Here is a 72,089-nt window from a genome sequence, read left to right as displayed (position 1 = left end):
TGAAAAAAACGGTTTCTTTAGCAGCGGAACATGTAATAGCTTGTGTTTTGGTACTTTTGTCGTGTGGTTATTTACACATCTGCAAGTTAACAAGTAAACACGCAGACAAACTGACATCTTTGTTAATATCTTTTTTGTTCTGTATAAAATTTATTGTATACAAGTCTACAAAAACGTTTTAAAAAGTTTACTAAATGGTTATTGTTCCATAAGTGTACATATGTATGCTCGAATATATATAGAACCAGTACATGATACACAACATGCGACAAATAAAAGGGGGGGGGGGGTAGTAATAACAGGAAACTAAATTAAACTAAGGCTTTGATGGATGTAAACTTCAATGAAACTGGAAGTTACATAGGGGGAACAGGAAAATAAGAATATATTGCATCATTTACAACAACTTTTAAATTGACTAGTGATTTTTTTATTCATTACTGACCAGCAACACCGAGATAATCCAACGATTTTTAAGGGTCCATATTAAGTGTGGACCTAAATGTTCTTTATCTTTAAATATAACGCTTATTCTGTAAAATCTTCAATTAATGATTTTGTAAAATTCTTCTATCATTACATGATTTCTTAATTCTGTACATGGTTTACACTTTTGTATTAAATAATTATTTTATTTTTTGTTGTTATTCTTTATAATTTTGCAAACTTTTTTGTTCAATTTTGACATTCGCCAGTACCCGTTATTCTGCAACTCCCTTTGAGATCTAATTATATGAGTGTATTTTCCAGAAAATACACTGTGTAAAAACATTTCCAAGGAAACCAAATATACGGAGGTTGAGATATGACATAAAAAACAGATGTACATATATATGTTTAATATGCCTACAAAAATACCCAGCCAACCCCCCCCCCCCCCCCCCCAAACCGAAAAAAACCCAAGAAAAAAAAACAATCGCACAAAGGCTGAGACATGACTGGAAATATTGTGTTTTGTTATTTAGTCCATCTACACAAATGACGGGGGGGGGGGGGGGGGGGGGGCTTTATCGGGACTCCGGGATCGTGTGTTTTTAAGCACGGGATTTCGGAATTGATCCTTTCTTGATGGCAGGATTTATATTTCTATAAATTCGGGACCTCGGGATTTCATGTTTTAAAGTCCGGGATTTCGAGATCAGAACCCCTGCCACCCTACCCGTACCCCCTCCCCCCTTACAAATGCATATCATAAGATGTCTTTTCCTTTTTAATTTTCTTTTGGCCTTGTGTTGTTGTCTGGTTGCTGTCTTATTGAAGTATTGACTACTTACGGGATTTACATTTTACTCTAAGTACTGAAAGTCTGTGACACTGTGCATATTTTTCAGTAGGTATATATATATAGTAGTAGTATGATATAATCTCGTTCTCAACCTTCAAGTTTTATGAGTGAAATAGAGATAACAGTTCTATTTTATATTTTAGATGCTACTTTCAGCTAGGGTACATTTTTTTTATTCGGTTAATTTTTACCCATATATATATATATATATATAACAATTTCCTTTGAGGAGACAACCATACGAATCAATACTTTTAGGATACTAAGCCATGTATAAATCTTCAAACCATAATTATACTGTTTATACATGTACCTATTTAAAGATTTGTGTTCTATTTTTAACACTGAAATTGAGGACGTGAAAGAAAACACCATTACAAAAAACAACAACGTTAGAATACAAAATGTAGTGATGGATTAATGATTGTGAAACATCATTTTTGTTTGTTTTTAATTTGTTATAGTCTAAAAACTGTGTATAAATATTAAACTGTTGTTCCAACCGTGAACAAAGTTAATTAATTTAAGTGTATTATTGTTTAGTGCCATCTATGACTGACTGACAGCAGCGGCGAATTTATAACCAGTATTAGTTTATGTGGTTCATTTCCTTTTCTCTAATTTGAAAATATTTTTACTTGTTCCGACTGCATGGTGTGATAATTTTCAAAATATGGGATATATAGTCTTACCGTACAATACCAAGTTTTAACTTTAGTATTAATGTCCTAAACTTGCACCCCCTTCTGCTTATTTTCTGCTAGACGATGTCTTTTCCCAGTGAATATAGGGTTTTTGTAAGGACAGTTTTGACATACTACATATAGAATATACCATCCTACGTCCCTGACGCCAGTCAAACACCTGATTTTCATTTTGAAAATCGTCTTCATGACTGTTTTCATATTAATTTTCATTTTTTTATTTTAGAAAAAACAAGTTCATTCTCCTAGAAGTAACATACCGTCAAATTTACCGTTCACGATGTCCCATCGAAAAGTCGCCGGGTGCAATTTTAACATTGCTAAATCTGGTCAATGGGACGTAATTCGTACAAAACGTCGCAATATTTCGCGGAATCCGCTAGACGGCGTTCATTTACTGTTACTTGACCTTAACAGTAGTAATGCAACTATATTTCTACTTTTACGTTTTAATTTATATTTGTACTGAGATCTGAAAACAACTCACTTTTACATGTATTTCACTTACCTTATTTAATCATGATATTATTTCACAATTACGATCTTTGAAATTATTTCTGGTTTTCTTTCTTATGTTTAATGATAATTTTCTTTTTAAAAGAATGATATTTACTGGAATTTTATCAGGAAATTTTTTTCAATGATAATTTGTGAAATAATTCCCATTATAATACATTTTTTTTACAAAATAGGTTTAATTCAAAAACACTATTATTATTTCATAGTATTTGTAAAGGATAATTTTTTTCTAATAACTATTCAAAAAGCTTCATTATGTAACTAACCAGATAGAATTTCACGGCAAAGGAAAAAAATATCCCAGGGAAATATTTTCCACCGGATAAAAAAATAACAACAACTACTGTGACATTTTTTCCTTCGGATCAAATTTCACCCGGATATAATTTTGCTTTACACATGTACTAGGTCTTCGAAAATATAGATTAACATGTGACTATCCCTCAACGAATCAAATTAGTTTGTAAATGAATTGATAATATTAATATTCAACCGAACACTATCCGAAACGAGAGATAAATGGATAGTGTAAAATGTTCAGTGGCAAATATATCATTCATATTCAGAAAAAATATTCATATTCTGGAAAATATGCTAGAATGATCCACTGAGTCGCGGATTTATTAATTGCACAAGTGCGAGTGTAAGAAAATCAAAGAAAATTGGCCTCTTTGATATGCTAGCGTTTCGTCATCAGACAGTTAATGAATAAACAATAAACTTCTAGAAGAGCATAACGAAAATAAAATAAAATTGAGAATGGAAATGGGGAATGTGCCAAACAGACAACAACCCGACCATAGAGCAGACAACAGCAGAAGGTCACCAACAGGTCTTCAATGCAACGAGAAATTCTCGCACCCGGAGGCGTCCTTCAGCTGGCCCCTAAACAAATATATACTGGTTCAGTGATAATGAACACCATACTAAACTCCAAATTGTACACAAGAAACTAAAAGTTAAAATAATACAAGACTAACAAAGGCCAGAGGCTCCTGACTTGGGACAGGCGCAAAAATGCGGCGTGGTTAAAAATGTTTGTGAGATCACAACCCTCCCCCTATACCTCTAGCCAATGCAGAAAAGTAAACGCATAACAATACGTACATTAAAATTCAGTTCAAGAGAAGTCCGAGTCTGATGTCAGAAGATGTAACCAAAGAAAATAAACAAAATGACAATAATACATAAATAACATCAGACTACTAGCAGTTAACTGACATGCCAGCTCCGGACCTCAATTAAACTGATTGAAATATTATGTCTTCATCATATGAATATCAGGCACAATCCTCCCCGTGAGGGGTTTAGTATCATACCATTATAACATATATGAGAACAATGTTTGTGTTATATATGTTATTGTGCTTATAGACAATACAAGCTCAAAACATTACCTGGTAAGTGTCATAAATGTGAGAGGTTTAGCTAGCTATAAAACCAGGTTTAATCCACCATTATCTATATTAGAGCATGTCTGTATCAAGTTAGGAATATGACAGTTGTAATCCATGTATTTAATGTGTTTGAGCTTTTGATTTTGGTAATTTTGTAATTTTACTTGGATTGAGCGGTCTTGCTATAAATTCACAGCAAGATCAATTATCAAAAATCGATGTTCTTAGAATGAAATAGAATTTCATACAAAAGGACGAGTAAAAATGCGTTGTTCCTTCGGCAAACTAGTAAGGACGACAATCCATAACTGTCAAAACCCAATAAAAAGCCTAACTGGCAAAGCCCCAAAAAAACCTAGGCTGCACACATTTCTTATCTTGTAATGATGTGTCCGAAACTTCACTTAACATATAACTCCGTGCAAATTTTGTACAACCGAAGCAAGATGTCGGCAGAGTTTCAAACAACTTATTCTTCAATACGTATTTACTTCCAATTACGGAACACTTTCTCCATTGGCGGATCCGGGGGGGAGGGAGGGGTTGGAACTCCCCCTTTTTTGGCCGATCAATGCATTTGAATGGGGACATATAGTTGATACCCCTTTGTCCTGGGTTGGGAACCCCCTTTTTAAAATGGCTGGATCCGCTCCTGTTCTCACTGGTATAATTTCCGAAATGATGAGTATTGATATCTATGTATATATACTTCAAAAATACAACGTTCAAGTATTGAAATTAAAAAAAAAACCAAACACTTCATACAATAAAAAGCGGACACACTGCCTCTACCATGTCACATATGTCCAAAACAGTTAATATCATAAATGTTCAATATAAGTTTTCATTTTATTCAATGTTAATCTGACGGACTTATGTTTTTTTTAAAAAGGCAAGTCTGCTGGTTATGCAACGTATATCACATGTTAGTAGACATTTTGTTAGAATTTTGTCAAGATCGCTTTTACTAATTTCAACTAGTGTTTATGAGACGGGGTATCCCCTTGTCTCACCAACGCCCTTACTTGACACGAAAAATTCAAATTAATTACAGTTAAAACAGCTAAGACTATTTCCGTGCGTTTCATGGACATTAATGTTTATATAAGTATAAATTTAATGAATGTTTATATTTAACATACAATTTAACTTATGTTTTTATTTACTTTCAGGATGTCTTGTTTGAGGAAATGAAATGATTACACGTTTTAATATGCACGTCGTTCCTTAGCACTTAAAAGCATATTTAACTTCGTCAAGAGAATACTTGGAAAAAAGTTGAAATTTCATTCAATTAAAGAATCAAATATGATATCCGGTAACAATTCGACGAAAGGTGATTTGGAACATATACAGATTTCCCAACTGAATAAGTTAATATTTGAAACAACTTTAATACCGTCATATATTTACATATTGCTTTTAATGATAATTGGAATACCAGGGAATGCGTTAGTCTGTTACATTTACCAAATCAAAATACGTAACAGACAGCTATCAACAAATATTTTTATTCTTGCCTTGTCGTGGTTTGATTTGGTGAATTGTGTGGTCACGCTTCCAATAGAAATTAAATTCTTGACGAACCTTATAATGTTTGACCAACCGATCCTTTGCAAACTTTCACGATTCTTGACATTCTTCTGTAACAACGCTTCGTCAATTATACTTCTGACAATTGCTATTGATAGGTTGAATGCTTTCCTATCTGGTCCAGTGAGACGTCGGTTGAAACCAAATACAGCAAAGATTATAGTTGTTATTGCAATTTTCATTTCCGCTGCTGTAAGTTGGCCAATGATTATTTTCTTTGGGACGTTTACTTTTCCGTTAGACAATGGTGGAACAGGAAAATCATGTTTAATCGTTAATAAATATGTAAAAAGTAAACAAACCATTGTTTTCACAATTTTACTGTTGTCCCTACATGTAATATTTGATTTAACATTTTTTATAATATATTCAATTATTGGAAAGAGAATATGTTATGACAGTGGTTTGATCGCACTGCATTCAATTGAAAATGGCCGTGGTGTATGCTCGCCTGTAATAAAGATAAGAAAACAGAGCGATTCGTCAAACGGGGATGCTTACTTAACTCAGGACATGTCCAGGAGTCGATCAACAAGCCCTTACATACTAGAACTAAACTGTATATCGAAAGAATGTGAGAGCAATGTGGGATTACCATCCCATCGGGATTCTCTGGAAATGAGTAAACTAATGACAGAATCCAATGAGCATAGTTTTAAAAATAGCAGTTGTAAAACACGTGCAACGCTATATACAAAGAAAGTGTCCCCTTCGTCGTCTGAATGTAAAATATTCAATCGAAGAACAACTGTAAATAGAACTTCATTTATACTATTTATAGTAACAATGGCCTACGTCATCTCATTTATGCCGTATTGCGTCATTGTTGTGATACGCCACGCATCTAAAACATCGTTCTATGATGAGCTAAGCAATGCTGAAAAAGCTGTGTACCAGATATTTTTGCGTTCATATTCTCTTAGCAGTGCAATTAATCCTATCATATATAGTTTAATCAATCTAAGTTTTCGGAAAAAATGCAAACAGACGTTTTACGAATTTGTGTATTTTTTTCGGAAAAAGCCGGAAATGACGTAAATAGATTTGTTGCTTTAGGTTCTGATGTAATAAAAAGATTAAAACAGTCCTTAATATATTGTTGAAAAGTTACAGGTTAAAATTTATCCATGATGTATTGTGTATCCTTTGCACTTAGTTATGTAGATTCTTCATTGGTGGCAGTGTATTTTCAGATTTATGTGCCAGTCTGCCTAAGAATCAGGCAGTGGTTAAAACATGACCAAAAAAACCCAGCCCATTTGACATTGGTTTCAGTTCATAATATGTAGTTATGCACAAAAATAACATTTATTTCCATTTTCTGTTCTGGTAATAGAAGATACAATTTGGTTGAAAAGCACTAGGAATTAACGAATAAGGGGAGACAACTCTTTAATTTGCTATCATTCTAACCAATTTTCTAACCAAGACTAATACATTTTAACTCAGGATGATGGTTAGTATTAAATAGCATGATTAACTCGGTGGGTTTTTTCTCATCATGTTTTAATTTTTACCTAAATTGCCTGATTCTTACAAAGACTGGTACTTAATGAAACCTGATAACATAATCTTGAGCATCATGATTATTCAATAAATTTTCATTTTGATTGACCAAAACCCCCTTAGAGGGCCTCCATGTTCCTGCTTTCTACGTTATACACTTACGATATTAATGCGAAAAATTTCATACAATTATGCAGCTCGGGATCAATTGAAAGCAAACATTGATTAAAGACCAATTTTCATCCAGAATATTGATTTAAATGAAATAGGTAATCATTTGCCGTGATAGTAAACAATTTGAACAACAATTTCTTAAATTTAATTTTCGCGTAGTAAAAGGTATATGAAGGTTATAATGGTATACAAACAAATTACGTTATATATTGTTACAGAAATGTAGGCAGCATACAGCCTTCAACAATAAATACATGTAGGTACATACCAATTTGTGTAATTCCCAGAGTTGAATTAATTAAACAGATACTACAAAAAAAATCTGTTATCAAAGTAAAATGACAAAAAAAAAGAAAAAAAGAGAAATCTTTCAAAACAGTCCATTATGAATATTTGGGTCCTCAATGAAAAATATTCCTGTCTCTAATCTTTTTTTCCTTTTTATTTGGGTTATATAAACTGGTGAAAAAAGCTACATTACGATTTTCTTTCTGGCTTTATTTCAAACAGAATTAATAATGATATGTACTAGTTCGAGTTATGGACTAGGAACAAGGTAAAAAAACAGTCTAAATTAGTATATAAAATGAATGTTTTTTGATTTTAATTTCAATCACGAAGATTTCAATGATTTGACACGTATAAAACTTATACTGCGGACATATTGTTTTTCTATGCTCAAACTATTCAGTCAGTTTGAAATAGGATTCCTATAAAACAAGATTTCATGTTAGAAAAAGCAAAGAGTTCAAAATTTAATAATTGCAAAACTAAGATACTTGCTAATCATAGCTATAAATTGAAATAAAATTGAAGTTTCATTGTAAAAAAAAAAGAAAGAAATGTGGTAATACTATGCTTGCCAAAAGACTTTACACCAGAGTTCAAATGCAATTCATGTAAGCAACGATAATATGTCATCGTACGCTAGGTCACCATATCATATTTGTACAGTACTGTAGCATCTAATTATAAAACAATGCACTTTAAAAGTTTAGCGAGAATTTCATAATTTTAGTCTTTTTTTAAAAGTGACCTTGCTAAACAAATTAATCATATATAGTATATATTATATATAGATTATAAATGAATAAAATGATGCACTGTGATTGCAAATGAGATAAATGTCAAGTATAGAACACAGGACAAAGATCTTTTAAACAATTACAGGTCATCGTACGGCCTTCAACAATTACGGATCAGACTCCATACATTATAATAAGTTGAAGTAACACGAGGTTAATAGAGATAGGAAAATGTGGTATGAATGCCAATGAGACAACACTTTATCCAAATCACAATTTGTAAAAACAAACTATTATAAACATGTTTAACATTTAAAAAGAAATCTTACTGCTCGGTTTAAGCTAAATATTTTAACGAACAACATTTGACACACAGCAACACACAACAAGCCATGAAGATTTTTAATTATTTATAGCCAAATGAAAACAAGATATAGGAAATGATACCTCCCTATTGTTCAGTCCCTCTTTACCTGAGACAATAAGGATATAGTTCCCCATTACAACAATCAGAGACTGATAGTTCCAATCAAACAGTACACATATTTAAAGAATGTTCATAAATATTGATATATGAATAATTCAGCGTCATCATCTTCCGGTCATAGTCCTCTCAAGATCTAACAGTGAACGGGATAAAATGTCTTTATTATTTAGGTTAATAAATATATACTTAAAAATCAACCAATGCACCTCCAACAGATTCAGTTTTAAGAAGACGATATTAGCTTTTTTAAAAAGCATGACCTTAAACAATGCCAACATATATCATACAGTAAGTATTGAAGGGATTTATGGCAATACACGTAGTAGTTACTACCTGTATTTCAGTTACCTAACTGTACGATGAACTATAGTTGACGTTTACCAGTCTTGTGACAAATCTAGATTCAATTATAATTTTAGTTTTGTTTGAAAGAAGCTATTCATAGATTAATTAGTTGTACGTTTTTTGTATGCACTTTCAGGAACATCTGTAAAGATTGGATTAGTTTGAATGTGGTCTCTGGTTAAGAGTTGTCTGTTTGGTAAAGATACTACATCATGTAATCTTTAATTTTTATCGTATCTTTTAATTTTCCATGTTGTGTTTTGTGTACTATTGTTTGTTTGTTTGTTGGTCTTTTTCTTTTGTAGCCATGGCGTTGTCAGTTTACTTTTGATATATGAGTTTGAATGTCCCCTGGTATCTTTTACCCCTGTTTTATACTGTCTTTAGACACATGCTGGTCTACGTAGTCGGGTTTGGTGGTCGGAAAGGAAGGTTGTACAAGTACTGTTCAATATTCAAAATGGCTTTAAAAAGCTGAACAAAACGACTTCTAAAATTTGTTCGTTCTTGAACTCGAAATAATTTAAATGGGGATTATTTTACTACGAATTTCTCTTATGACTGAATAAAAACAAAAAAACTATGGTTAACTATATCTGTACAGACACACATGTTTCGCTGCTACCTCAGACGAACGTTTTACAATTAACATTTTGTTAAAGCCAGATTTGACCACGTGCACATGGTAAATTGTACAGCTAAATGTCAAACTAGAAAAAAACTAATTACTAAAACAATCGGTTAATGTATGCTTTGTTCATTTGCAACGTGGTTTTTAAACGAAATATTACATAATTTACAATAACTTATTTCATAATAACACTTCACAAAGTACACGTGTACTGTTTGTGGTAGACTGTACCTGATAGCGTTAGTTTCGTAGCCGCTGATATGTAAATATAACAAGGCCAAATCTGGGTTTGGACCTACGTTGCTGCATGTAATTCATTGAGGTTACATGTATTCTTAAACACAATTATGTAATTGTTTCCTTTCATATTATACCAAGAAAACATTATGACGTAAATTTTCCTTATACAGTGAGTTTAAAGAATCAACCCAATAGTATTAAAAAAACATAAACAGCAAGTGATTGCATTGTTAATGAGGAATTAGTTTATTAGCTAATTGAACATTCTCAAGCTGAAGACGAACATACGATCATTCAGGCTATGCACCCATTAAAGACAAATTGAAGTTTCAGATGTTATTAAGTCTTTATGCCAATCTAAATAAAAGCATCTTTTTCACATAAGGACATTAAAAGAGTTTGAATTGGCAACTATTTTCTGGGTAGGTAGAGTTTGGGTAAACAAACATATATTCTTTCGTATCCATGGCCTCATTTTTGTAGAAGCCAAAAAAGCTGAACGAATATCTATCTTGTACAATAAGTGTTGTTAAATTTCAAGCTCTCAGCAAATTGGAAGTGACTCCACGACATATTTAAAAAAATGCACACAAGCTGAAATTTAGTATTATCAAGCTTCAGACTAACCATAAAATCATCCCCTTCAATAGAAATTTAATAGAAAAAGTGTGACGAAAAAAATCTATTTACAAATACTGTTGTTAAATTTCAACCAATCGGCTAACATGAAGTGGCTGCATGGATGATGCAATATATAATTACAATTCAGCATTATTAAGCTCAATCCCTTTCCGTGAAGCCAAGAAAGGTTACACAAGGACTCCAACGAAAAATCGAAAGGGAAAGTTTACAAATGGAAAAACCAAATCGTAATACATATCAAACGAATGGAAAACAACTATGACATGGTACAGGTATTTTCTTACGTAGAAAATGGTAGATTAAACCTTGTTTTATAACTAGCTAAACCAATGTTACGATTAAAAGACCACTATTTCAATATCATGTTAGCCAAAAAACATAAACACTATAATTGTGCAACAGCATAACACAAGTTGTCTCCCTTCCTATAAAAAAAAACGCCGGTTTATACTGGTTTGACCAAGAATTCACTTGTATTAGGACGTGACATTCAAAAGTCATGAATAACGGACGAATGAAATGTTCTACAAAAGTGACAGAACGCATAATTAAATTGTTATAAAAAAATTAAATCAACGTATTGTTATTAATGTGGTTATGTATAGGTAGCGTGCGATGACAAAAGAGAGAAGAAAAACTAGTTGAATATGATTTGTCTATATCATCATTGTCAATCATACCGACATCTTCTTATTTCTATATCAGTCGGAACATATTTCTCAAAGTTTATTCCGTGATGCTCAAAACAGAAACATTTATATAGATTAGTAATGATATTGTAAGATTCTTTTGAATTATTTATTTCGAATGAACTCTTCTTTTATGTTTAATCGAAATCCAAGACAGAAGATGTAATTTTCTACTTATTCTCTATTAATTGTTAATTACAGGTAATTAGCTAGAAACTTATTTCAAGCTCCGTTTCTTCTTCCATCTGTAAAACAAATATATTTAAAAGATTCATAATTATTATTTTTCGGTACAAGAAAAAGCATTTCATTTGAATTGTATAGCAGATTATAATATACCTTATTGCTATTTGTCCGTCATTACTGCATAATTCATTGACGTTCCCAATATTTTGACGTAGTCAGCAAAAATGTCCGACGCCACAGGACAATAGTGTGTGTTCTTTGCCATCAATGGGTCAAGTATCACAGATTCCCAAACACGTAACTGAGTTTGTACTCATAAGTTCATTTTATATAAGGTTTATGATTTTCAAATATTTTGTCTTGCGCATAACTGGCAAAACATAAGAGAAGAGAAATTATCATAGCTTGCGAAACTCCCCCCTCTCCAATTTTTATCAGTTGCAGAAGAGCATTCTTCTTACAAATGAAACTATTATATAAACAGTTCCTAATCCAAACGGTGGTATTCACGAAAGCGCTATACTTGTTTATTTTCAGTAATGATAGTTGACCCATAGATTTTATAATTTAATTCGTTTTTTTTAATTTACCAATACGTACAAACACTAGTTCTGATATAGTTAGAAAATCGAGTCTTGACAGTCTATTTATGCAAATATGAGCATGTTAGGATTAAGCCGTCAATATCCATACATTTGAACAGTCACTTATATTATAAAGACTCATCTTAGAAGACGATAAAAAAAATTTAGAGAATGATTATACATTTTGTACAAAGAGATGTGTAATATGAATTTAAATGTGACTATGTATTTCAGTATCAAGTAATTGGGTTTTTGCCTTTCGCGTTTTTGGTGCAAGTCGGTCATGATCCAGATGTGCGATTTGGACGTTAGAGCTTTTACAGTATCGCTTTTAATTTGTTTACCATTGTCTTAACTTTATATTCTTTATCGAGAAAGTGTATGGTACTATCAACTGCAAGAACAACTCTGCTGGTATCCTTGTCAAATGTACTATCAACTGCAAGAATAACTCTGCTGGCATCCTTATCAAATGTACTATCAACTGGAAGAACAACTCTGCTGGCATCCTTGTCAAATTTACTATCAACTGCAAGAACAACTCTGCTGGCATCCTTGTCAAATTTACTATCAACTGCAAGAACAACTCTGCTGGCATCCTTGTCAAATGTACTATCAACTGCAAGAACATCTTTGCTGGCATCCTTGTCAAATGTACTATCAACTGCAAGAACATCTCTGCTGGCATCCTTGTCAAATGTACTATCAACTGCAAGAACATCTCTGCTGGCATCCTTGTCAAATGTACTATCATCTGCAAGAACAACTCTGCTGGCATCCTTGTCAAATGAACTATCAACACGTTTTTTGTCGTCGTTGTTAGATAATTTGCATGTATATCTGTGAATCAAATTAGTCAGTTGTGTTATATGTTTATAATATATGTTTACACAGTTTGGTTGCAGGTCCCAATTATTTTCGCATTAATGTCACATTGACCTATGATGTCTGTTTGGGTTGTTCACCAAATTTTAGTTACTGTTACGCATTAGTAAATACAAATACTGAAGGTATGTGCATTAAACAACTGCTTTTTAAATATGCCTTTTCACAACTGAATTTTGGAGACAGAACAATAATTAAGTAATTAGTTCTTTATTTCGTTTGTCTGTTTTGTTTATAAATGATCTCATAAATACTTCTGCATGTAAATTGTCGATGTAGGTATACAAATAAAATGGGCGTGTACATTCACGTGCTCACAGTTCAATCTTCATAACCATATAAACAGCAATAAAGGAGGAACACATTCGTCGATGCACCAGACAATCTAGATCTTGGAATTCGATAGTTTTAGGTAAATATAGGTTAAGTTAAAGCACACAAAGTCATGTTTCTATACAATTCAAAGCTTCCATTGCTATTTCAGTTACTCTTTGATATGCCATTACCAGTACTAAATAAACAAGCGTATTTCGCGCAAGTATAGACACAAGTCCCTGTGCCTTTGCATAACCAAAATGGTGCAATACATGATGAACATATGCTTAGACCTATTCAGTCAAAATGTGATGTTTGAATGCATGTTTTAAAAGAAAATATTTGGTACATAAAATGGATCAAATTTATATTCCTTCTTTTTCAGACTTTTGTCAGTCATATTGACTGGCCTTGAAATGATTTAATTTATATTCATGATAACGCCGCCGGTTCACTTGTTTACATGTAAGACAAACACAGCAAAGTTAAATACATACAAACTATTGAGACATTGATTGATGCATTTATGATTTACGTGAAGATATTTTTACAACAATTTCCAAATTTAGAATTGATTACTTATACTCATGTACACATAAAATTGAGAAAGGAAATGGTGAATATGTCAAAGCGACAACCACCCGACCATAGAGCAAACAACAGCCGAAGGCAACCAATGGGTCTTCAATGTAGCGAGAATTCCCGCACCCGTAGGTGTCCTTCAGCTGGCCCTTAAAATATGCATAATAGTACAGTGATAATGGACGTCATACTAAACTCCGAATTATACACAAGAAACTAAAATTTAAAATCATACAAGACTAACAAAGGCCAGAGGCTCCTGACTTGGGACAGGCGCAAAATTGCGGCGGGGTTAAACATGTTTATGAGATCTCAACCCTCCCCCTATACCTCTAGCCAATGTAGAAAAGTAAAAGAATAACAATACGCACATTAAAATTCAGTTCAAGAGAAGTCCGAGTCTGATGTCAAAAGATGTAACAAAAGAAAATAAATAAAATGGCAATAATACATAAATAACAACAGACTACTAGCAGTTAACTGACATGCCAGCTCCAGACCTCAATTAAACTGATTGAAAGATTATGTCTTCATCATATGAATATCAGGTACAATCCCTCCCGTTAGGGGTTTAGTATCATACTATCATAAAATATATGAGAAGAACATAACCCGTGTCATGCCAACAACTGTTTTTTTAGAAATAAATGTGTTTAGTTCCGATGCAAAGACCCTATCAGTGAATCAATGTTAAAGCCATAATATGCAATCTTTAATGACCTGACAACAGTATCGTAACTATATCCCCTTTTAATAAGTCTATTTAAAGGTTTTGTTAGTTTCTGAGGAGAATACTGACATTTTTGTGCTTTATAAAGAATATTTCCATAAAATTTTGGATGTGAAATACCTGAACGTATAAGATGTCTGCATGTTGAGTTATATTTACGAATTATTTCCTTATACCGGTGATAAAATTTAGTAAATGTTTTGACCAGTTTGTGATATCGAAAACCCTGGTGTAATAATTTTTCAGTAATACATAAATTTCTCTCGCTAAAATCTAATACATTGTTACATACACGAGCGAATCGTACAAGACACATGTATGTTTTGAAAAGATTTCTTGCTTTCTAGAATACGATTAACACACAATCCCACAAGATCTTGGTTTTCCATTGAAAATGCAAATTGCAATGGAAACCCAAAAGGTAATACAATTCAGGAAACAAGTTTAGGTAATTCACCATGCTGGAACTAAAATTAAAACGGTGTTCGTTTTCGACAGAACTGTTTTCATACCAATTCATGTTTGAAAAGCGGAATGGTCTTCTTCTTTTGTTTTCTATACAAAACAGGTAAATTGCAATCAAAACTATCCCCGCGATCTAACCCATTCACGCATCAAGATACTATATTACCGGTAGCAATGTTGCACACCTTTTTAAAAGCAGCTAAGACGACTTCATGATTTAGAACTCAAAGAAACAGTCTCACGGCCACCAAAATAGCTGCATCACAATTATATATTTGTCAAAATCTTTAATTGATCTGTTGGACGTAAAGTGTTTTGGGTTATCTCGGATCAATGTTACAGAATTAAATATTATATATAATAAGCTTCTATATCAAAACGAGCATGATGCTACTGTATGATGGTATATAATGGATTTTCTCCGGTATTTATTTAGAATAGTTTATTTTGGACCACGATGTATGATTGGATACATTAATTTTGATCTGTCATAAAAAATCCTGAGGTCGCAGGGAATAAGTGGAAAATATTGGTGTGTAGCTTGATCATATCTAAATATATACCTATATGTAATTTAATGTGTTCGCCAATAGGTGTGTTTCCTTTGAAAACAGGAGACTTTATTGATGAAAAATTCTATTGTAAATAATTTGTCATTTTCAAAGGTATCGATCTGATTACAATATTGGGTCCAAATGTTGAAATTAATAAAAAAAAAAAAAAAAAAAAAAAAGAAAAAAAAGTTAAGTCCACGTTTAGATTATTTACAATTGTCCAGTTGATATTTATCGATTAGGGCGTACACTTTATCATTCCTTAGATTGATTATTGTCAATAAGTTTATATTTGCCCGTACAAGCAATCCTAAGGTTTGCAATGCAATTGATACAGTGTGATGTTGTCTAAGAGTTCTACTGAACAAAACAGAAGGTCAAGAAAAACAAGTTGCTGTGCTTAAATATTTAACATTGCCATTAAAGCGGGAGGTTTGGCGTGCCATAAAACCAGATTGAACTCACCATTGTTTTCTTAAAATGTCCTGTACCAAGTCAGGAAAATAGTCATTGTTATATTATAGTTCGTTTCTGTGTGTGCTACATTTTAAAGTTGTGTTTCTGTTGTGTCGTAGTTCTCCTCTTATATTTGATGCGTTTCCCTCAGTTTTAGTTTGTAAACCGGTTTTTTTTTCTCAATCGATTGATGAATTTCGAACAGAGGTATACTACTGTTGCCTTTATATAAGAATACAAACAAATTTGGAATACAAATTCCTATTAACGACATTTGTTTTAGTATTTTAGTTAAAAAATAAAAAATTGAATATAAAAGGGTAGTTGATAGGGAATAGATAACTTTGAAGGACCTGACATCTGTTTTGTGGGTAGTTAGCTTTTTGTTCATCTGCAGGCTAATAATGATGAATTTATTTGCAATCATACAACATCTTCGTTTTCATATTTGAATATTTAGTTAAAACCAAATGATAACAAACAATTGTGTGCAGATCTGATACACAAAAACGACTTTTCATATTAGACTTCTGCAGTCACGAAAAAGACAGTTGTTATCCATTCGAGTGATGTGAGCTTTTAATTTTGCAAATTTTGATTATGGACTTTATGTTTTGATTTTTTCTTGGAGTTCGTTTTTTTTTATTTAACTTTTTTCTGAATCCTACCATACGAAATCATTAGATTTCAATACGTTCACAATTAAAGATAAGCCTACAACAAAATTGGAAACGAAACCGGTCAATGATAAACTCATCATAGATACCAGAATTGAACATTTGTATTTACACCAAACGCGCGTTTCGTCTACGAGAAATTCATCATGAATTGCTGTTATTTTACCTAGGACAAGCGAAGGGTTTGTGTACATGCACATAAAACAATTTACTGAAATTAACATTTCATTGAATTGTTTTGCAGTAATACTTTGCCTCAGAAAATGTATGATTATACGGTATAGGTTTCCGCATTGATGAAGGTCACACCGAGGCCAATAATTGCTTACAACCACTTCATTTGAACCCTTGTGGATTGTATTTCTGAATGATCATATATATCACATCACCATATTATCATATATACATGGTATTGTCCCATTTTTTTGTTTCATTTATTACAATGTATTTCCGGTTTTTGTCGAAAACAACGTTAACATGATATTACTTTCCAACGAACATCTAAGTCAAAGAGTGTAAATTAAGACCCGGACGCGGTTTTGGGAGAAACAATATTTTATCTTGACGACATTTCCCAAACATTCGGAAGTCTGACAAATAATATAACGATTTTGCATTTCCTAAACAGCTATTGTTACAAAAAGTTTGTCAGTTTGTTTTCGACTTATTGAGTTTTGAAATTCCCCTCTGTATCTTCCACAAAAACAAATTGGAAACTGTGATAATTTATTCCTTGTTTTTCTTTATGTCTTCATTTCTTTCTTTTGAAGGAAGGGATGTTTTTCTTTTTGACAACTTGCTTATACATATACTAGTGCCGATTTTCTCATTTGTATTAATGTAAGATTTTTAAGTTTACAGTTGCAGAAAATGCGTTTTGTTTACCTTTGTTATCAATAATAATTTTACAATGAACATTTCACTTTATAAATTTAGTGCCTTTCGGAGCACCTTTTTGAAGAATATTGTGACAAGGAATACTTCAGGGTTTCAGAGGTAAATTATAAATCATGTGTCTACTGTTATGGAATATTTGTGTCCCAGATGACCACGACGTTTTCGAATTGTTGGAACTACAATTCCGTCTCTGTTGTGACATTAAAAAATTTAGGAACTTGTAATGACTATAATCAGCAGGATAGGTGACACATGGAGAGCAGGATCTGCTTACCCTTACGAAACATCTCAAGTCACTCACGTCTACTTTTGTTCGTGTTGGTTTTATGTTTGTTTTCAGTTTTTGTTTTGTACAATTTTATCTTTTTTTAATATTTGTGTTGTCTCTAATTGAAAATGTAGTTGATCTTTCGTCCTGAAACTATTTTGTTAGTTTCATCTTTCTCATTTGGCCAAGTCTTTTCCGGAGCACCCAAATTCTTCCCTATGTTTTGATGTGATTTTGATGGTCAGTCTTTGGTTTTCAGTAAACTGTTTTTTGATATGTGTTTTTTTTTTCTTTTCCTCATTTTTTGTTTTATGCCACAAAGCGTTGAAAGTTTTTCTTTTCTTTAACCAACTTCAGATATTTCCTTTCAATAGTTGTTAGCAATGCCCCTCTGTGGTACAACAATGACAAGGCGTTGAAATTTACTCTTCGATAAATGAATTTAGAATATTTTCCTTTGATATCCCTCCGGGTTTGTTTTAAGAATTTACATAACATCTTCATCTGTTGCCTCCTGATTATCTCATTAGCCAGATTATACAATGGTAAATAGTTCATGCAAACAACCAAAAACAACCAAAACAGATAATCCTCGAAAATATATATGTGATAATAACGTTTATTTCTGACAGAAATATTAGATAAAATGTGTTCCTTGGTCGTATTTAATTATGGTTATATTGCACATGCATCAATGTTTAAAAACAAACTGTACAGTTCTAGGTGAGTCAGTCTTTGTATTGTCGTTCCGTTAATGTGAATCGTAGATATTCTTTTATTCTTATTCATTGTTGATACGAACATTAAAAAAAAGTTCGGCTTTTACAATTGTAGAAACTTAAGTTTATTTGTTTGATGTTCAAATCATTCATTTTAGAATAGAAAAAAAAACAAAATAACAAAGAAATCATCATTTTGTTTATTTTCTTTGGTTATATTTTCTGACATCAGTCTTGGACTTCTCTTGAACTGAATTTTAATGTGCGTATTGTTATGCGTTTACTTTTCTGCATTGGCTAGAGGTAAAGGGGGAGGGTTGAGATCTCACAAACATGTTTAACCCCGCCGCATTTTTGCGCCTGTCCCAAGTCCTCTGGCCTTTGTTAGTCTTGTATTATTTTAACTTTTAGTTTCTTGTGTACATTTTGGAGTTTAGTATGGTGTTCATTATCACTGAACCAGTATATATTTGTTTAGGGGCCAGCTGAAGGACGCCTCCGGGTGCGAGAATTTCTCGTTGAATTATAGACCTGTTGGTAACTTTCTGCTGTTGTCTGCTCTATGGTCGGGTTGTTGTTTCTTTGGCACATTCCCCACTTCCATTCTCAATTTTAGAAATATGTTCGTGCTTACATTTATTTCAGAAGTAAGTTTTTTTTTCAATATTTCCATTTCCTTTAGGAGTTACAATCTATTTTAGGAAACAGTAGTTATCCGATTTTAATCACAGTGAGACATGAATAATTGAATTTTTCAAGCATCATATTTGAATCTTTAGCCTTAATTTTGATTATGTCCCCTGGTAGAAGTTCTACTGTAGTCACATAGGAAGTGGAACGCCAGTATATGTCGGTAGGATGTTCGACATAATAATCATCAACCCAAATCCTACCTATGTAACTGTTATTTTTATAAATAGAAAATTTCTTACTTTTACCAAGCACAGTTAACACGACAGAAATATGGTAAACACCCGAAAGTTCACAAAGAAAATGGCCCGTTGACTGTAAATATGTCTGGTTGGTGATTCCAAAACTATTAATTATTGTTGTGAACTTGATGGATGTATCTTCGGTGTACTTTGTATGCGTATTATCACAAGCAGTAACAGCAACTGTTAAAAAAAATGTAAAGAAACTATATTATAAAATTGCAATAGTAAAAGAACAATTCTCAAACAAACATGGCCTTTCTAAAAAGAACAATGTTAATGCAGTGAATAGATTGAACAGACAAACGAAAGAAATAACGCGATTTTGGGACGAGCGATGATAGAAACAGCACACTGTAGACATTGTGTATAAAGTTTTTACAATTGTAAAAGCATGAACTTGATAACAAAAACTCAGTCATACCTGAAAAATTAAGATCCTAAGTAGACTCATTGTTTACACATGTTACAATGACAGTTTGTTACTTGACTGTTTAAGACTGTTTTTGGACACTCGGAAGCATGTATGTATGAATGTGATCGCTTTGGTAGATGCGGTGATTTGGTGTTTAATTGTATTTTAAAAACACATTTGGCCTCGAACATATCCAAAGGAGATCAGTTTTCGAAACATTAATCTGGTGCAGAAAAATTGTTATCGTTTATTTTATTACGTGTGAAATAACAGAACTTGATAATTTCTACATTAAATATACCTTTCTCGTTATTTTCGCTGACGTTTTGTTGTAACTGTTTAATTGTAGCATTCATTTCATTCGTTACGGCCTCCAAAATGTTGAAGTTGGCAGATGCGTTCGATACTGATTTATTAAGTGATTCCTCTAACTTTTGTAACTTCGTGGAGTCGTTATAAATTTTCACTTGTGATTGTAATGTCATATTGTACAACGCCATGATATCTTGATCGCGAGCCTGTTCACGATTACGTATTGACAGAACGAACGAATCAATTCTTTGGACTTTGTTTTGTAGACTACCCAAGGTCTGCAGTTGTTGAATAGTACTGAGTTGTAGTAGTTTCTGAAGACTGTGTCTAAGTACAGTTGTTTGATCATTCAAATTTTCGTATTTAACTTCTATGTCTTCAAAGTGTTTAGCCAAACGGGTATTGTTTTCTTGTAGATCCTTAATTATCTGTTCCAAGTCATCGTTGTTCTTGCAGGTGTCATTCTCAGAAAAATGTTCTAAAATGTGTTTTCCATGTCTTTTACTTTGTCCTTCAGCTGTGTCGTGAGTAAGTTAATTGTCAATTCTTGATGACTCCTAATTTTCTCCAACTCGTGACTAATATGTGTTTGATCCTCGAGATATCTAGAGACCGAAAGATAATGTGGTGTATTATTATCCAATAGAAACGCAGAAAGACGGGTGGTGAGTATTAACAAAAAAATGAATCGCAACATTTTTCGTTAAAAATATTTTAAACTTATACACAATACCGTTGTATAATGAAGTAGATAACATACAAAAATTATCATACATTTTCAAATAGTTAAGATAAACAATTTAACAGTTATCTTAAAATATGATCCCTGATAGCTTTATGAAACGAAGGTCAACGATGATAGTAGGACAAGGGGCAACCACAAATTTAGACAAACTAGAGTGAAGAGGGATTTCTACTTTCACTCGTTCTTCCCAGGAACAACTAGAGAGTGGAATAAACTCACGATATATATACGTAGTGGAGTCAGGTTCACTAGATGACTTAAGGGCCAGAATGAATACCATCTCCGGGATCCAGCTACATTTGACAACAGTATAACCAGTGGATATAGTATAGTAACTAATCATAAGTACACTTAAATACAGAGTTCGACTCGCAACCGGACAGAAGAAGAAGCAAATACGAATTGGATGATTTTTGTATTGATAGATTTCTATTTCGGAAAGAAATAACTTTGAACATACGAAGGATTAGCTTTTTTACAGTAAAATGTACAGGAATGAGGGCGATTTTCTATTCATAGAAATAGAACGCTAGTAACTAAAAAGAACAGCTAACAAAGTCATTTGGAAAAAGTGTAGTTGTCGCCGTGTTGATTATTGAGATGAGATACATTTACGACATCATAGACGCAAATGTTTACCTTCCAATTAGCAATGCGTTGATTAGACCGTTTCAGTTGCATTGACCCTGCTTTAAAATGACGCGTACCATTTTGACAAAAACATTCTAGTAAGGACGTGTAGCGACAAAAACTTTTTTTTTTCGATATCTATAACTTTTTCTGGGAAACAGCGTTATGAATTCAACGTTAAATATCACAACATGACCATGACCTAATTTTCTTTATTTTTGACCAATCTACTAAATAGGCTCTGTCTCAAAAGCGCAATAACTGTAAGATATCATATGCAAATATCTAAGTGACATCTTACAAACCATTTACCCCGCAAGAGAAAAAGTGTCGAAGGAAGGAAAAACATAACAATCAGGAAAACAATAGGTCTTTTCCCAGACGGTTTTAACACTATCAGGCAAAGATGACCTTACTTATAAAAGGCTATAATTTTTAGGCCGTTATTGCTCCATCATTTTAGCTTTCATGGTAAATCCAGACGAGCGCCTCGGACGCATGATATTTATTAAGCGTTATTTTCATTTTATTTTGTGTCAAGGTGGAGGAAATCTGTTACATCACGACCGCATTTTGATGAGAAACATTTAAAAAATTTCTTGAAAACATGTCATAAAAATTAAAAGTGAAAAAAGTGTACTATTTTTTAAAAAGTCCTTAATCTGTCACCTTGTAAGATAAGGATAAATGATAAATAGTACATACACACATCACAGCCATAATTTGTCTTATTTTGCATATTTCAGACCGTAAATATTATTTTTTTTAAAATTATATTACATTTACATGTCAAAATTAAGAATTTCCGTATATAAGTCGGATTTAAGGATGTACTAAGGTGATGTTAAGGACTTTAAGTACATTGTACGATGGTCGGACTCCTTGTTTTTTCCCGTTAATACAGTTTAAAATTCAAGCAGATTATAGATTTCTTTTCTTTCGATTTGAGACCCAAATAATACCATTGCAAATAAATATATGCAAAAAGTCCGAGTCAGTCTTTTCCCGCCATTTTTGTTCAATTAAAAATCAAAAATCTCAAAAAGGAGCTCCATAATCTATCAAATATTTAGCTACTTTTGTTCCTTAACAAATACACTTCCGACTAGATTTTTTTTATTATTCCACCATCTTAATGTTATGAAATTAATTTGATCCAAGTGGTAATGTAAACAATTGAATACGTTAATCATTCAGACGTTCAACTAAAAAGGAGAATGTGAAATGAAAAAATATATATATTAGTAGGTGTCTTTAATTATAATCCTGTGTCTCTAAATTAAAAATTTTGATGCATACATTGTTTAAGAAGTATGCTTTTACGAAACTAAAAAAAGCGCTTTTTCAAATATGATTATCATGACAAATGAAACAAGTTACAATGACAAATTAGTGTTTAGATACGATCAAGAAGTTACTCTGATCGAACTCTATCCATATATATGTTCTGCTTTCTTAATTGAAATGCTGTTTCAGTTTGATAAATGTTATCGAAATGATATAAATATTTTTAAGCCCAGTAGTAGTCAGCACTTTTTGTGCTGACATGAATTGTCATTGATATGGTTATATTATGAATTTACTGTTTACAATTTTTTGAATTTTTTGAAATACTAAGGCTTATCTACCTCAGGCATATATTACCTTAGCTGTATTTGGCAAAACGTTTAGGAATTTTGGTCCTAAATGCTCTTCAACTTCGTACTTTATTGGCCTTTTTAATTTTTTTGGATTCGAGCGTCACTGATGAGTCTTTTGTAGACTAAACGCGCGTCTGGCGTATACTACATTTAGTCCTGGTATCTATGATGAGTTTATTTATAATTAGAATATGGTTTTCTTTATTGCATACTGTTGCAATGTATTTCTTGTTTTGAACATAACTTTGGCATTTTTGTTTTTAATCCGCAGTGTCATCTACATGAAAATAAATCGGAAGATTTTTTTTTTCATGACTAATATTGAAGCAAAAACAAAACAAATACTGGCTGGCAATCGTAGATAACTGACTCTTCGTTAATACTGTGGTGTATGATGTACCACGTGTCACCGTACGCGTACGCATTAGAATATAATGCGACGGATGTTAAACTACGTTAAATTTTGTAACGTATTTGAATCAAATACTCAAATACTGGAAAATGTTTGTTTATATATCTGTTTTTTTTTATTTTAAGATAGTACGCAACGTTGACGGCTTTAATTTTTCCTTTTTTCCTATTAAGGTAGTTTGTATTGTTTTCACATCGTTGTCAATATAATTGAATTCCATACGACTGTCATACAAGTCAGAGGGTTAGCTAGCTATAAAAGACTAAAGCCATCATGCTCTACATAAGAAAATGCCTGCACCAAGTCTGGAGAATGACAGTCGTTGATCATTCGTTTGATGTGTTTGGTGTGTTTTAGCTTTTGATTTTGCCATTTGTTTCCATTTTGAATTAACCCCAGAGATTTTTGCTATTGTTTTTTACTCATATTTTAACGCATTATCAAAACATCATAGAATATTATTTTTTACAAATAGTTATGTTATCTTTACAAAAGATAATGTTATGGTTATTTTTTCAAAAGGTTACGTTATTTTTATTAAAGGTGAATATTTTTTTTTTTATATTTTAACGATATAAAGAGAACTTATATAACTTTGATCAGCTGCGCTTGTTCATTCATTCGAGAAAGACAATAACGCTTGAATTAATTTAAGAATTTCTACTAAGAGAAAATGAATTGAAAATCTTTCTTCATATAAAGTGTATGATATATAAAGAGAGATAACTGTAACTGCTTATCAAATGTCACTTTCTGGATTATCCTTAATCAGGAATAGTCCATTTTAGACAGTTGAACGATATACATAAATACGTATATGTTAAAAAAACGAATTTTGAAGTATAATAGGATAAATAACTAACAACTGATCATTCGATCTTTTACGAAATCCCATTGACGTCATAGGTATAACACCACTACTTTTTCAAAGATATCAATACGCAAATAAATAGATGCAATCTACTTAATAAATAATTTGTGTAAACCTACATTGATTTGACTTTAAAATGAACGTGGAAAACGTTAATATTCTATGGGTAGGAAATTGAAATGTTCGTAATAGTATTATGCAAATGAAATTATCAATACCCATATCAATATTTATAATTTCATATTACATTTATATAGATATAGGAAGATGTGGTGTGAGTGCCAATGAGACAACTCTCCATCCAAATAACAATGTATAAAAGTAAACCATTGTAGGTCAATGGTACGGCCTTCAACACGGAGCCTTGGTTCACACCGAACAACAAGCTATACAGGGTCCCGAAATTACTAGTGTAAAACCATTCAAACGAGAAAACCAACGGTCTAATCTATATAAAAAAAAAACGAGAAACGAGAAACACGTATACATTACATAAACAAACGACAACTACTGTACATCAGATTCCTGACTTAGGACAGGTGCAAACATTTGCAGCGGGATTAAACGTTTTAATGGTACCACACCTTCTTTCATTTTTCTGCAAAAAAAGCATACTATCACAACATAGAAAAACACACGATAAAATATCAATTGGCAGGCTTAACTCAATAAAAAAAACGTAAATTAACACACTATGAGCAAATAAATTTGATCTGCGATATCTGAATGTAAATGCACAGTTAATAAAATATTAGAGATAAACATTCAAGGCCAAAAAAAGCAAACAAACAAGTCCAAACAAAGCCATGTTTATAATAAACAGTTTCGACCATATATTTTCCTTTAATTTTTATTACCATACCTCTCTCATTGATAGAATAGTTTCTGGAACATTTGTGTTTACAAGTTACTGTTTAATTAGACTTTGTAATCAATCTTTCACTTGAAAAAAAAGTACAACGTTGACATGTCTGAAAATAAATATGTAAAAATTGTGATCATTTAAATTTGTATTTAATTGATTTTGACCGAAAGGTTTAGTTTAAACATAATTTATTTACTTAAATATGCAAAAGGGATGAGACACAAGTTAATAAAACTTATATAGTCATCTCCCATTAAACCAATAATACCATTGAGTCCAACGTCGACCAACTAGGCCAATGATTTTATTAATGTCGTCCAAATATCAACTTCACCTGGAGGTTGCATAAACGTGTAGGACCACATATTAAAAAAATGCGTTTTACCGTCTAATTTTATCTCTTTGGTATATCCGATATACAGGGGCAGAAAATAAATTCTACATCTATAAAATAAATTTTTCATTCAGCAATAACCTACGAATTTCAGGAAAGTCAGCTGATTTGTTGTTGAGAAATGAAAATTTTCGGACAATTTGAGGAATATTTTGGCGACTTTCATAGTTTATCTGGATTGGTTTGTCCATTACTACACGCAACATGTTACTTCGGCAACTAAAGATCATTGTCTTTTCAAAGATCTAAAATGCTGAATGATGACTTTGTCAATTGTTAGTTATGTTTTGATTTCTTGTACATCAATATTTCCCTTTCATTGTTTTTTTTGCTTTTGAATTTTATTTATGTGCATTCATGTTCTCTCTCTTTCATTTGTGACCCGGATCAATTTTTGCTTAGTCGATTTATAACTTTTTAACAGCTTCATACTACTGTTGCCTTTATTTGATATTTTATCTTTTCCCCTTGATGTCCATGGTTTATCGGATTAATATGATTTATGCATTTCAATACGCATTGATCTTGTATTTTAAGATTGAAGGATTATATGTTGTTTATCCCAGTGTGTTACTTTTCATCAATAACGTTTCTTTTGATTAAATGTGAGTAATGTTATTTGTTATTTCGTCGATGTTGCTGTTGTCGATTATTATGTCTTCTATTTTGTATAGTTCTTTTGCATTTTCTGTCTACTTTTTCCTTCACTGGTTGTATTAGGCAAAACTTTCAGAAATTTTTGATCCTCAATGCTCTTCTATTTCGTACTTTATTTTTCCTTTTAAACATTGTTTTGATTTGAGCTCAGCGTCACTGATAGAAACAACGCGCGTCTGATGAGTTTATTTAAGGATGTACTTAGGTGAGGTTAGGTGAAAATTAATAAATCAAGAATTTAAAATTGATACTTTAAGCTGGTAGAGCATTCTTTAATAATAAAAATAAGCTAAAAATATTGATAGGTCTTGGGCCTCCTTTTCGAGATATTTCAGATTTAAAATATGGCGGGGAAAGGCTGACTCGGACTTTTACCTTATGTTTGCATTGGTATTATTTGGGTCCCAAAACAAAAGTAAGAAAATTAAGAATCTTCTAAAATTTTGGTAAATGACCTTTCATGAGCTATTTAGTCTAATATGAAAAAATGAATGGGTGTTATGGGGCAAAATATTTTACCTTGTTTTGTATGGAAAAACACCAAGGAGTCCGAAAATTTGACACTTTGTAATTTCCGCTTTTAGATGAGTTTTTGAAATAATGTAATTCTCTAAAAACATTTAAATTAATTAGAATACTTTCAATAACAGTTTAATTGAATATTTTTAAGTACGATTACATTACAACTTTGCGATACCACTTGTATTCTGAAAATTATTGAACATCATGCATTTCTGTAATGTCTGTTCAATGCATATATTTCATAACAGTGCTTAAAGTTTTCGGTCTTTTATAATTTAAACCAAATGTTAGTCATTAATTATGCACATTAGACTATATTCATACTAAAATACTCTATGTTTATATGATTGATAAGTTTACTATAAACCAAATTTGTTCTAATACAAATGCCCATGATAAGCAATATAACGTATTAAATTGATTTTTATAATAATAATAGGACACATGGTCACAAATAATGTTTATATGCTGAAGAATTTTCAGCGCAATAAAATTTGTAACTCTTTTGAAAAAATACGCAATACCAAATTACGTTTTGTATAGTTACCTCGGAAAATCCGATTAGCATTGACACTTTTAAATATGAAAAGCAAAATAAATAGCGTGTATAATTGAATATAGTCTGCAGTATTTGTGAAGTTTGTGTCGATACAGGTTGAAAATGCATTTCAATATTCAACAAATAGTTCACTTAAAAGTTTGGTCATATATGTCACCCTATTAACTGGGCGCTATTCTTCTTTGTATGTAAGGAACGACAGAAACTGGTCTATCAACTACTTGTTGCATTAGTCCTTGAGAGACATCAATTGTAATGTATCATATTAAACAGGTTTCTTTAATATCAGTTACTATACCTGAAAAGGATTTAAGAAGGTCGATTTCATTTTTACCGTAATTGTAAAGAGTATTTCTTGAATCATATTTAGAGACCTTCTAATTATTTTAGGCATCCCATTTTTTTTTGTGTAAAAATAAAGAGTAGAATTATATATTTTGAATATTTTCTAAAATAATTCAAATTTAGATTTTCCTTTCAGGTTAATCTCTCATTATAACATTATTTGATCTTAAAACCAATTAACTACAAAAAATACGAGTTACAATATATATTTAACATGAATTAGTTCTTTGTATCGAAATTGAAATACATTTGTAAGATTAATGTGCTTTAGGTGTAGAACCGTTAAAGAGGAATCATATTCATAACTTGAATTCAATTACAAAACTAAAAATATTTTCAAGTGATTTTTTTTTGAATGAATGAGTACATCGATCGTTTGATACATAATACGTAACACGATTTATTTTTGATTTTATATTGTTTTGTTTCTTTCTGTTGTTGTATTTTCTTTTGTGTAAATTAACTTCACGTATCACCTTCATTATTATATGTGAAATGGTTATGTGTCCTGTTATTAGGTTTCCGAATCACAACCATTGTCGTTTGCAGTACGAAACAGTGTACTTATTTGTTGATTGATTGCATGTTATTGAATGCCATTTTGAGCACTATTTTGCTATTTCCCGGCGGTCAGTTTTTATTGGCGATAAAAGCTGTAGTGTCCGGGGAAAACACCAAACTTTGGTTGGAAAAAAGATACCCCTAGTCAATAAAAAATAAAGTCTAGAGTATTCATATGTAGATACTTTTATTGTTTTTTTTAACCCGACAGTCTCATGTCCGATCTAAAATATTTTTCAAAAGTGTCATTTATTTCGTTTGATGAGTTTTATCAATTGATTTTGCCCTTTGATTGTGGACTTTCCGTTTTGAATTTTCACCGGAGTTCAGTACTTTTTGGATTTTACCTTTTTCATCATACTTTGAAAATGTACATACTGATGATAATTAAGTAATGCTTTGTTACCAGTTTTTAAATAACCAACTTTTAAATACTAGTATACTGTGGATTCATTTATTTTCGTGGGTACCAATTTTCGTGGATTAGGGAAAACTTGAAAGATCGTGGATATTTAATTTCGAGGTTTTGCTGAAGTCTGTATACAAGCCTATAGAAAATTTGTTATTCGTTGAACATTTAATTTCGTGGTTCAACAGTACCCACGAAAGCCACGAAATTGGTATCCAATGAATAATAATGAATCCACATTAGTTCCAAAGAAAATTAGAAATAAAGTTCATTTATCTCTCCTGTTTCTGATCATAAGTGTATTTATTTCTACTTCTACTACTAAACAGTTCTCATACATTTCTATATGTAGATTTAGAAGATATTCAAACAAGGGACCAATCTCACCATTAAAATTGAAAACCTATGCCAAGCTATTACTGATTGCTATCAGTTTTGGGATAGGTAAGTATTTTTTTACTATTTTTTGTACCGTAATTGTCCAAGTAGACCAATTAAGTGCCAAAAAACCCTGATTACTTATAAAAATAGAAATTATTATAAATTAAGGAATGTATCTCCCTCATGCAAAGCTCTGATTCCTTTCACGGATTTGGCTATACTTTTTGGACCTTTTGGATTATAGCTCTTCATCTTTTATATAAGCTTTGGATTTCAAATATTTTGGCCACGAGCATCACTGAAGAGACATGTATTGTCGAAATGCGCATCTGGTGAAGGAAAATTGGTATCGTTAATTTTATTATAGGACTTCGTCGGATCTCGAACTTCGTCTAGAAACTTCGTTAATACCATATCAACTTTGCCCCGGTTAGGCTTAAATTTTGGTCTTTTTCATGTAATAGTTTTGTCATTTTCCCCTTTTCAGAGTAAAGAGGAAGGGGAGAGGAGGAGATGATTGACCATATAATTGGTCAATCCCTTGTTGTAATGATATCAATAGTTAAATACTGCAATTGTTTCGAGAGCAATAAGTATTATAAATTTCAAACCAAATATTCATTAGCCATTTGAGTATATAGTAAATGTTCCACTTTTTTTGTTTGATTGTGTTGAAGTTTTTATCAAATATTACTCAAATACCGTAGATAGCATAGGAATGCAGATCGTCTGTATGCAAGTACAATACGATATTTCAATACAAAATCTAATGATTTTGAGTCTAAATCTTTCAATAGAAAATATTGCTTTTACTGATTATTTTTTACTAATATCATGTATATAGATAAGTTCAAATATGATAGTTACATTCCAATAAAAGGGGCCCATGATGAGCAATGCAAAGTATTACAATGATTTGTTAAGTGATATATGTAAGACACAAATAATATATAACTACATTTTTCGAAACAATTCCAGTATATCAAACTATTTTGATATGAGCATGATGAGCGTCACTGATGAGTCTTTAGCTGTATTTGGCAAAACTTTTAGGAATTTTGGTCCTCAATGCTCTTCAACTTCGTACTTTATTTGGTCTTTTTTTTTTAACTTTTTTAGATTCGAGCGTCACTGATGAGTCTTTTGTAGACGAAACGCGCGTCTGGCGTATACTAAATTTAGTCCTGGTATCTATGATGAGTGTATTTATGTAGACGAAACGCGCGTCTTGCGTACTAAATTATAATCCTGCTACTTTTGATATCATTACAGAAAGTGATTGACCATTTAACTAAATATGACAAAATAATGTTCTGATTCTTGATTTTCTAAATACTGCAATATTCGAGAAAAAAATTGTTCGACGGTGTAATAAAATTTAATAATTTTCTTACTAAAAATACATACCCCCCTTTTGAAGCGTAGAAAAATTAATCAAATCCCATATTTCTCAATAACTGGACATATAAAAAAAGAAGATGTGGTATGATTGCCAATGAGACAACTATCCACAAAAGACCAAAATGACACAGACATTAATAGTATTCCTGATAATGCTGAAATAAAAAAAAAATGCCGATTATTATATTTCCCCAAAAAAAGAAGACAGGAAATATATATATAATAAAAAGAATCTAATCAAAAGATAAACCTCTGACAACTCAGCAATGTACTATTGATCATATAAAAAGTGTCTGTGTAGTACATGTTCAAATAGGCAGCAAATCATGAAGAAACAATCATTCAAAATGTCACTTAATAGGTCGGTAAGCTGCGATTGGATCATATTGAATTCATAATATTGTCAAGGTCCTCAGCTTTTGCCTTTGATGTTCACCTGTGAACTTGGGCAAATAAACTATCTGGCAACAGTTGTTTCCTTTGTATTGTATCTATTACGTACCTCGGGAAATCCGATTATTTTTGCTTTTTAAATAACAAAAAGTAATATAAATAGCGCATACACATATACTATTGTCTGCAGTATTTGTTAAGTTCGTATCTATACAGCTCAAACAGAGGTAAGTTATTATTTTTGTTTGAAGATGTAATGCAATACATTTAAATGTATTAACAAATAGTTCACGGAACTTTTAGTCATAATTGTCACTCTATTTACTGGGCGATGATCTCCTTAAGAGATTTGGTCTTCAATGCTCTTCAACTTCGTACTTTATTTGACCTTTTTAACTTTTTTTGGTTTGAGCGTCACTGATGAGTCTTTTGTAGACGAAACGCGCGTCTGGCGTATATATAAATTTAGTCCTGGTATCTATGATGAGTTTATATACACATGTTTTTCTCTGAAATCTTAGAGACCACAAAAGAACAACCTGTACATGCATTCAAGTCGATATTACATATATGTATGAACATTACATACATACATAGACAATAACTGTTTAGTGTCTTTAAATATCAGCTGTATTTGTACGAGGCTAGGAAACAAGGTGTATGCGAGCTTTTAGCGAGCTATTACACCTGTTTCGAAATTGGTGTGATTCTTATTGCTCTTAAGAAATGTTTGAAAACAAACAGAACGTATTAAAGTTATCGTTAATTCGCAATTAATACGTCATTGGAATGCGACTGCAATACACATTATGAGGTCACGCAAGTTCATGCAATACTCAGTCCGGCAGTGGGCGGAGCTTTAAAGCGATATCTGTATAGTATACAGATACAGCAAAGCGATATCTGTAGGGCCTTATCTGTATAGTAGAACACCCAATTGCAGGATAAATTTGAAATAAATACACGTTGTATTAACCTCGCGTTTATTAGTGATGTAATTGTATAAGAGACCGTTTTATATCAGAAGCTAACGATAAAAGATAATATTGTATTTTTGTTTGGAATTCACAAATCAAAACTATGATCAATGACATTTGATACTAGAATCTCTATTTGCCGTGTTAAAAGTTTTAAATCAGCTTACATAGATCTTCAAAATTTTTATAAATGTATCATTTTCATACACTTTTTCATGAGAAATATGATTAATCTATTACTCCTATTCTTGATCATAAGTATAAGTATTTCTACTACTAAGCAATCCTTATTTATTTATATATGTAGGTTGAAATCGTAGTTATTCATACAAGGGACCAATCTGACTGTTCAAAATGAAAATCTACGCCACGCTTTCACTGATTGCACTCAGTTTTGGGATCGGTAAGTATTTTAATTATATAATATATTATACCACTGACCACAAGTATACCAATTAATTGCAAAACAACTAGGATATAAGCACAATATGTATTTTTATGCACTATTTTATGACTTCGTTAAACCATAAACTTCTTCAGAAAACTTCAAATATCAAATTTGTCCGAACTTGGTTTACATATTGGTCTTTTTCATTGTACAATGTTTATAGTTTTTCCCTTTTTTGTGTAAGGCATATTTCTGATAAAAAGTTAAAAGGTACAATTTATAAACATAAGAGTTTATGAAAACGCAATGTGGGGTTTAGCAATTTTGGTTTTTAACTTGTTACCGTCTTAATAAGCAATGGCAATGTTCATGCTTAGTTTGATTAAGGAAACCATAAAAAAAAGTATTCCGATAAAAATGATAAATTGTGATGAATTTAGAAGAAATGCAGATACAAAACGGATACATATACATACCCTATTAAATTGTAAATTGTAAGGAGGAGGTAAGGAGATGTTTGGGATAAAGAATGGTACACAAAAGAACGAATGTGCTGCCGAATAAATAAACTGACGAACACAATTCCATATCACTATATTACACCTTTTTTTAATCAAAGGTACAATAAAGCAAAATATTTAGTTCATATAAATTCAATTATTTACAATCATATTCATAAATATTTTTCATATAACTTACATTTTCTTTGATATGCAATTGTTTTCATCATTCAGCTCCCCAATAATGCATGCATCACCTTTGCCCTCATAACCTAATGCCTGTTCATGTATCTTTAATTATTTTTTTGTTATAATTTAGCATTTACTTTTGATGAATGTTATGTCCCGGCTGTTCATCGCCAAAATTGTGGATGGTCAGGAGTTACCGCACAGGCGTGTGTAGCAAAAGGGTGTTGTTTTGATTCGAGTATATTGAATACAATATGGTGCTTCAAGAAAGCAAAACGTAAGTCAATTTATGAAATGAAAAGCTATTGATAACGTCAGTGTGTGCGCACTCAATATGAATAATATTGGTTTCAATATTCATAGCTATGAATATTTGATTTCACCAATCAAAATATTTCAAAATACGGACACTTTTTGTTAATGAATAACAGGTATTTTATTCTTAGTTCCTTCAGTAGTTTTTTTAACATGCTTCTTGGTATAATTTTTAATATAACACGGGTTAGTTCCACTACTATGATTGAAGAATAAAAATATGGTCATCCGAGTGCTTCTTCCGACCGACAGTGAAACCATTGCCAAATTTTGGCGTCTTTGTGGGATAAAAATGGGGACGTACAATCCGATGCTATCTTCATGAGAGAATGCTTCGGTTACCTCACGTTAAGAGCCCTTGTAACATCTCTGAGGGGTCCGGAGCTGGGCTGTTGCCAATACAAAAGCATAATTGTCCCAATCAAATATTCCTACAAGTTCCAGTGGCAGTCTAATTTTCCCCAACCTTCAGCACAAACGTCCTCTATTACAGCACCTTAACTTGATATTGTATTTATTGTTAATTTGTTCTCATCCTGAATATGCATGAAATATTTGCCACTAGGCAACCTACACTCAGTCAATTAAGGATCTTTTACAAATACATTTCTCATTTTGGGGCCTTTAATAGCTGACTTTGCGGTATGGGCTTGAAGGCCGTATGGTGACCTATATTTTTTAAATTTTTATGTCATTTTGGTTTCTTGTGGAGATATGTCTCATTGACAGTCATACCACATCTTCTTTTCAATATTTCTGTATTTTTAATAATTCATTTAGCTCCATGTGTTGGAAAATACGCGAAGTACAAACATTGAGCTATGGTAACGTTGTAACCATAACGCTATAGTGAGTGACGTATTTTATATGCACAAGCGATTAAACGTATATAGAAAGCACAACGCATTTATTGAGATTCTTCACCATTTATGTATATTAATATATTTTGACCATTCATTTAGCTCCATGTGTTATACATCCAACAAATCGACGTGAGTGTGGATTCCCTGGAATTTCCAGAAAATCGTGCGAGGTTAGAGGTTGTTGTTACGACTCCAGCATACAGGATGCATTATGGTGTTTCCAAAAGAGAGACTGGTGATAGTAATTATATAGTTATTTGAATTTGATAATTATATTGAAATGCAAAGAAAGGCGCTGGGCTTATGAAATTTATGCAGACTATTTACTGGGGATTTAAACGTTTGTTCATTACGTGTACAATTTTGGGGGATAACTTCTTTTCTTTAATGTAATATTGACGTGATTTCAAAAAGTGGACCATGTTCTTGATCATCTGAAACACAGACGTTCTGCAACAATAAACTAAGAAATGATGGAAAATGCAAACTTTTTAATGAGATGATTTTTATTCCAGTATCAACAATTTAATACCCTTTATGGAAATCCTGATTTTAGACAGAAATATTGTACATGTACAACATGCTACACATAAAAATTCATATGTTTGCACAGTTTGAATATATGAATGTTTATATATTACTGGAGAGTCCAGAGTATGAAAATTGTACAATATTAATAATTAGAATGTTCTATAGTTATAAAAAGCAAAAAGAAAGTAATCGAACGAAAAATAACAACGATTATTCGACAATATCAATAGACATTTCTGCGTTGTCAAATATGCTGTTTTAACTTGCATTATTTTTTGTTTCAGAATAAGTACAAGGAGACAAAGAATTCAGGAGACATGTGCATTTTGTCAAATTTACTTTAATCTACTTTAATCTATTTGTATTATATCTCGTTAAAACAGTTCAATATTGCAATACAAAAAGTTGGAAAAGCTACCAGATAAAATATATACCATTTATTTGTGTAATTTTCTTCAGGTCTGTTCAGAAACTAAATCAATATTGAATATTAATTACAAACTAGTCTGACTTTTGTATTGAAAATTTAACTTTTAAGCATGGCTAGCTTTTGTTAATCGTTGCCTTCCAACGTATCAGTTTCACTATACACATTACCATTGTAACTGAAATGCATGATTCTTCATACAAAAATAATTGTCCCCTCAGGATACAAACCCAAGACCTCTGTGTTATAATGCTGCCTTTAACTGACTAAGCTAAAGACGTACTTACCTATATCATCCGCTGACTAAGTAAGATAACTATGAAACAAGGTTTAATCCACCATTTTCTACATAAGAAAATGTCTGTACCAAGTCAGGAATACGGCAGTTGTTATCCATTCGTTTGATGTGTGTATCTTTTGATTTTGTTAATTGATAAGAGACTTCCAGTTTTGAATTTTCCTCCGAGATCAGTATTTTTGTAATTTTACTTTATCAAAGGAAGCAATTCTGTTCCACAATGAGCATTTATATTTTGAGATGTTTCCCCATATGGATGAAGTTATCAAGTTCTCATCAAGACTACTAAATGCAGTGGAATCGATGTATATCTTCATATTAAGTCTTCGAATTATTCGACGCGGTAGTAACCAAACCGAACAGGTATACTAAGTAAAAATGTCAAATATAGGGGTAAAGCAGTCAACATTGCCATGAGTCTGTTATAATACCAATCACTATAAGGACAACCAAATACCTACAAAAAGGATATATAGACAAAGCACTTCAGCAAAAATAAAAGACAGGAATATTAAAAAAATGACCACTACACATGATGAAAAGCAATCCTGAACAGTTTAAAAACTTTTTTGCATACAGTCAAAAAAAAGTGGTTGGCAGATTTTCTCTTTAGACCCAAGCAACTAGTTCAAAATCCAACGGCTACTATGGGAAGAAATTTAATTGCTCACTTTACATAGATTAATTATTAAGCTTATCTGCTTGTTCGTAAATAATATGCACTTGACAAAGACGAGGAAACAAAAAAATGAAATATTTTGATAAACTCTAATAAAATTGAGAATGGAAATGGGGAATGTGTCAAAGAAACAACAACCCGACCATAGAGCAGACAAAGGCCGAAGGCCATCAAAGGGTCTTCAATGCAGCGAGAAATTCCCGCACCCGGAGGCGTCCTTCAGTTGGCCCTAAACAAATATGTATACTAGTTCAATAATAATGGACGTCATACTTAACTCCGAATTATACACAAGAAACTAAAAATTAACTGTCATACAGGCTAACTAAGGCCAGAGGCTCCTGACTAAGGACAGGCTAAAAAATGCGGCGGAGTTAAGCATTTTTTTTAATATCTCAACCCTTTCCTATACCTCTAGCCAATGTCGAAAAAACAAACGCACAACAGTACGCACAGTAAAACTCAGTTTAAGAAAAGTGTGAATCCGATGTCAGAATAAACTTTCTATTTCCTCCATCTTTCGAGTCGTAGAAGCCACACAAAAGGTTAGTTCTTTTCTTCTTGTTGAATGAGTGAAGTTCATCAAGTTAAACTGGAGATGTGGAGTATTTATTGATTAGGCATTACAGAGTTTACTTCATTCTAAAAGTCAAAGATATTATAATTATGCAACACATTATTGTTTGTTTTGAGAGTACTTTGTAACTCTAACATGCCAAACTCAAGTCTCATACAACAATGAGTATTATGGATTATCACTTTTTAGACACTTGTTTTTGGACCCTTTTATACACACGATAATAATAAATCAGTCAAGCTGTCCAGTATCTACTGTTATAAATACATTGAATTGTAAACTGTAAGCGTTTATGCCGTCTGATGTCTGACTTCGAAGAACAAAAACAAATTGATATTCCTTTGTCTTCGGTTTTCAGTTTTATGTTTGTACTTGTGTCATAAATCTTAAAAATCATACCACTTATTTTCTTTTTTAATAGTTTGACTATAGTAATAACACGAGGTGCCATTGTGACAATGTATTTTCGAGTTGAATTATTTGTTGAAATGTTTAAATTTTTATTTGTTTTCGTTAAAATTCTCTTCAATTATTTATTTATTTTCGTTATTTGACTCCTAACTAGTTAGGTTTCATTTTTGTTTTTATAAGATTATGAGTTGTTTCAGTTGTTTTTGATAATTCATTTATAAATCGTTATACTTCTTTCTGTTTCTTTTTTTTTTAATTCATTATGAACTTTAATTTTCAATTTAAACTATCTCAAGTGTTACACAACCTTCCATGCACGTTTGTTTTTATAATTTGTTAAATGAAAAGTTACATATTTACCACCACTCCACGAATTGGTAGTTTTATTGCAATTCATTCAAAAGTTAAAAAAAAAAATATTTCCGTCACCCAAAATATAGCGTTCTACAATAATCAGATGTAAAAACAGCATATAGGCATTCCAACCAAATGTCCATTGTAAATAAATGCATTCTCAATTTTATTGCTATCTGAATGAAATATACAGTCTGACATTTCAAAACATAATCATGTATTATCTTCCTTTATACATTGTTTTATAACCAAAAATTTGCGAAAGCAAATTTACAGATCTAACATTGTTGGGTTGATGTTTAGACGAGTTGTATATACATTATATACACAGCCATGTATCACCATCATTGATGGCGATCCGATGGATACATCTGTTGTAGAGTTGTCACTGACTCAGACGTATATATATATAAATGTATATGTAAAGTCTCTGAATGATTGTATAATAAAAACTACTAGAACACACCCGCGAAATCGCGGGCATATACAGCTTGTGAACTGTTGCAGGATGATTTTTGTAAAAGATATTATGTATGGAGAATTACATAGAAGGTATACCTCCCTTTTTCCACAGTCGAATATTTGTTTCCTTTCTGTTAAATTCAATTATATTCGTGTTTCTGGCCTACGACCACAATTATTCTTCTCCTTTGCTACAATGCTTCTTTTGGTAAAAGTCAAATGAAATTATAAATTTGCACCGTTTCAAACATGAAATAAATGTAACTGCTTATATATAGACCATAAATAGCTTAAAACCATGAAACTGAGATGCAGAATTTTAAGAAATTCATATCCCGAAATCGAAAAATATATTCCCGAATCCCGTAAGGATCCATCCCCAAATCCCGAGCTTAAAAACAACCGATCCCGACGCCCCGAAAAAGGTCCTGCCTCCCTCTAATCTGTACCTTACTTTCATTTTTGCCAAATCACTATTTTCCCTTTTATTACAATAAATTTTTATGCCCCAATTATGGGCATTATGTTTTCTAGTCTGTGCATCCGTGCGTTCGTTTGTTCGGTCGTCCGTCTGTCCCAGTTCAGGTAAAAGTTTTTGGTCGAGGTAGTTTTAGATGAAGTTGAGCATGTTTTACTTATTTTAATATATAAAACATGATAATATAGTCTATGCCTGTGTCGTTATTTACGTGACGATAAGTGATTGAATGACAATAAAACATGATAATATAGGCTATGCCTGTGCCGTTATTTACGTTACGATAAGTGAATGACAATAAAACATGATAATATGGCATTTGGCTATGCCTGTGTCGTTCTTTACGTGATGATAAGTGAATCAGTGACAAAAATGATTGTGTTTATTTTCACACGGCCTGGGTCCTTGCTTACACTTGGGACAACATATAACGATTCAGGCAATGGGAAAATGGCTTGCATGAATCTTAAATAAAACATGATAATATAGACTATGCCTGTGTGGCTATTTACGTGACAAATAAAACATGATAATTTACGCTATGCCTGTGTCGTTATTTACGCGACGATAAGTGTGAAAATGGCTTGCATGAATCTTAAATAAAACATGATAATATAGACTATGCCTGTGTCGTTATTTACGTGACAAATAAAACATGATACTTTAGGCTATGCCTGTGTCGTTATTTACGTGACGATAAGTGAATGACAAAAATGATTGTGTTATTTTCACACGGCCTGTGTCGTTATTTACGTGACGATAAGTGAATGACAAAAATGATTGTGTTATTTTCACACAGCCTGGGTCGTTGCTTACACTTGGGACAATGAATAACAAAAATGATTGTGTTTATTTTCACACAGCCTGGGTCGTTGCTTACACTTGGGACAACATTCTTATATAACGATTCAGGCAATGAATCTTAAATAAAACATGATAATATAGGGTATGTCATGTGTAATGTTAATTTCCAAACTTCTGGAAATATAAACGGAAGAGGAAGTTGTCTATGAATAAAAGCCGGAGTGATGACGGACACATATCCGGACTTCTTTTTTTCCGTTTTTCTCCCAAAATAACCGAAACTGAATAATCATAAGAATGGATGACAAATGCGACTATGCATGGTATCTATAGGACATATAGTCACAATGATCAATTTATTGTGGAAGGAGGAGAAGCGACACCAAAAATGAGGTCTTCTCGTTTAATAGTATAGATAACACAAATTCCCATACGTTTTGGCCATTACGGCCTTCTTCATTGGAATGTTGTAATTTATTCCAAAGAAGAATGCCGTAATGGCCGAAACGTATGGGAATTTGTGTTATAGTTTTTATTATAAATATATATATATATATTTAGAATGTCATTTTTTTCATTTTTATACCTATCTTGTCTCTAATCTCTTGGTTACTTGTGTCAGACGGTACACAAACCATAGTATAGCATGTTTATCTATTGTCTTTAAAATTCAACATATCTAATAAAATTAGTACAGATGGGTATAACTAAGTTCTTTTAATTGAATAAAGTTACATATCTCGAGTAGAAAATTGTTTCAACTTTAATAAAGCTAAAATCAAAATTTTGTTTGCCCGCCCCTCTTCGTGAATAATTAAAGAATGACTGTATTTGGTTTCTGTCTATGAAGAAATAATATTCAACAGGTGGTGCACACCGAATAACAAAAGGACTAAAGTAATGTAGCTATGTGAAGGCAATGTGTCTGCCTCATTTGAATTCTGACAAAATCCTATATACCATATTGAAAAAATGAATGCTTTTACAAGTAGTAGGATCGATGATGTTGTAGGTTAGATGTTTTGGACACAGTTTAAAACAGTGTATCCTTGACAGCAGAATGACTACATTTGTTTATTATAACGTGTATTTTTCACCTAAATGATTTACCTCATAATGTATATATTTATATATAGACTGTGAATTATTCTGTCTGAGACAAATGCGCTGGTACGGTATATTGCCTCACTACATGAGTGAGGGGGTTTAATTCGAATGTGATTATACATGCACGGCTTGCATGCTTTGGTGTAGTTAACTCCTTTATGTAACTGATTAATATCTCAAAAATGATGTGTTTACACAATAATATAATATAGTAGTTAAAGAATATTTACTACTTATAAGACACAATACAGATCGTATGCGTGCATCAACTTACCCCAATGCAGATTTACTTATCGCCTGAACATTTTGACATTGTTGATTAATTCTTGTCGGAGTCGGTTTCGTGATAATATCATAATTTCCCGTTTCATCCGACTTAATACTCATATCCCGATATTATCAGGTATATACATAGTTTTTAAGTCTTGTGTATTAAGGTCTGAGATGCGCCGCTATGTCCAAAGGCATGTTTACTCTTAACAACTTAAATATATGCAAAATACAATTAAAACACTTTCATCACCTCAAAGTAACTAACTCAAACTATTCTAACAAACATTAAACCAGTGTTAGTTCATTCATTTATTTTTGTTTGAGGACAACGTTTTGTTTGCGTCGAACAAAGGCAAGCTTACAAGATTTATATTAAGCATATGCACATCAATAAAACAAGTAAGATACCATTTTTTTGGTACACTATGATGTGCTCTATTTAAATTGTAAGTAAATCAGTTTGACTCTGGTCTTTGTTAGTCTTGTATGATTTTTAATTTTAGTTTCTTGTGTATATTTCGTATGACGTCCATTTTTACTGAACTAGTATACATTTTTGTTAAGTGGACAGCTGAAGAACGCCTCCAAGTGCGGGAGTTTCTCGCTGCATTGAAGACCCATTGGTGGCCTTCAGCTGTTGTCAACCCTTTTGTCGTGTTTTTGTCATTTGACACACTCCCAATTTCCATTCTCAATTTTATTGAATTCATAAAACAAATCAAACAAAGAATAATTATAAACACTGAATTCTCAAAAGTATTCATATATGACATAAGACAACAACTTGACACTGACAAAGTTCCTTTATTCCTTTTTGTCGAATAAACCAAATGTATATCAGGTATAGTGTTGTTTTTCCATACGGAAAGTATATGAAACGGACATATATTTTTAGACATTCGGAACAAATGCATCTTAAACATAAGAAAGACTACGATTCTAGAGTTAAGATTTATAAAATGATTTACATATTATGCAAATCAGATACTTAAAAGCTACAGTAAAACAAGTTGTGAGGTATACGTAAATGAGACATCATCCAAAACACATTATCAATAACTTACTCCCCCTTCCCCAGTCTATAGAAGTTGTGAATGAATCAATGATAATATTTTGTTAACTTACATAAAAGTATCATAGATAACATTCATACAAGTCCTGTGTCCGTTTGGTTTTGTAACCCTTCCCTGTGTGTCTATAAAGTGATGAGTTATTCTTAGAAACCATAACCAATCTTAATACAGTTAAATATTTCTTCTGATTGTCATTATGTCATAATGATCCCGATCTTGATCAATTATTTAGGAATATAGGCATGATGATTATATGTTACCTCTCGCTGTTTCTCGTAATAAAATCAGTATAAATTCAAGCCCCCATGCATGTTTTCTAATGATAAATAAAAGAAAAATTCATAGATATGCATGGGTCGAAAAAATGCATGGTTCATATAAAATGAAGAACAAGAACATGGAATTAAAGTCATAATTATGAAAGCAACTCACCTAGCCGATCGGATCCAAACTGTTCATATGGTTACTGGAGCGACTGGATGATCCTCGAGGGATGATCGCGATGACTATTCCTAACAAAAACGTTCTTAAACCTCACTTAGTGATGATATATATTTGTAATACTACATAGTATACGCTCTTACATCATGTACATATTCAGCATGCAAAAAACAAATATTTCACATATAGTCGTAAAAATTATGTAAAATACAACATGTACAACCAAATAAAACTATAATCATTTCCAGAAACATGCTTGTCGGTACTAATGTAAGACACCTTCTAAAAAATGTACGTCAATTTACAGACCACTGGAGTTGATAGTTATTTTTAAAATTGTAACCTCTTGTTACACACCTAAGACGAGTAGGAAACTTAATACAGTAAATTAGATTGAAATACCTTATATTGGCCAACGTATTAAGACAAATGTTTTTTTTTATGACCTGTTCACATATAACTAATACTTATTAATAGATTTGGGAGATGTTATTAAGTAGCTTTAAGTTCGCTATCGGTATTTTTGTTATGTTTGTTTCCATGAAATCAAGATTTGTTATCAATGAAAAATCCCAGATACCGTCTGATGACAGTTATATTTAGAAATACAACTGTATGATAAGAAGGAAGTAAGTCACGTGATAAAAAGACTATATATATATATATATATATATACAACTCGTCTAAACATCAACCCAACAATGTTAGATCTGTAAATTTGCTTTCGCAAATTTTTGATTCTTCCCTCGCCGGGATTCGAACCCATGCTACTGTGATATCGTGACACCAAATCGCCTGCACTGCAGCCGTCCCGCTAGACCACACGACCACCTGGGCTCTCAAAAAAAGAGCTTTCGCTGGCCGTGTGTTACCTTTCCACGTCAGTTTTAATCTAGCGGCGTACTGCAGTACATGATATATAAGGCATGAAGATGTTATTGTTACAGATCAGCTAAATTATCTATAGTAAAGGATCCTACAAATGAATGTAAGATACAGTCACAGAAAATAATTATATTTATAAGTACGTCTGAGTCAGTGACAACCCTACAACAGATGTATCCATCGGATCGCCATCAATGATGGTGATACATGGCTGTGTACATAATGTATATACAACTCGTCTTAACATCAACCCAACAATGTTAGATCTGTAAATTTGCTTTCGCAAATTTTTTATTCTTCCCTCGCCGGGATTCCAACCCATGCTACTGTGATATCGTGACACCAAATCGCCTGCACTGCAGCCGTCCCGCTAGACCACACGACCACCTGGGCTCTCAAAAAAAGAGCTTTCGCTGGCCGTGTGTTACCTTTCCACGTCAGTTTTAATCTAGCGGCGTACTGCAGTACATGATATATAAGGCATGAATATATATATATTTTTTTGAGAGCCCAGGTGGTCGTGTGGTCTAGCTGGACGGCTGCAGTGCAGGCGATTTGGTGTCACGATATCACAGTAGCATGGGTTCGAATCCCGGCGAGGGAAGAACAAAAAATTTGCGAAAGCAAATTTACAGATCTAACATTGTTGGGTTGATGTTTAGACGAGTTGTATATACATTATGTACACAGCCATGTATCACCATCATTGATGGCGATCCGATGGATACATCTGTTGTAGGGTTGTCACTGACTCAGACGTACTTATGAATATAATTATTTTCTGTGACTGTATCTTACATTAATTTGTAGGATCCTTTACTATAGATAATTTAGCTGATCTGTAACAATAACATCTTCATGCCTTATATATCATGTACTGTAGTACGCCGCTAGATTAAAACTGACGTGGAAAGGTAACACATGCCCACCGAAAGCTCTTTTTTTGAGAGCCCAGGTGGTCGTGTGGTCTAGCGGGACGGCTGCAGTGCAGGCGATTTGGTGTCACGATATCACAGTAGCATGGGTTCGAATCCCGGCGAGGGAAGAACAAAAAATTTGCGAAAGCAAATTTACAGATCTAACATTGTTGGGTTGATGTTTACACGAGTTGTATATACATTATGTACACAGCCATGTATCACCATCATTGATGGCGATCCGATGGATACATCTGTTGTAGGGTTGTCACTGACTCAGACGTACTTATGAATATAATTATTTTCTGTGACTGTATCTTACATTAATTTGTAGGATCCTTTACTATAGATAATTTATCTGATCTGTAACAATAACATCTTCATGCCTTATATATCATGTACTGTAGTACGCCGCTAGATTAAAACTGACGTGGAAAGGTAACACATGCCCACCGAACGCTCTTTTTTTGAGAGCCCAGGTGGTCGTGTGGTCTAGCGGGACGGCTGCAGTGCAGGCGATTTGGTGTCACGATATCACAGTAGCATGGGTTCGAATCCCGGCGAGGGAAGAACAAAAAATTTGCGAAAGCAAATTTACAGATCTAACATTGTTGGGTTGATGTTTAGACGAGTTGTATATACATTATGTACACAGCCATGTATCACCATCATTGATGGCGATCCGATGGATACATCTGTTGTAGGGTTGTCACTGACTCAGACGTACTTATATATATATATATATATATATATATATATATATATATATATATATATATATATTGTTGGGTTGATGTTTAGACGAGCTGTACCACATTTTTGCGCCTGTCCCAAGTCAGGAGCCTCTGGCCTTTGTTAGTCTTGTATTATTTTCATTTTAGTTTCTTGTGTACAATTTGGAAATTAGTATGGCGTTCATTATCACTGGACTAGTATATATTTGTTTAGGGGCCAGCTGAAGGACGCCCCCGGGTGCGGGAATTTCTCGCTACATTGAAGACCTGTTGGTGACCCTCTGCTGTTGTTTTTTATTTGGTCGGGTTGTTGTCTCTTTGACACATTCCCCATTTCCATTCTCAATTTTACGTAGTAACACTGTATTTCCAAACACTCTGTAGTTATATAATATTGGTAACAGTGTAGTATTTCTCAGCTCTTCATGCATCTTATCGTGGTAACTTTGGTTGTCTCTGATCTCACTGTAGTTATCCTATCATGGTACCAGTGTTGTATTTATCCGGTGTATGTAGTTATCTCATTGTAGTAATCATGTTATATTTCTCAGCTCTATATACAGTCATCCCATTGTGGTAATTAGTTATCAAAGGTACCAGGATTATAATTAAGTACACCAGACGCGCGTTTCTTCTACAAATGATACATCAGTGATCACGCTCGGATCTAAATAACTATAAATCCAAACAAGTACAAAGTTGAAGAGCTTTGAGAACCCAAAATTCTAAAAAGTTGTGCCAAACAAGGCTACGGTAATGTATGCCTGGGATAAACAAAAATCCTTAGTTTTTCGAAAAATTCAAAATTGTGTAAACAGGAATTGTATAAAATGACCATATAATTGAGATACATGTAAACAACACAGTGCTGCCTACTGGGCTAGTGATACCCTCCGAAACGAAACATTCACCGGCAGTGGCATGGACCCATTAGTGAAAATAGTTATCAAAGGTACCAGGATTATAATTTAATACACCAGACTCGCGTTTCGTCTATATAAGACTCATAATTAGTGACGCTTAAATCTAAACAATTAGAAAGTCCAGTTTCTTACCTGTCAGTACTTATTTAATGATATACCAGTGATGTTCTTCAGAGCTCTCTGCATTGATCTCATGGTGGAAACAGTGTTGTGCATCAGAGTTCTGTGCATTGCGTTTTGTTATTTGATTTTGCCATGTGATTATGGACTTTCCCAATTGATCTTCCTCTAAGTTCAGTATTTTTGTGATTTTACTTTTTGATCTCATGGTGGTAACATTGATGTACTTCTAGGCTCTCTGAAGTAATGGGAAAACTATCCACCAAAGTGCAAATGAAGTTTTTATAAGCAAGTATATGCCTGGTAGCAATATTGCCTTGAACATTGAAAATAACTTATACCCTATACACCTGTTGGCTTCAACCATATAATAGACGGATGGTATCTTCCATGCTGTTCGTCGTAGGAATGCTTTAATAGGAATAATTCGATAATTATTTTCATTATGTTGATGATGTTCACTGTTCATGCTCAAAATGAGTTTTGTATATTACATTTATCAGATTTTGGTCTGAACCCGATGAATATTATACTAGAAGAAGAAGTTTTGTGTATCGAAACAGGTATCATGTTCATTAAATAGAATTACATATTTTATGAATACATTATACATTTTGCCTGTTTAGTGTCTAACGATGTTACTTTTTGTTCTATCTTTCGTTCCATTCATTTTCTGTAGTTGGCGCAAGAACGCCGAAACCAAAGTTTTGTAACCCGAAAACATAAAAGTATACAATAAAAAGATTATTAACAGGCCACAAAAAATATTTAAAAAAAATTAAGCAGTTGTTGCCTAAATTTAGTTTCAACTTCAATTTTAGTAAACCTGCAGTATACATTATTGCAATAGTTCAACAACTTCATTTTAAGTATTATCAAATCGGTAAATTTATAACTTTACACCCAAAATGTATGTGAGCAAAATATATGTACATATCAAACAAAACCCCAATAGCATATTCTACATTATTGTGACCCATTCCACACTAATATTTTAATTATTATTTCTGCCTCTTGGTATGTTCTTCTATAAGACATACTACAAATGCAGCTAATAATACCAGCTTATTTACTGTTCCGGTTAAATGAATTAACAACAATTTTGAATTATTAAGAGTTTGTAATATTTAGGGTCTGAAACAAAAACCAAAATCGTAGTCTAAGCCAATAATAAAATCATCACTGACGTCCCTCTTTTTAATATGTTTTTCAAGCTTGCTACGTAGGAATGTTTGACCATTTGAAAGAGCACAATCTGCACTTATATGTGTATACAGTAAACTGTCAGCATCTAAACATTTGTTCTTATAAATGGCTATCATTCGTTTATTTACACTGTGGAGTAATTTATTTTCGTGGGCACCAATTTTCGTGGATTGAAGTAAAAACAATGTGTTGATACTTGATATCTTTCTTTTTTCACAAATTTTGCAAACAATCCTATATAAGAAATGTAGAGTTTGTTCAACTATTTAAATTCTTGGTTTATCTATACCTTTTTTTTTAACACTTGAATATAAATTTATTACACCAAAGCTGTTAACAGTGACCTTACCGCTACAGCTTTAACTGTAAGGTACCCTGAAATGGTTAGTATCTATACCTACGAAGTCCAATACATTTGGTTTCAAACGAATAATAAATAATCCACAGTAAATAATGGCAAGGGAAACTTTTATTGTGACGGATTGGATGTTGGTATCAAGTCTTTCTCACATGTTATTTCTTAATAACAAAATATGCATCGGTCCTTCAGATTTTTAACAATTTTATTCATTAAGATATGAAAAGGATTGATCAACAGGTTGCGATTATAACCAAATTTTATGTACACGGTGCACATCATTTATTTAAGATATGAAAAGGATTGATCAACAGGTTGCGATTATAACCAAATTTCATGTACACGGTGCACATCATTTATTTACAACTGTATCTCTAATAGTAAAACATGTCTATGGATTACGGAAGTGATATGATGTGAAAGACTGTTAATGTTAATGCTGTGTTTAAACTTGTCACAAAACAAAAATCAGAAAATTACGATAAGGTAATCTTCATAATAGAATGTACTGTAAAATACCTATTGCAGTATATGGGGAAAAAAACCAACCAGTCCAGTTTCCGCATTTTTTGGGGGGTTATAAGTATGAGAGCATATGATAAGAGCTGTCTTCTCATATTTTATCTCAAACTTTAATGATGTAGTTTTCTTTTAACACAAAATTGGGCTGTCCATGCATACTCTTTATAAAGTTTTACAATTTGACATAATCTGAAGCGACAAAAGATCCCAGTGACCAATACATGTTCTCATATTATGCACAAGAGCATGATATGAACTACATTTGACCAATCATTAAAACAAATGGATTTTAATTTAGATCCCGTATTTACGGGTATTTTAATTAATGCTCCTTATGGGCATGCACACGCACACAAAAATACATATTTACAATGGCAATTAAGAAAATAAAGTAAAACACCACTTTTAAAGTCATATGAAACTTCAAATTAAACAAAAATATACAAATGTATTTTTTATAACTAAATGGTTAGTTTTTGTTATAAAACTTATGTATATATACTTTTTCTCCAGTAAATTCTGTAATTTGGCAAAATAAAAAAGAAGTTTACTTTCTTTTTAAGCGCTTGCTTCCAGCACACAATTCTCCAACAATTGTTCCGTATGCAGCGTGACCTTTCTCGAAAAAAGGTAAACTTCGCTTCGTCATTAAGATAAACTATGTCTTATTGATCCCGTGCTTAACTAAATATCCATGCTTTTTTGTTGATTGTTTACAAACGGGTGACAATCGGCTGATGATACAATCGTGCACAAAAGACTAAGTTTATGATAAATGTATGCATTGTTCCAAGAACTGGATGAACAAATTTGTTCACTGATCACTCGTTTTACTAGTATATGAAACTTCAAATTAAACAAAAATATACAAATGTATTTTTTATAACTAAATGGTTAGTTTTTGTGATAAAACTTATGTATATATACTTTTTCTCCAGTTAATTCTGTAATTTGGCAAAATAAAAAAGAAGTTTACCTTTTTTTTAAGCGCTTGCTTCCAGCACACAATTCTCCAACAATTTTTCCGTATGCAGCGTGACCTTTCTCGAAAAAAGGTAAACTTCGCTTCGTCATTAAGATAAACTATGTCTTATTGATCCCGTGCTTAACTAAATATCCATGCTTCTTTGTTGATTGTTTACAAACGGGTGACAATCGGCTGATGATACAATCGTGCACAAAAGACTAAGTTTATGATAAATGTATGCATTGTTTCAAGAACTGGATGAACAAATTTGTTCACTGATCACTCGTTTTACTAGTATATGACTTTAACGATGAGTGTAACTATTTTATTCTTAACAGACTTCTATAAAACATTAGTTAAATGATATAAAAATAATGATATTTTGATATAAAGTCAATATTTATCACATGTTTATGTTAACAATATTATATACAATTGAGTGAACAGAATCGAGTAAGATATTTCTTACAACATAATACTTAGAGCAGATAAAAACAAACTGCTGGTTGTCATTAACAGGGTGATCACAGTTTTAACAAATGGTGTTCTTTGATAAAATTGGATTTAAAAAAATAAGATTTCAGGTTGCTATTACTGTCTTCAAATTGACATTAGATATAAGAAGATATGGTATGAAACAACTCTCAATCCAAGTCAAGATTTGTTTAAGTAAATAATTGTAGGTGAAAGTACGGCCTCTGGGACGAGGCATTGGCTCACACCGAACAACAAGCTATGCATGGCCATAACAAATACTCATTCAAACCTGAAAAGAACAACTGTATAATCAATATAAAAAACGAGAAACGAGAAACAATCATGCACATTATCGACAATTGACAACCACTTAACATCAGGCTCCTGACTAAGAAAAAGTGCGTACAGCAGGTTTAAACTTTTTAATAGGCGCCAACTTTCACCTAACCTGCAATAAATGTGTAACATAATTAAATAGAAAGACACACTATAAAATATCAATTGAAATGATTTATCCCAATTTAAAGACATATTAACCAAAAACAAGTAAACATACATTGAACGAATTCATTTGATCTATGACACAATGTTAGTGCAAAAGTATTTACAACAAGCGGGTACAATGTAAAAATAATATTGATAAGACAACCATAACCTTGGACAAAATAACGTACACAGGCAAATAAAATTAATTGCGTAGTAAGGTATACAACGGAGTACGAAAATATACATCACAAAATAAATACTTTTGCTGTTCATAGTACGAGAACAAAAGTGAAAATGTATAACTATTATCAGGTATATCCTTATCTTATAAACTAAAGGTTTAAACTGTGGTCACACCTTACCGGAGAGCACAAATGTACACCTAACGGATGAAAAAAAAAATCCGTTGACAAAATTGTTATTCGTTTGGAGTCCGTTAATGTACAGACAAAATAAAAAGGACGCGTAAATAATGCATAACAGACACACACAGGACATGCAACGTACGCGAAACTTAACCGTATCGGACAGAACAGATTTAGAACGTACATCCAACGGACAAGTACCGCATTAAACGGAAAACATGCAGACGCGTTTGGGATAACGCGGATGAACAAGATATGCGAGAAATTAAAGACAACAATAATAATACTTGAAATTGCATAAATGTATAATCAGTTACCGTGTAACTGGTTTTGGTTTGTTCTGAATAAGCACTAAGATAGTTAAGACGTGTTCTTACTCTTAGATCAATACTGAAAAATAATCATTCATGACACTCAAGAAATCTGACATACCAATGATTGGCACTTCTGACTCAAAAATTTCAGTTGGCATTCATCCGTTCATCATTCGTTTTATACGTTATACGTATTCGACCGGTAAAAGTTCGTTTCACATCCGTTAGTTATGTTTTTTATTTATCTGTTATAAGTCCGGTAGAATTCTTGTGGTGAATTTATATTCAGAATCCCTAACGGAGGAATAACGGACAAGTAACGGATTCCAAACGAAACGGAACTGACGAGTAACGTAAAAAACGGACACCTACCGGATGTAAAACGGACACTTCATCCGTTGAAGGTCCGTTCAAAGTTTTGAACCTGCTCAAATTTTTCCAACAGACAGAACGGACATCGACGGATAAAACGGACACTGAACGGACATTAAACGGAAATAAACGGACATTAAACGGAAATAAACGGACATCTAACGGGTATAAACGGACGTCTAACGGATATGAACGGACTGAAAAAAACCTCTCCGTTCGGCGTCCGTTCGCATTTTCCGTTAAGTTGTGAGCGGAGCTTTACTTAATCCATCAGACATATACAATTGAAAATGAAAAGATGTGGTATGATAACCACAAACAAAATCTCCAAAAGAATCTAAATGAAAGTTTGTTTATATATGTTAAATTGGGCATTTTAATAAATTAAGAGGGACATTATTCTAAAGCCTTATAATTAAAGTAATGAAACTATTAAAGTAAAAGTGAGTTCTAACAAGTACTGAGTACCAAGTGTTATTATAATTACCCAAAGTATAAAGGGTATGTCTGGGAAGACATGGGTTGACTAACTCATATATGTATCCGAATAAGGATATTTGTTTTAAAAAAATCAGCGTCACAAATATATGGTTTCAGAGGAGTTGCGGATCAATGAAATTGGTCGCTTCCTTTAGTAATATTGATTCCATTATGTCATGACCTTTTTGCACGGTATTATATGTGTTGATATTTTATACTGAGCTTCACCAAGTTATAGAATATGGTAAAATATAACGCCTACCATGTTAAAAAGAGCAAAGAGATTGACATGAAGGAGTTATTTCGAACGTGATAGGACGAATACGGTACTTTATAGTTCAAAGCGTACGAAAATACAATAGGAACGTTTGGCTACTCCGTCTCCCTCTCAAATTTCTTCTATAGTAAATATAAAAAAGAAGTTGTATTATGATTGCCAATGAGACAACTCTCCACAAGAGGCCAAAATGGCACCGATTTTAACAACTACAGGTCATCGTACGGACATCAACAATGAGCGAAGCCCATACCGCATAGTCAGCTATAAAAGGCCCCGAAATGACAATGTAAAACAATGCAAACGAGAAAACTAACGGCCTTATTTATGTACAAAAAATTAACCAAAAAAAACAAATATGCAACACATAAAAAAACGACAACCACTGAATTTATAAACTCATGTTATGATGTTGTTATAACAATATAAGATAAAATTGTATGTTTGCCACTAAAATATATTTTATAAGGATAAAAGTGAAAATAATGATAATATTAACAATCAGTTTATGCGAATGTGTCAAACATAGTTTGTGCTAATTAGAACACGGATTTGTTCTTAAAGCGTAATGAGGACGTCATATTTGATTTAAAGAACCTGACACGCCTTACAGGTTTACATAGTTCGTAAGTTTTCTTACTTAAGAATTGGCCGTTTCAGAATCTAAAGCATCATGGGTAATTTCATTGTTCGTACCCCAAAGTGAAAATAACGTTACGTCATTGGTTGAATTTTGATTGTTTAGGACGTTTTAAACCAATCAAAACGCTTTCTAAAATATTACCCAGGATGCATTAGATTCTGAAACGGCGAATTATAAATCCTTGATATTTCAATTGGTGCTCATTCAGTATGAAACTTAAGTGACATATGTTTGTTATGTAATAAGGCAAGAGAACAGTTCATGGTTCTCAATCACATACACCGTTGTAAGAGTATTTAATAAACTTTCAATGTACCTCAACTGGAACCTAGGTCACATTACTTTGGTATTGTTGGTGGCATTGTTTGCAAGTGACTGTCACTTAAGGTAGTTCTTATTTCTATTTATCTGTATTTTTCTAAGTGAGTCAAATATATGCATGTTGATAGTTGTCTTATCTTTCTAGTATACATCTAATTCATATAGTACATATTATAATCAATGATTTCTAGTATAATAAAGTATTATTAAACTTCTGTAAATATACTTCATGTCTGAATTTAAAAGAGAAGTTAAAAGATTCTGCAATTTAAAACTTTTAGATAACATCTAACGAAGTCCTTTTGCTTATTTTTTTCATTGTCAATTTATTTAATCCATGTATTCATGCGTTGCTGTAAAGTATTTGTATGCTTTATTAATATTCAAGTCAAACAAAGAGGTAATTCCTAATACATAGAAACACAATATTCTCACCAAAAATCAAAGTAATAATAAGACCTTTTGGTCATCAATGCACTTCAACTGCGTTCTTTGTTTTGCCTTTTCAGTCTCTTGTAGACGTTACGCGCGTCTTGGACAAATATAGAATTTTAATCCTGGTATCTATGATATGTGACAGTTTTACAATGACTTTTCATGAAAAATAATATCTCTGAACGGGAGGTTCATATGCACTACTATTTTATTCAAAGGTCAAATTATAGGATTGTGGCATATTTTCAACATTTATATGCCCTTAGTTTCTAAGAGTTTAAACTGATACTAAAATTCTATACTACCCTTACCTTCATTTGTGGACCTCTTAAGAATTAAAATGTAGGCGCTACCATGTTTTTCTATACTGGTTCCATTCCCAAGTGACGTCTCTCATAAATTGGACCCATTACGTTAACAAATTAACAAATTAACATATTCATGAATATAATATATCTCCCAAAAAGAGGCGTGGTTTGAGAAACAGTTGTTTTAACAAAGTGCAACCTACAACCACTGAGTCGATGTCACTGCTGGTGGATTTTTATTCCCAGAGGGTATCACAAGCCAATTACTCAGCACTTCTGTATTGACATGAATTATCATTTATACGGTCATACTTATATATTATTTGTTTTAATTCAAAACTTTGAATTACTTTTCTACCTTAGGAATAAATTACCTTAGCTGTATTTGGAAAACTTTTAGGAATATTTGGTCCTCATTGCTCTTCAACTTCATACTTTTTTGGTCTTTTTAACATTTTTTTTTTAGTGTCACTGGTGAGTCGAAATGCGCGTCTCGTGCAAATATAAAATTGCAATCCATAATGTGTTTATTGAAGTCTAAGTAAAAAAAGTATCATATTAAAGACTAGAAGATAAATTTCATTCATAGACTTTGCATTTTTACACAAACAATGTTTTGTAAATGCTTAAAAGTCAAAAAGATCCTTAACGAAGATGCTAAAAGTATCGGTATATGAAAATTTATATTAGTAGTAAAGGAGCTTCGATACACTGATATCAGTTTTATTGAATACAGCTAACATAGTTTAGGAAATATAAGAAAAACTCTGCACAATGTGGTGAAAGCATGACATTTGGTATATAAGCTCTTAACACCATTCTTAGCATTGGATCCTCAATGCTCTTCAATGCTCTTCAATTTTGTACTTGTTCGGCTTTATAAATATTTTGATGTGAGCTTCACTGATGAGTCTTATGTAGACGAAACGCGCGTCTGGCGTACTAAATTATTATCCTGGTACCTTTGATAACTATTAGCAAACATTCTAAACTAAATATCAAAGAAACCGTATAAAAGGTGGTAGAACAATCAAACTTTGTATATTATCTCTTCAGACCCCTTCTTAACAAATAAAGACATGAAAGATATGAAATCAATACGAAAAACTATCAACGTTTGGTTTTTCCAAGAAATAGCAGAAATGATTTACAAGTAAATAGGACGTTGCAATATTTAAAACGCATATCTATCAGATGAGTAAAATTGAAAGTTATATATATATATACAGTAGCTATTATATACAATAAGACGTTCATTCATCCTGTTTGTATCGGTAAACCCTATACTATGCAGTCTACCAGACACAATCTCCACCACACTTGCATAAAGCTGTACACGGAAGAAAGAACAGGCAGTAAAAGCAAACACTGTATCCAAATCAATCCAGCTTGGTACACAGAACGTTTGGCATGTTGGTAATGTGCCTTTCGTGTAAGTGGTACAGACTCGATTGATCTACCTTTATGTGCAAAGAGTACTTTTCTTTTTTTCATTTACACTGTTGGATTCACTTGCCCAATGGTACAAAAGAACAACATATCGCTCCATCACCGGTAGAATTGAATCATGGCATATTGTACTTGGTTGGTCTGTCATCTTTCTAAAAGCATCTGATACCTTGGGGAAAGCATCCCATGTATATGATATATCCCAAGCTGTTTTCTTTCATCGTCCCGCAAATGAAGATACAGTGTCGTAATCTCTGAAGGCGTGGAATATTGGTAAAATCCTAGATTTAAGAGGACCCAAAGATTGTGCAATATTATGAATTCGAATGTAACGGAAATGTTTCCCAGTTGCAAATAATATTCATATATCCTCAGCTTCTGTGTCCTAATATATAGCGATATAGCGATCACAATTACGTCTGTATCCACAGTTTAAATGCTAATCTTTATAAAACCATACATGACTACATTTCCAACGTGAATCATAACTCTCGTATCTGCTTCTTCGTGTTTGCACGGTCGTAGTTTTGACTTGATTATGTGTGCCGAGTTTGAAATCACATTGTCTCCAACTGTACAGATAACTTTCTTTTCAGTATTTGATTCTTCTGCCAACTTTTCCGATATAATCTGAAACAGCTCCCTTTTTATTCTCATCAACCCGTAAAAAGCCATGCCAGCACTTATTGATATTTGTTTGAGCTTGAACTTGCCTTCGAATGCCCTTCCCTCTATTTTCTTTGGTTGCACTTTTGAGGCTGTTTTCTATATATGTGTCCCATACTACATCAACGTGTCCAACATGAGCTTTTTAAGATTATTATCATCGAATCAAAATGTAAATCATCAGTAAGTTGTCAGCGTTAAAGAGCAATAAACCCGAAAGATAATTTACTTTTGAAAATTGATTATCCTGTCGACATATGCAGTCGTATCCCATTATGGTTTTCAATTGGTGCTCTCAGATTGTTGTTTATTTTACCTTAATCTGAATGTTTCTTACGGTTTTGAACATTATAAATAACAGCATTCAGCATTGTTTTGACTCTCGGCTGTAGAAAGTAATCTGATCATATTCAATTATTGGTTTGATTCTCGGCTGCAGAAAGTCATCTGATCATATTCAATCATTGGTTTTATTCTCGGCTGGAGAAAGCCATTTGATTATATTCAATTATTGGGAAAAAAAATTGTGTATACTATGCTATTTCCGTTCTCTGTATCGTATCTTAGTATGACCTACCTGGAGTACAATTAGTAAGACAAAACAAGTCTCGGTTTGTAAATTGATCAAGTAGTTGATTTTAGTTAGTTAATAAATGCATAATACAAGCTACAACTCATTTGAGAACAGGAAAAGGGCGATGTTTTGCTGATGATCTGTTGCAAATGTTTTTTCCGGAACAAAATAAGAAATATCCGAGGGACATCCGATCCTGCACAATGACTTTTAGCTTTTATTATGTACTTAATAAACAGTAAATATTATCATACATTTTTATTGTCAGTTAAATTGCAGAGCAACTTAGATAAAAGTAAGTACTTTTAAAAAAAAGTAAATTGTCTTTCGAGTGTATTGCTCTTTAACGCTGGCAACTTACTGATAATTTTCATTTTGATTTGAGCATCAGGTAGGGAAACATAAAGATATTTATCATTAGTACGTCATGATTCATTGTTTTTTCTATAATAATTTTAATTACGTGGAGTTTTTCGCTAGATTCGTACTTGAACCAAGAGGATGTCACTTATTTAATAGGATATGTCTACCTTTACGGAGCAGTTGAGTTTACCGTTCATTTTTTGACAGGCCATTATTGTTGATTTTTTTTAACTGCTATTGTCTACCCGTCTTATTTTGTCTTTTCTCATGTTTTTTCCTGTCCATCTTTCTTTTTAAATTTTGTCAACGTTTTGTCTGTCCATCTTCTTTTATCTCTTATCATAACATTGTCTGTCTTTATTTGTATTTCCTATCGGATTTAAATAATTCTTTAATGTTTTGCAGAAGTCACATCACTCGGAAAGATATTTTAGCATAGCGTAAGAAAGAGAGATATCATAAATATAAGGAAACGTTATATGCAATATTCAAGCCCAATCGATAGAAATCATACTAATTTATACACTCATGTTAAAAAAAGTGCTACGTTCGTTCAAATCTGTCTGACAATTCTTTTATTATTTAACATGTCTAATTGATTGATTGAATGGTTTTAATGTCATTTCAGGACTAATAGGTATTTGTTTTGCAGTCAGTTTTTATTTTTTGGGGGAATCTGGACAACCCGGAGTACACTACCATTCTTCGTCATGAAGAATTGCAATTCTAGTCAATTAAGACAGGCGTCAAAATACACCTGCCATGTGGTGTACGAACAAACAACAACGTCAGAGCTGACAGTTCAATGATACAGAATTTACTTAAACCATTCGGCCACGAAGGACCCCATACCAAATTGAGCACTGATGTTAATCGTTAAATATTTTTTTAAAAAATGTCTTAAAAGTAGATAAGATTTATTGTTTTGAACTTTTAAATGTGGAGATGTACATAAACAGTGTTAACGATTTTTAAATTTCGGGAAAGCATTAATTCCTTGTTGTTAAACATGATAAATGATATGCTTATTATACACATTTTGCTTGGAATTATTTCGATAAATCTTATTCCGGTTTTGTATCAAGATATTCGATTTAAGTTTTTCACATACTAAACTGTATCATGTGGGCGTTTTTCGATATATTTTCGAACAAAGTCATGAATACTTAAAACAATATGGTGTAATATATCCGGTACATGTATCTTCTTCTATAAAGTGATAACTGCGTAATTAAACGGTTGAATTTTGACGAAATTTAATTCGATGATAATTTGAATGAAGACTGGTATGTTTTTAAGATGTAATTCCTTTGTAAGATGCTATATTTTTTCAGGAGTTTTCCTGAGTATTTTGATGTCTGTCGTTTTCGGAATAGGTGAGTATTCACATGTCATTGTGTTGTATTGTTGTCCTTCATTCTTGATAATATGCTTTGTGGATAGAGTGTCTTTATGCCATTGTGTTTCCCTTTGTCGAAAACCTTTTTTGTTTTAAAGTTATAAAGTTAACAATTTCCAGTTTTGGCTTCCATACTACACATTTTAACATTTTTACCTACTGTATCTGTTTTGTTCACCTATTGTGGCAACACAAGTGAGAGATTTAGATGTGGTACCACAATTGATTTTCTCGTATTTGTCTTTGTTCAATTTGCACTTTTCAAATAATTGTGCAGAAATGTTCCTTGTTTAAAAATAATTTAGACGTATTTGGCACAACTTTTTGGAATTTTGGATCCTCAATGCTTTTCAACTTTGTACTTGTTCGGTTTTATAAATATTTTGATTTGAGCGTCACTTATGAGTCTTATGTAAACGAAACGCGCGTCTGGCGACTAAATTATAATCCTGGTACCATTGATAACTATTTACTTGGCATGAGTAAAACTTTACTACAAAATAAAAGCCATATTTCATTACCTTTAGGACAATAACTATTTCTGAAAGTTAAACAATCAGATGTTCACCCTTTTAACCTGTGTATAACCTCAAGATACAATGTAACCTTCAAATATTCTTAAGAAAACTAAAAAAACTGTTGCTTTGAAACACTCTTTATAAATGTTTATAACTCAGTATTTTGCCAATGTCCAAATGTCCAACAACTGAAAAACCCGATTGATTTGTTGTTTATCCCATTTTTATGCAACTGGACGTGATGTACTATGATTAGGGGCATTAAACCTTTAGCTACCTGAATACTGAGGTTTAATCCACAATGTTACTTATTAAAATAGTTTATAACACTGTGTATGTGAACCAAGGGGAAACCACAATAAGAAATCCCAAAGTTTAAGTAAATCAGATATATTCCGGACCAAAATAAAGGAAAAATAGCATTTTTTCACACAAACAAATGAATAGTTTACATTTTGTTGTAATTTAAAAAGCGTTTTCGAAATATCAAAACAAACAAATATCATAACAATATCATACATTTATTGATTGCAATTAGGAAAGGTGTTCTCTAACACAAAAATTGACTGGCAAACCGTAAATTAGTTATGAGCATTATCAATGAAACAACGTTCAAAAAATAGTTACAAAAACTCCTTCCGTTCAAACCAATAGTAAATGGTTTTCTATGTTGCCAAGGCATTTCCCCCAATCAAGTAATGAGTTTGACAGTCGCTTAAGTATCTTTCGCCTATCCTTTTGTAAGCCCTACGCAGTTGAAACATACATTAATTAATTTAATAAATTTCAACAATTTTTACATTTTCAGTTTATGCTGCTGATGTTTGCCATGTTGAACCGATTTACCGGCAAGAATGTGGCTGGGGAGGGATTTCACCAGAGAAGTGTGAATCACGTGGGTGCTGCTTTGATTCAAGTATAAAAGGAGTAAAATGGTGCTTCAAGAAGGCAAACCGTAAGTTAAATTTAAAATTTATCGTTTTAGAATATTTCGAAATAATTGAAAACGATTTTTTAAATTCAATTACATTAAATGATTTGCTGCTAGTAAACAATAAGACAGCTCTAACGAAAATTGAAGAATATATACTACAGTTATGAACAAGAGGTAATTCAAGACTAAGCACACATTTACGATTGGAAATGAACATATGTTCCAGCTTTTTGAGCTAGATATGAATTGTATCAGAAAAACTTGCAACCTATTTATAGGAGGACTATTTTAACAATAAGAAAACTCTCTGTGTATGTTTGTTTAGATTTTATGGAAGGTAGAAGTGTAGTGTAGAAAGTCTAAGTCATAACTTTAACCTTCATTCACCTAAACCTTCCAAAGAAATACATTAAAAAACTTATTAATTCCATAACTTCATATGGATTATAACAAAAACAATATCCTAGGTGGTGAATAAATATATTAAAAGAAAGATGAACAGAATAAATAGTTATATAATCTTCTATAAGATTCAATATGAAACGATATTTGACGGGTAAATATGTTGTTTCAGTAACCAATGCATTTTTTGTAAGGACTTTCAAATGTTGCTTAAATAAAAAAAAAAATATATATATTGTTATATATGTGAAACGCTACCAGAAAAGTTAAAAAAAAATTGCTGAGTACGTGTATCGATGTCTTTTATTTAGGTCAATGTGAGGTACTACCAAATTTTCGGCTTGAATGTGAATGGGGTGGGATTTTCCGAAAAACATGTGAGGCAAGAGGCTGTTGTTTCAACTCAAACACACCAGGAACAAAATGGTGCTTCAAAAAGAGATACAATTGATAGTAATTATTCTTGATACATTATATGTATTTCACTTATGTAGCCAATACACAACAAAGTTGAAGTCACAATTCAAGTTAGATAGATATAGAAAGATGTGGTGTGAGTGCCAATGAGACAACTCTCCATCCGAATAACAATTTATAAAAGTAAACCATTATAGGTCAATGTACGGCCTTGGCTCATACCGAACACCAAACTATAAAGGGCCCAAAATTACTAGTGTAAAACCAATCAAACGGGAAAACCAACGGTCTAATCTATAAAAAAAAACGTGAAACGAGAAACACGTATAAGTTACATAAACAACCGACTACTACTGTACATCAGATTCCTAACTTAAGACAGGTGCAAACATTTGCAGCGGGATTAAACGTTTTAATGGAACCAAAACTTCTCCCTTTTTCTAAAACAATAGCATGACATCACAACATAAACAAACACACGATAAAATATCAATTGACATGCTTAACTCAATCAAAAAACGTAAATTAACACACCATGAACGAATAAATATCTGCTTCATATATAAATACTTGTCATGCATGATATCATAAGTTAATAAAATAATTAGAAAACGTACAACCACCAATCACAACTTATAGCAGAGACAATGAAAAACGAAGCTATAAAAACAACAACTAACAACACATGGTCAATATATGCAGATGCCCTGACTTGATTGAAGCACAAACTGAGGTAGAGGTAAACATTTTCATAGAGATTATGCAAGTCTCTGAGTTTTATGTAAGTTTTATTCGATTCGTCGGTGTGCATGTCTATAAACGAATTATTTCATTTTGAATTTAACGCGTCTTTTGATTAACTGACTGTTTTTTGTTTATCAACTCGTAGACATAAAATTGTCTTTTGACCGTGACTTCATCAACGTTTTTTCATGATTACGTCGGTTTCAAATGGAATTTAGAATTAAATTATAAGGACTGCCTATGATAGTTTTTCTGTTAATATTTGAAATAACATCAAAAATGTGATACACACTTTAAAATAAATAGTTAAGTTAAGTTTTTGTTATTTCTTCATACATAGACTGAGATATGATATACCAGTCATTCCTTATATTTACTCTATCTAATCGCATAAAGTAGCTACAATAAATTGCTTAATTCACTTAATATTTTTATAACTTGATTTTGATAATTTGATTTTGTTGTTTTTATATTTTCTTCTAACAAGCTTTTCGGCTTATCGGAAATGTGTACGTCAAGAGTACTTAATTCGTGACTCATCTTTTGCATAAAACACTCGAGTATAGCTACGCAATGATTAATGATAACATTTTATTGTGTGTTCGTAATGTAAAGGTATAGTACTTCCTTCAAAAGACTTTGTTTTACACTGATTTTTTTTTATTTAACACAAATTAGACTTTTATTATTATAATGTCCAGTGTCAGCAGCTGAACAAGGAAACAGGACATGTCGAGGATTTGAAATTTGCATTTTAATCAACATAATCAGCTGATGAAATATAAACCATTAAAGCGCTTATGGCATTCTATTGATAACGACTCTTTTATAACTATTTTTTTTTAATTTTTGTTGTTTGTTGTTTTATAGTTGGGAACACAACAATTCTTCATGTTAATGTTAATGATGTACACATATATTGATTAACAATGGACAATAACGAGTAGTAAAACAGTGATGGGCAACAATCTGACACTGAATAGTACCGTTGTTACTTACTGTTTTTGTTTATTAGTGCTAATTTGGTTTTCCAAATTTGTTTTTTCCCAACTATTAATCCATCTGAATTTTCAACAGTTTTGAGCTGGAATTGCTGTACCCTCCAAATTCAGTATTTCCTATTTTTACAAATCATGTTTCTCCAACAAGAAATGATTTACCTGTATACACAAATATCATATATAAGAGACGTCAACACATCACCAAGAACTTTAATAAAAGAGGGGCGAGAACTACCAAAAGTGACATTCAAACTAATAAATCGGAAATAAACCAACAAAGTCATGAAAAAGGCTTAAAGACAAACAATAGCACACAAAACAAAACAAAGAAAACTTAGTACAGATCAACATGTATCCACCTAACATTTGGGTTGATCTCATGTGTTCCGGAAGGGTACGTCAAGTATGCCGTTGTTGACGAAGGGTATCGCCACAATATATTCTAGGGCGATGCAGTCTGGGGATTTGTGTACAATGCGAATCTTAAATATTTTTAAAAACTATCGATCGCAAAGCGAAATTTACAACATAAACGAATTTAATGAATCCATTAGTGTATCAAATGTTCATAATTATCTATGCATCTTCTCTGAAATCAAATATCAATTTGAAAAGAATGCTTCACCAGTCTACAGAAGATTAGTTGACCGTCCTATGGTTTTTATTTCCCGAAAGAATTTAAATGTGTAAATTTAACATTCCTTTATCCTACAGTGCCTGGTTCGATTTTGTGGCGTCTATACCTTCGACTTAAATGGTCTTGAGATATTCTATAATCGGAGATATGGAAATATAAATATAAACATTTGACGATAAAAGCTTTAAACAAATCCTTAATGGAAGCTGTTCGAATGAAAGCTACACGTGTGGGCTTTAACAAATGTACAACGTATTGAAATGAACATTAATATGTTTTTTTCTGTATACTTTTATTAACATAGAAGATACAAGAATAAGATGATATATACTATAATTCCATTGAAGCAGCTGCAATAGGGGTGCGTCAAACTAGTCCAAAAATAGCTGGTGAAATATTTCAATAAGCATGAAATCTTTCAGTGAAGTTTCAAGGATCTGGTTTAAAAACGATAGAAGTTAATTCAGCAAATAAGTGCTGACTTTCTCGCTTTTCCGCCAATACATTTTTATACTACACTATAAGAATGTTTCACTCCATGCCACCTGTCAAGATTTGTTTTCAAGAAACAAAGGTTACTTGCCTTGTCTACGCAGTAATTAGATATACATTGTACTAGTGGTTGTCGTTTATTGATGTGGTTTATACAAGTATGTCCCTTTTTCATATAGATGAGATCGTTTGTTTTCCCGTTTGAATGGTTTTACACTAGTCATTATAAGGTCCTTTATAGCTTGCTGTTCGGTGTGAGCTTAGGCTCCGTGTGGAAGACCATACTTAGACCTATAATGGTTTACTTTCACAAACTGTGACTTGGATGAACAGTTGTCATATTGGCACTCATACATCTTCTTATATCTTTAGGCCTTTACATTAGAATCACAGACGCGATGTTCTGAATAAGAATAGTCCGTGGCGCACGAAGAAAAATAGTTGAAAAGCCATTACAAATCTTTACAAAAAATTGAAAACATTGACAAAACTCAATTACAAATTAAGTGTTTCAATCTTGCAAATGAAAACCCCTAGTGATTTTAACATTATTTGAACAGATAATTTATATACGTATATGAACTTCAAATTGATTGATTGTTTGTTCCTTAACGTCCAGTGGAAAATATCTCAGGTGCAGCGACGTATAGTCTTAGAGGTTGAGGTTCAAAAATGGCTAGATGCTACAATCATGATAATATGCCAAAATAGGCAAGCAATCATGCATATAGCTAGAGATGAATTGTGCATGATTGATACGTGTTAGGCTATTAAACGAAAAGAATGTCAATATTGAAAATGTAAAATTTGATCGACTGATTCGATCCACCAAAAAAATCGTTCTTAGGTAAAATAGAAAATCAATTTATTTTTTAACCTTAAAATTGAAAACAAATCCCTTTGCATGAGGTCCATATATCTATTTATATTTATGTTTATGTTTATATCGTGATGTGTGACAGTTGGTTGATTACGGGGTCATCTCGATATTGAATAAGATGGTGTATAGACTTAAATACACAAGAAACAAACCTACATATTATCAAACCAAATCAAATCAAATATTTTATTGTCGCAGAAAAATTACAGTTTGTGAACAGCATATATTAACACATTAAACATTAATACATACATAGGAAACATACACAATTAAAACAGCATTAAAATTTATAACAACAAACAAGCTGTTAAGAGTCCCCTGTCCTCAGTTCTAATGTCTTTTTCAAAAAGGATCCTAACTTATTTGTATGTAGAGGCGTTGATGGATTTAGTAATTAATGATTTTTTTCTTCTTCAGTTAAATTATCAATGTGATTTTTTTTTCAGTACATATGTGTTGCAAAAATCCATTTCTGAGAGTTTTATTATAACCACAATAGAGTAAAAAATGTTTCTCACCCTCTAGTATTTTACATTTATGGCAAAGTCGTTCCTCTCTTGGGATTTTAAAATATCTCCTCTTTTCAATCAAGAGATAGTGATCACTTATTGTTAATTTAGTGATTAATCAATTTATCTGAAAGTTAGATGTATTAGGAAAGATTCTAGTTTGTAATCTTTATTAAGGTTATTATTTAGATAAAATTTACTTTTATCATCAATGTTTTCAAATTTAGTTTCAATTAAATCTTCATATCTGTTTTTCATTTTTAACTTTATATCGTTTTTTATTTTATTTAAATCTTGTATGTCCTTACAAATAGAAAGAATATAAAGGTCAACAATAGTCTCGTCAACAACAGTTTTTATAACTCTGTAAAAAAAACCTGCCAGCCCCCATTTTGCATAATTTATAAAGCAAAGCAGTTCTCCATATTGAATCAAAAGCATTTTTCAGATCTATGAAGCATGCAGAAATCTTGTTTTTCTTTCCATGTAAATATTTATTAATCAAGGACTTCAATAAAAAGATTCTATCAGCTGTTCTGTGATTTTCTCTGAAACCAAACTGACAATCACTTAATTGTTTGTCAACACTCTTGATTAGCCTATTATTCAATATGGCATTTATACAAATTTTTGGTAGATTACTTATAAGAGAAATTCCTCTATAATTATTAGGGTCTAACTTGTCACTCTGTTTATGTAAAGGGATCATGAAAGATAATTTCAAAGAATCTGGATAATTACCTGTCTTTAAAATCAAATTAAAAACTTTTACAATAGAATTAATAATCACAGGTTGTGCTTGTTTGAGTATTCCATTCACAGTTCAGACCTGCTGATTTGTTTACTTTAAGGTGGTACCTAACACCTAACACTAAAATTAATTTGACTCGTTTAATTTTGATAAAATTTTAACAAAGTATTTACTTTGACCCTTTAACAAAAATATAAAAATTACAAAATTTTGAACCAACCGTTTTGTCAGAAAAATTACACTGGTTATAAAGCAGTTTGACAAACACCAATTTTGATCTTTCCCTTTACAACGCAACGTAATTAAAACGATTAGCTGATTTTACAGAGTTATCTCCCTGTAGTGTTAGGTACCACCCTAAGGTTTGAAATGACCAGTTCTACCTCAGCAAATGTAATTGATGCATCAGTTTCCATATCCAATTATATATTATCTTCTAAAATGTTTAGTTCACATTCCAGTTTATTTACAAAGGATTTATCATATGAGGCTGGTGTACCCGGATCCTGAAAAGTTTTATGATTTTAATTTCATTCCTTAAAAATTATAGGAATATCTTCTTTAATACTTGTTTTTTTTTATTGCCTTTAGGACATTCAAGTATTCTTTTGGATTATTTTTAAAATTATCTGAACGTGATTTATAAGGTTTTGGTGATATTCATTTTTTTCTTTCTGTTTAAACCTTTTTTTTTTAGTTTTTTACATAATTCAAAATATTTAGGTTTTGAACTTTTCTCATTTAAATTAATCTTGATTTTATTTCCTAAATAGTTCATTTGTCTTTTGTTTCATATACTGTATTATCTGACCATATTTGTTTAATTTTTTTTATCTTTTTCTTTTTTGTGTGTTTAGATATGATTTTACATGTATTTTCGCAATAGTTTGTAAAAAATATTTGGAAGTTTTTCAATTGCACCATCAACGCATATAGTTTATTGCTATAAAAATATTGCATCTCTAAATCTAAAATTTCCCTTTTAACATTTTCTGTTGATAGAACATCAATTAATTTTGAAAATTACAATTCTGTCCATTTGTATGATTTTATCAAATGCCATCTCTTTTCATCTAAACATTTCTTCATACATGTATCTGATCATAATATAATAGAACAATTCATGTATAAGTTTATTTGAACATGATCTGATAAATATGTAAAGTCATTTGTTTTAAAGTATTCTATCTCAGGCAAGAGACTCTCATTTACAATAACATACAACATAACTGTAGTGATCCCAGTATTACACATATAAGTAAAATATTTTAGGGAATCTCCCCAAAAACGGCCATTGACTATACGGCCTTGAGGACGAACATAATTCAAGTAATTTATTCCCCAATGTATTGAAAGTGCTATCTTGGTTTACTCTTCTGATTTCAATATCAGTTAAATAGCTCTCTGGAAGAAGGTCAATACCATCAAAATTATTTATTTCATCTGAGTCATTTTCTATGTAATCTGCTTTCATTTCAGTTCTAGAATTATAATCCCTTATTAAAATAATAAAATGAACTATCCAAGTCACTATCATAATATTCTGATGAAAAGGTGGAAATATAAACAGCACAAAGATATATATCTTGTTTAAGTCCAAAGAAAGACTTACACAATAATCTATTCTGGGATGACGTAGCATCTTTAAGATAAGAAATCCCCTTGAAAAAATGTTTTTTTAATTGTGACTATAATGCCTCCACTATGTCTTATGGCTTCTTTTTATTTATTTAAATAAAATGTTATAGCTTTCCAGAACATAGGGTCTTTCATCTTATCCACAAGGCCATGTACATTCCATGATTTTTGACATTTTTTTTTATGAATTCTGTTAATTTTTTAATATTGACTAGTGTCAGTTATATATTAAACCTTCTTGTTAGCCTTCAATTATAATTAGACAGTTTGGTTAATGTATCTATAAACATGATAGATTTAAACTATTAAAATAGTTCCAAATATCATTAATTTTTTTGTAATTCATGACTGCTAACAATACAACAGTCTAAAGGAAATAACTCTTTTCTTTATTAAAATGAATAAAAATTCCAAGTGTTCTAACTGAATACTAAAAGTGTTCTGTAGAATTAACTTTAACATAATAAATCACCCCAAATATATATATATACAGATATTTTTACATTTCATCATGAAACTAATATATTTTTCTAAAACACCAAGCACGAACATGTACAATGTATATTGAAAAATAAGCAATTGTATCTCATTACATGTATTTATTTTATCATCTTATTATCGAGAAAAAATTTAAAAGCAAAATAAGTAAATTAATTGAATCTTCAATATAGCCAAATTGTCATGTTAGATATAGGTTTTATCAGTCTGTCTGTCTGTCTGTCTGTCTGTCTGTCTGTCTGTCTGTCTGTCTGTCTGTCTGTCTGTCTGTCTTTTCATCTATATCTTATAAGAATAGTAACATATTTGCCTTTAAAATTCCATAAGAAATTTCGGATAAGATTAACATAATATGTACACGGTTATTTCTAGATTAGGATGACCGAAATATGCATGGCTTTAAATTGAAAGATATACCGGTTGTTCGTTAAAATTAACAAAAGGACAACCCACAACTAATCAATTATCCCCCTTTTCCATACTTACATATTTGCACTTTTAAAAGTTTCCAATCGATATATTATTACTACTTTTTGAGTTCTTATTGAATAAACGCATAATGTAATGTTATGATATTACAGTTTAAAGTTCATATACAGCTGGCAAATGCCACCTTCTTTATGCAAACTCCTAAAAGAACATTTATTTAGCATGAGTTAATTTTATTTTTAAATTTTAACGAAAACACGTCTAAATGTTGTAGCATGGAATAGCCGTGTTTCACTTGTTCTATCCTCTTTGCTTGGCTCGCTTAAAGGTATTTTTATGGACGTTTAAAGTCCTATGAAATGAGTTACTAAGGAAACTAATATTTAGAAAATTATTGAACCGATGCATGGATGTATACAAGTTTTTTTTGTCACTTTATTATCAATTTATCTCAAACCAATAACGCGTAATTGAGAAGAAAACAATGGTGAATGTTGATTGGAAACTTTATTTGGTTATAAACCTCCATATCTTGTTTAAAATTTTATCGAGCATGATTTTGACAAAGCATCAACAAAGAACCAGAAAAGACATGAGAAATAAATGACATAATTGAGCTATGTTTATTTTAACATTCAGCTGAAGACGGGTTCGCAAAAAACAAATCTCGATCGGTCAACAATAATACATTGCTTAAAGAGAATAATTATATGTTCTATCATAACAACTAATTTCAACAGTAAAAACAAATAACAAAACATATTCCGATTACAAAAGAAAGTGTACAAGTTGTCTTACGATTCAGAATTTTGAACTGAACTAGACATATACTTAAAATGTTTGCTCAAATTGACATGGTTGCACATGTACACATTGAAGTTTTGAAATTGATTATTATAAAGTTTGAATATGGTACTTATGGCCATGTTGTTATAAAGTTTGAATATGGTACTTGTGGCCATGTTGTTACAAGGGTTGAACATGGATCAAGTGGCCATCTTGTTACAAAGTCTGAATATGGTACTTGTGGCCATGTTGTTACAAGGGTTGAACATGGATCAAGTGGCCATCTTTTTACAAAGTTTGAATAAGATTCTTATGGCCGTATTGTTATATTTTTTTTATTTTCACCGTCGAAATCAATGGAATTATAGTTCAAAATTGCATGTCCAACAATGTACAAACATGTATAGTGTATATTTATTTTCATCTAAATACATCCTTAAGGTAAATCTTAATTTGCTTGTTTCAAAGGTATTTCTTTATTTACATTTTGAACTACATTTCTTTTTGATCGACGTTGAATAAGTGACCACATGATAAATATAATAAATTCTAGCAGCTCTGTCATGGTGAGGATACTTGCTCCAAGAAATAATCCCATTTGTCCCCCAAGATTCGCTGCAAAAAGAAATACACTTCTATTCAGTTAAATGGTAAATACCTGATAATGCAACTCATATAATTAATACACGCGATATTTGTTTACCTCTTTTACTTCTGTTTGTCTGTTTGTCATTGTTGGTTCTTTTGCTATAGAATTGTTTGTATTACAAATTATTTATCGCCTGTTAGCATCTTCTTATGATTCCTGCCTAAGTGGTCACAATATATGGTCGAGAGATAACAGACGCCTACTAAGTGAATAGTCAGAGTGTCTATCGACCAAGATATTTTAAAAGGTAATACTGTTTTATTGTACTAAATAGATTCTATTTTGATTTTTTTATTTGTTTCCTGTTTTGCTTAATCGAATCAGTTTATTCAAATAGACTGAACGAATTGTACCTTACCGTAGCATTGTAAAACAGAATACAGTATAAGGTGTAAAAATATACTGTGGAATTTTTGACATACTTATTTGATTTAAAGTGATTAAGATTATAACACAATGTTGACAGCTGTACTTATAATATTTTAATTATTTTGCTCATTATGACGAATTGTTTTGTATAGTCAATACAATGATACTGTCATGCAAGTGAGGGGTTTAGCGAGTAATCCACAATTTTGTACATATTAAAATGCCTGTACCAAGTCAGAATTATGACAGTTGTAGTCTATTTGTTTGATGAGGTTTAAATTTTGATTTTGTAATTTGCTTAATGACTTTTCGTTTTGAATTTTCCTCGGAGTTCTGTATTTTTGTTGTTATTTTTCATTATTATTCGTTGGATACAAAATTTCATGGATTTCTTGGGTACAGGTGAGCTTTACTTAAACAGAATAGGAACTAATATGATTTTGTAGTATTGCAACATATTGTTTGCTAAGCATGTGACGCCCTCAGGTTTAGTTGCGGATTATTTAAGGAGTCAAAGAAAGACAAGAAGACTTCATTATCACTGAACTAGTATATATTTGTGCCCCTAAGGGCCAGCTGAAGGACGCCTCCGGGTTCGAGAATTTCTCGTTGCATTGAAGACCTGTTGGTGACCTTCTGCTGTTGTCTGCTCTATGGTCGGGTTGTTGTCTCTTTGGCACATTTCCCATTTCCATTCTCAATTTTATTTACAGTCATTTTAGACCGAAGACACTACTATCCAATTACACTGATCTACCTGTATCACTGAGCAGAGAAAATAGTTTACCTAATAAAGACGTGACACCGTCGTATTTAGGAATCTGTTCGGTGACTGTTGTTGTAAAATCTTTTAGAAATACCCTAATCAATATATTGGGATAACCATCGTTGTTGTAGTCGTAGTTTCTAAAAAAAAAATTTTTTATCAAATTTTTGAGTCTGTTAGAATAAAACAAGAATGTAAAAGCACTTATTATGATGAATTTTCATAGTCTTCATAATGCCAACAAAAAGAATGACCAAGTCTTTTTTTTCAATCCGTAATTACACGTGTATGAAATAAAGCATGGTTTTAATTGTATATCCAATAATGCGTAATTTATTTTGTCCTACTGTAAAGTAAGCGTTGTAATGTTGAATAAATGTAAAATAAAAAGATCAAGTTTCTTCTATCCATTCTATTACCAAATTGAACATGACATATAACAGCCCTTTATATTAAATGGACATTCTAATATGATGTCCTTATTACGCTTTGTTAAAAAAAAGCCATATTCTAATGAGCACAACATTTGTTTGACACATGCGCACACATTTAATGTTGATATTCTCGTTGTTTTCATTGTTTATTTAAAAAAAAATAAGCATGTTAGTGTTCGTGATTATTTTTTTCCGAATTTTTTAAACCTTTCATCTTTCTGAGCTAAAATGTGAAATTGATATATATATTTTGTGACTAGTAAGACATTGTTAAATGTGGATAAAAGAAATCCATGCTGATCTTATTGTTATTTTAATGTAGGTTGTATAATTAAGAGCTGCAAGGATATCAAATAAATGTTTCAAAGAAAACCCAGATTTTGGCAAAAAGAAATTATCAAATAGTCACATGAACGTATCTAATAAATGTTTAATGATATAGAGCGAATCAGCGTAAGTCCTTTAGCCACTGATAACTATCTCCCTCCAGAATACAAAAAATATATACCATAACATATGTGCGCAGTGTTTTGGATCTACTATAAACTATAAAATATTGTATCGCCTTTCGGACATGTGGATATTTTGCTTCGTGTAATTGACATAATTCATCTATACTATTAAACGAGAAGACCTCATTTTGGGTGTCACTTCTCTTCTTTCCACAATTAATTGATCAACACGCCTCTGTGTCCTATAGGTACAGTGCATAGTGCCATTTGTCATCCATTCATATGATTATTCAGATTGAGTTATTTTTGGAGAAAAACGAGAAAAAAGGCATCCGGATATTGTCCCGTCATTGGACGAAATTTAAAGTAAGATTAGACTTCCGGTTTGCGTTTTTCTGTATACTTTGAACGTACATATACAAAGAATAAAGTGTATTTTACAGAATTCTATCTGCTATCATTTTCAAGTTTACTATCCACGGCAGTCACAGAGTTTATTAAATAGGTAGGGTCTGTATACTATATCAATGACCACTACGGATCGATTAATAAACTTAGAATTGAAAGTAAATACACTATATTTATATAGTATTGAATGTTCATAATAAACAGATAAGCGCTAAAAATATTCATGTGAACTTTTGATACCTTTTCTGAAATTCTCCAGTCATTAAATCTTTTACAAAAATCATTGATTACAAAAAAAGAAGATGTGGTATGATTGCCATGTTGAGACAACTCTCCACAAGAGACCAATATGACACAAATATTAACAATTATAGGTTACCGTACAACCTTCAACAACGAGCAAAGCCCATACTTAGCTTTAAAAGGCCCCGAACTGACAATGTAAAACAATTCAAACCAGAAAACTAGCGGCCTTATTTATGTACAAAAAAATGAACGAAAAACAAATATGTAACACATAAACAAACAACAACCACTAAATTACAGGCTCCTTACTTGAATGTTCATAACATACTAAATGTATGTTCATATTGAAATTGATAGAAAACCAAAAAATGGGAATATTGGAAATAAGGAAAAGAGGGATAAAAAAAAGCATTTTCCTGTCC

At 32.0% G+C, this 72,089-nt stretch overlaps 1 protein-coding gene and 1 long non-coding RNA gene across 2 annotated transcripts; one reads left to right on the top strand and one right to left on the bottom strand.

Moving 5' to 3' along the window:
- Positions 1-19,178: 19,178 nt before the first annotated feature.
- On the bottom strand, positions 19,179-20,978 carry LOC143055493 (uncharacterized). Its single transcript, XR_012972049.1, has 2 exons — positions 20,204-20,978; positions 19,179-19,670 (listed from the first exon to the last, which is right to left on the bottom strand). It is a non-coding gene; the product is annotated as an uncharacterized LOC143055493 (long non-coding RNA).
- Positions 20,979-33,521: 12,543 nt separating this feature from the next.
- Positions 33,522-60,037, top strand: LOC143053706 (uncharacterized). Its single transcript, XM_076226492.1, has 4 exons — positions 33,522-33,531; positions 34,331-34,447; positions 59,034-59,180; positions 59,873-60,037. Exons 1-4 carry the CDS (start codon positions 33,522-33,524, stop codon positions 60,010-60,012), a joined length of 414 nt encoding a protein of 137 aa, XP_076082607.1. The 3' UTR covers positions 60,013-60,037.
- The last annotated feature ends 12,052 nt before the right edge of the window (positions 60,038-72,089 follow it).

This window comes from Mytilus galloprovincialis, chromosome 12 (assembly GCF_965363235.1).
Source record: "Mytilus galloprovincialis chromosome 12, xbMytGall1.hap1.1, whole genome shotgun sequence".
Taxonomy (NCBI): domain Eukaryota; kingdom Metazoa; phylum Mollusca; class Bivalvia; order Mytilida; family Mytilidae; genus Mytilus; species Mytilus galloprovincialis.
Note: the sequence above shows the minus strand (reverse complement) of the source record. Positions and strands in the feature narration are given on the sequence as shown.

Excerpts from the sequence above, each read along its gene's own strand:
- LOC143053706 (XM_076226492.1), top strand. Across the intron at positions 34,448-59,033 it reads CATACAGGATGCATTATGGT|TTTATGCTGCTGATGTTTGC; the intron begins GTTTCCAAAAGA and ends TTACATTTTCAG. Across the intron at positions 59,181-59,872 it reads GTGCTTCAAGAAGGCAAACC|GTCAATGTGAGGTACTACCA; the intron begins GTAAGTTAAATT and ends TCTTTTATTTAG.